Here is a 72,089-nt window from a genome sequence, read left to right as displayed (position 1 = left end):
AGATGAAAAGGGAAATTATATTCTTGCTGAAGTCCAGTGCTGGAGAAACCAAGAGGTGAAATACCCTAGAAAAATGAAAGTTAAGGCAAAGTAATAATAATAAAAATAATCAGATACACATGGCCCAAAATATGACAGTTCATCTTAAATATGTTCTGTAATATGTTCTGGGTTATTGTGATTAATTAACATTCAAAATATCTGTCTGAAATACAGGTAATGAAAACAAGCAGGCAGTTCACATGGGGGACACTCAGTGTGCATTTTCTCCTATCATATTTGACCACTAAGAATAATTAATCTAGGTGTATAGAACAGCCTAGAAAGTGCATTCATACTTAGCTCCAGCCAACAGGGAGCTTCCAGTGTGGGAGCTGAAGTGGGATTTAGGCTGTACTAGTCACCAGTAGCAGTGGCCACACTATCTCTTATTGCTTTCTCTTTTGGACTGTTAAATCCCTGTCTACCTGAGGGGGCTCTAAAGATTTCTGTTACCTTGAGAGAGAGTTTTCACTTTGGATAGCCAGGTCTTGGGGAGGTTTCACAGATAGGAACAGCAGGGATAGGGCTTAGCTGGTGCTCTGTCAGTGACATTCAACACCATTTACATTAAATCAGTGCAGTTGACTGGAGCTAGGCTTATCACAAGAGTGTTTAATGAGCACATGCACAGTATATTTATCAACATGTCAGAAGGAATGTTTGTAAAAAAGATACATTTCTCTAAAGTGTAGAAAGCTCCCGAAGCTCGTTCTGAAGCTGCGTGGAAAACATTTTAGAGGGTTTTCTGCATCCTTGAGCCACTTTCAGTACCTGTTTGAGAAAACATATTTTCAGTTCCACTGCTTCCTTTAGACCAGACTACAAAGTGAACATGCTTGTTTTTATGATCTCCAAATTAGATGATGCAATGACTCAGCATGAAAACCAGTCGCAGGCAGTGAACATCCCTCCTCCAGGTTGAGTGTTTCTAAAAAGCAATCAAAATGAAATGACACCAGCAAAGAGAAAAAATTAATCAAGCTCTCACTTCATACAGATGGGGGTTCTTCCTCTAGTATTTTTATTACGTTTTTTTCCCCTGCAAGTACCTGATAAGTATAAGAGGAAGTTAGCATTTTTTTCCCTGCAGGACTATGATAGAAGACACTTTGAAGTTGTTTTTGTTTTTAATGATGACAAATATTTTGCCTATATTAAAAAGGCTATCCATGTTGATTCTTAAATATAAGACTCATCTTCTACTTCCAGTGAAGCATTAGGTAACTCAAATATCTGTAGAGGTACTGGGTTAGCTGAAAAAATAGATTTTCTATGGCAACCTGCTGAATAGTTCTTAATTATATCAATAGTCACAGATTCCTTAAAAACTCCAAAAACCCCAAAAGAAACAACCCAAAACTTTAGCATTTGCAAGTGAATGACCAGAGTTCTGAAGTTTGATTAAGGCTGAAATGCCTTGAGATGCAGCAGAACATTAGAGAATATGCTGTGTATTATATTTTTAAAAATGCATTCATGATTTTCCTGCTATGTTGCTTTCATTTGAAATAAGAGATGAAATAAGAGCATAATCCTGTGTCCTTACTTCTCATTTAGGCTAACATCCTTCTTTTTGCTAGCAAATAGAAAGCATTCAGATATATTCTGTTGAATACAATGCTGTGGGACTGCAAATGTGATTTGGTTCAGTAATGGTATTGCTGCTACTTGTTACTGTGACAACAGAGCTACAGTGCTCTCTGAATGGTAATAAATATCCTTATTTTGAGTTTTTAGAAACTGGATATCCTTGGGCTCTTTACTGGTTGTGTCAGGAGTCCAGGGGAATGCTTTATCTGTGTGAATCTTTTCCCAGCTGAGTGTCATGGTAATAAGATGTCATTGTGCAATGCTATGGAGCCTTTTATCCCAGTGAGTTGTGAGGAAAATCTTCAAGGTATAAAGACAGCCACTGAGGTTCAGCATGTGTAGGATGGGCAGCTTCAGGAGCCCCCCTAACTCTAGAGCAAAACAGCACAATGGTCAATCACTCAGACTGTTTCAGGATGGAAGGAGCTGCTCATGGTGCTTCTTGAAAAAGACAACATCAGTGACTAACAATCCTCTTTTTGATTTATGAAACATCTAAGATCTAAAGATGGACCTTCATATACATGTGAGTCACTCAGCAAGGGCCAAATCTTATATATGTCTTAGCTTTTTTAGTGGTATGCATAGAGTTCAACATACCTCTTTGACACAAAGTTGAGTTTTTAAATTTAGTAGCATATCTTCCTGAGAAGATGTGAATTTCTTAAGTATCCCTTGCCTTTATGTGCTGCTGTAGTCACATCTTTTGAGTGTGGGAATCATTTACCTCAAAATAGGGAACAGGTTAATCCTGACCATCTCTAGTGTCCACTCACTAATGCAACAGCGCTCTACAAGCTTCATCCACAGACAAGAAACTATAAATTTGCTATTTGAAACTGGAGAAAATGCTTTTAGGTCAACTGGTGACCCTACTTAAGCCAAAAGCAAAGTATTGGTTAGCCTCAGTCAACAGCATTTAATCTAGGGGTCAATTATTTTTCATCTTAAACCATTAAGAATTATTTCTCTTGTAATACTGCTTTTGTTGTTTTAGCATGGAGGGTACCAATTTACTTTTTGTAGGTATGAAATGTAAGACAATATTACACCTGAAACTTTTAAAGAGAAGAACACTTCAATCTATTCTGATCCAGCCAAAGAAGGATCCAGTCCAACAACACTGGTACATTGTCATAGTTTTGGCTGGAATTCAAAGTAAACAGAAATACTTCACACACATCATTTTCATAAAGCCACTGACACCCTTTTTACATTCAAGTCTTTTTGCATTAATGAGTCCAGAGTTTAGCATTTGCAAACTTGATAACAAACATGGCTAAATTAACTGCACGTAATGTAAAATATTCTCTAAACCCACATCCCTCTCTGTTCAACTCTATACAGTGGCAAAGAAAGTGACATGAACACTTCTGAATTCAGAGATGTTTTAACAAAATGCTGGTTAGCATGGTGTCCCTCCAGATGTGAAGTGCACTAGGAGGAGCAGATTACAGAAGGACAACTGTTAAATGCAAATTTTCACCTGCTTGATATAGTTTCCCACTGCTCCACTTTCAGCATTCTAGAATATAAAATGTTTGATCAAAGCCTGGCTCAAATGCGATTTCCACTGAAGTCAGCAGGATTTTTTGCTTGAACAAGGACTACAGGATTTAGTACACAGATTTTATAGAAATTATTTATTTTAGTGGGAAGTTAAATAGTAAGTACAATAAGAGAAAAAGGGAAAATAACTTGGGATAAGGGATTTGTAAAAAAGTACTGTTGTTTGCATAAACAGTTTTCCCAGATACTTTTTAATGTTTTGGGTTTTTTTTCCCCTGTTGTAACACCTGTGTTGAAAAAAATCAAAAACAATGTTGCATTTTAAAGTCAGCTCCTTTAAATTTTTTCTTCTTCCCCTATTACTCACATTTCTTTTCCGGTTTTTATTATCCTGCCCCAATGGGGATTTTCTTTTAACTTTGTTATATTATAATAGTTAGCGTGTGTACATGAAAAACCCACTGACCTTTTTCTGACTTGTGAGTCACAGGATTAATAGCTGTGCATATGACCTTTTGAAAACAGGAAAAAATTTCCCTTAACCTGGTTTACAGGTGAACAAAAGGTAAAATTGCTGTTCTCTATTTTCTCCACATTTATTGCAATAGATTGCTTCTTTTTTATAATTGTCTCAGATTCTCAAGTTGTATATTTTGATTACTAATCTATGGAGTTATACAGATAATAATTCAGGTAGTAATATAGTTATATACTCTGTGTTGGTTTTAAAATGCAGCTATTTTGTGCATTTTGCAGCATGTAGCTTCCATAATTGAAGATATTTTAAATTAGTTGGTTAAGGTCAGTCTCTAAGCTCATTATTATCTTCACTCATGTGAATAGTTTCAGAGAAATACCATAGGAAATCCAGAGCCAGTCATTCCAGTGGTCATGCTGCTGGAAGCATAACAGAATGAGGGAGAGAATCTTGCAATTATGGAGGAACAAGTTGGTTATGGATTTCCTGTGTAATTCACCCAACAAATGCCAAGACCAGCATTAGGACTTGGGATTTGCTTCATGCAGTGACCTTTAGGGTAAAGAAGATTAGTGAAAATTTTCAGAAATCATTCCTAATCTTAGAAGTTACGACTACCAGTAGCTTTCCCTGAACTTCATGGGAACAAAAAGCATCATCCCGAAGATGTCACTAGTTCAGATACCCCATATGGAGACATCCGAAAGTGGAAGTCACTTGGGAAAGTTCTGACCTCTGTGTCTCTAAAACCATTCCACGTAACAAGTAGAGGTTATGAAAAGTGAGAGGGACGGGGAGGTATTGTGGGAGAGAGATATCTGGCAGTGGCATTTGCAGAGAAAAAGGGAAAAAAAAGAGACACAAATAGCAGGGAGCTGTTTGGGCTCAATAGAAAGGGAGCAGAGCAGTAAAAACATTACTTTGCAAATGGAAAAAAGTCCAGTCTGTCTCAACACAAATTTTCCAGGTGCATTATGCAGTCTACAGAGTACTGTGGTGGTAAAGGACCCTATGTGCTGTCTGGAGTGTAAAGTAATATTTTATTTGTATGTTATTTTATTTTACTTCATTTTTGACCCTTCTTACATTGTTTTCATTAGCGTAGGGCTTTCATTATTTACTGAAGACCAGACTTCTTGTGAGTCAGACTTGCTGAGAGCATGGGAGTATGTATACCAAGGAAGTGTATCCCTTAGCAACAGAATGCAAGTTAGGGTTCCTCAAAACTTCTCTATTCATGTTTTGCTCATTGTTAATAGATCTTTTACAGAGAAATTGGCTCACTCTTCATTTGGAGTGCTTGAGACCCAAATGTTAGTCAGGTTTAATGAGACAATTTTGGGAGTTTCATTTGCTGCCAGAAAGTGAAAAACATGTACAGGGTTACATCAATTGTTCCAAAGGTTTGGACCTCCTCAGGAAAAAGGTAAGGGGAGAGAATTGTGTCACTGTTTTGGTAGGTATGAGCTAATCTACTTAACAAACATATAAACTGTAGATAGGGTACATTTTAATCTAGCTTGTCTTCATATTGTTTCCCTTAGTCAGGCTTTAGGCATCAAGGAACAACTTGCTCTAACAGATGTATCAGTTAACTGATTTTAACCAGAAAGTATTTTAATACTACAGGAGTTACACTTTCAGCCACTGGGTATATTTCTGTTCTAGTGCTTGCTGTACTTTGAGCACACAGTGGCACACAGGTGGCAGTCAGAAGCAGGCATGCCATGGGCTCCCAGGTCTTACATCCTGACACCCTGTGTGCCTTCCTTTAGGTGCCCCACTGCACTTGGCTCCCCACGGTTGTCACCCACACCATTCCACCCTTCCTGATGCTGCTGGATCCCGACAGAAAAGCACAAGAGACTGAGTTTCCTCTGGTGCCCATCTCCCAGAAGGCGGACCAAGGCAAGTGAGAATGTTCCCACACATCTCCCATGCAAGGCAGCAGTTGTTAGCACCTCAAGCTGCCTGGCTTTTGACACAGTGTATTTCTACACTGATGATGGCTGATGAACCCCAGACCACTGCCCTCTATCCATATTTATTGCACTCATAAACCAGACTCTTAGGTACATGTTTGATGAAAAATCCCCAGGCAACTAGAAGGTAAGAATTGAGTTCATTGTCCTCTGTGTATAATAAATCATGTAGCAAAATCACTAAAGGCTAAACTGGCATTGATAAGAATGAGAAAATTTGTAGAGGAAAATACTTCCCATAAATGGAAATAAAATAATTATTTTGTGTGCCTTTTATGTTGGTGGCATAGTTCTCTCCACTATTTAATTATTTTAGTTCTAAATAAATCCATTAAGTTTTAAATTATATTTTAATTTATATATTATAAAATATATAAATATATATTATAAATATATATTATAAATATATATTATAAATATATATAAAATATATTATAAAATATATTTTAATTATATTTTAAATTATAAAAGGCAATGTTAGTAAGCTAAACAAAAACTTGTCTTTATCTAAGTATATTGCTTAGTTAAATGAAGTGTTTGCATATTCTGACTTCAGATCTTTAAGTGTCTTTTCTGTGTTGTTGACTCAGTGAATACTTCATTTATTTTCTGGCAGTTTTCCTGAAAGGAAAGCCAAGGAACATCATCTGAATAAATAATTGTAGTTTATAGGTATTTTATTTAACTGAAGCATCCTATCATCTTGGAGCCTCACTTAGAGATTTCTGCCCTTTTATGATTTACCTGTTTTACTCTACTACCTGACCATCCTTTGTAAATAATGCTGAGGACTTTTACCTAAATATTGCTGTTTCTAGTTTAAGACGTCTGTCTTAAAAGCCAGAAACCTAGCACTGGAGTCATTGAACGGTTTGGCTTGGAAGGGACCTTAGAGTTCATCTGGTTCCAACACCCTGGATTAGGAATACTAATGTCTTTGTGATACCCTGAGGAATGTGGCTGATATATTTACAGACATTATCTTTCTGGCAAAACCTTAAGTAATTTCTGTGGAAAAAGCTTTAAAAAATAATAGGAAAATGAATGAACCCACAATCCTGTGTATTCAGGTAGTTTTCTATAAAAGGATCCTCCAAAAAATATAAGATTTGAGTAAGACTTGGGCCAAAATACTGATCTGAAAGCTTATTTCACCTGAACTTGGAAAAAAATATTTCCAGCAAAAATGAAAAATCTTTTCTCAACCTCCCCACCAAAAAAACCCAATCAAAAAAAAATTAAAAAAAAACCAAAAAGAGAAAACCACATTTTCATTGCCATACCAGTTTTTTTAATTGAGTTTACATTTTTAAAAAGTAAGTATACTTTTTCAGCTTATGCTTGTGTCACTGTCATAATTATCTTTGCCTATATGTAAAGGTAATTATGACAGACAAATAAACAAGTGATTGCATATGAACAAATAAATGTAGGCTGAAAGTCTGCTGTGCTGCTCTCTTAATGAAGATACTCTTGAAGAAGATGCTCGTTCTGAGTTTCAGTTCTGGCTTCTAATATCTGTGGATTTTACCTTGGCTGTTGTTATGTGAAATGCATCAGCTGTCTCTGGGATTGTGTAGAGGCAGAGGGAATAGGTTTCACACAGCATTTCTTGGCAGCACCAGGCTCAAAAATGGGATCCTTGAAGGCATACTCTGTATTCTTCCTGTAGTCTTGCCACAGTCTTGCTATAAATTCAGAATTGTGTTAAGGCTTCTATTAAAATCAATTTTTTGAAGGGAGAGTCTCCCAAAGCACCACTTTACTATAAATGTCTTTCCTTTGCTTCTGTTCCTGTGGATAGCTTTGGCAGAAAACTCACAGCATTAAAGAATTTGAGGATTCCTTGGGCCGTATTTATTTTCCCTTTCCCATCTCCATTTTTTTTTTCTTTTCAAATGTGAAACTGAAATCAAATACTTTCAGATTCATTAAGAAAATCAAACTCGTGAGTTCCACCCTTATGTAGCACGAAATATGGCTGCCCACTTAAAGCAATACAAATCTGTTTGGTTTTGCCAAGCAGAGAGTTCCTAGTTAACAAACCAACCATTTTCTTAAACAGGAGGAGTAAAATGATCTGTAGTGATCTATGCTGAGCTCAGTGGATGGGAAGACCATGCCTGATCTTGGCAGACAAAGGAGTTGACCTCCAGGTCTTTGACCCTTTGCAGGCTTTGCAGAGGTATGCCTGTGCTGACTATGCTCCTGCAGAGGATGCATTTGGTTTGTGTTTACTTCATCCTTTTCTTAAGTGGAAGTGGTGAGAGGCTTGATGTAATGCTGTTCAGAGATGTAGGAGGTGATATTTCACTGCTGAGGATGCTTGAACCTCCCGCCCCCACCTCCACCAAGACATGGCTGCAAGCTGGATGCAAATACCTGCAGGTGAGATTTGGGTGGGGATGCACTGGGTAGGTTGTCCTGACTTAGCTGATGGCATACTGAAATGTGGGTCCATAAGCCTTAGGTTCTGGTTCCAGGTCAAGTAGAAATCTCCTGTTTTGCATAGCCAGAACACTAAGGCTTTGCAGCTGAAGTATTTGTCACAGTCCTTGCTGGGTTTGTTGCTGGTGTTGGGGAGGGTTGATTCTGGTTTTGGTTTTCTATTTTATTTGGTTTTGCTTTTAAAAAAAGCCTGGGGTGTATCTGGATGTGCAGGACTCTGTGAGAATAAAGGATATTTATTTTGGAGGCTGGGCCTGGGTTGCATTTTCGATTTTTTTTCTAATCCCTGAGTTGGGAAACTGAATCTTATTTTTCCTGGAATACAGGGGAAAATTGGCAACAAGAATCAATGTGTTAAGCCATTAGCCACCAACTGCTAGAGTACAAATATTGACAAGTGCAAAGGTTTGGTGGTCTTGCTTTTCTGCATGAATATCAGCAATCTATCACACAAAGCCTGCCTGTACTTCCAGGAGGCCTGTGTCTGCGTAACATGATTATTGCAGTGTAACAGGGAGATAAATGTTGGACATGGGTAGTACAGTTTCCACTGAACCTTCATTACCCAATACTGCTTATAGGCAGCTTTGCCTTGCAACACAAATATCATACATAAACTTCAGTGTTCTAAAACCAGCAATTGTTTTCCTGAATCATACTTCCTCATAAAACTCATATCTGATAATTTGATTATGGATCTCTGGACTCTTCTTTAAAAGATCACATGCTCTGAGGGACGTCCCCCAGGAAGAACGTTGTAACTGTGCTGTTCACATGCTCAGAATAGAATAACTGTGGGAACTGAGCAATTTTCAAAACTGAAGCACCCTGCAGTGAGATCTGTGAAATGGATGGTCAGTGGGCTCTGAACAGGGATCTGTGAGCAGAGAAGTAGATGGTAGGCTCAAAAATCTTGTCTGAGAAAAGAAAAAAAAAAATTGAAAACTTTCCACTGTTGCTCAGTCTGGCTAAGCTCCATGAGCTTGCAACACTTAGTCATTATAAAAGTTGAATCACTGGATGCCATAGGCAGTTTCAAATCCTTACTGATGAGACCTGCTCAGAGCAAGGCTAGAAGCCCAGGTGTTGGAGATGTCTGCAACCTGTGAGACAGGTACAGCCAAAGAAAGAAGTGTAATCTTGGTCCATCGTACTGCATATCCTCAGCCAAATTACATACTCATAGTCCCTTCTGGCATTATCGTTCCAAAGCTGAGCATCCTCTGCAGATCTTGTGCTGTCATCTCTTTTGCTTCTGAAAATCATAGATCATTTTCTGCATAAATCTTTTACCAGACTCTGTAACACTCAGAAACCATTGCTTCAGTCTCCCTTCCTAGGAGCAGTACTTCTGTGACTGGTGTATGCATATCTGTGTGCAAGTAAATAGCTGCTGAACAAGAAAGAACAGCACTAATTAAGTCTTCCACTGGAAGCATTTGAAAGCACAGTTCTGTTCCAAACCGAACTGTTAAACACATTACCAGCAAGTTCCATTCCCTTTTGGCTTTCACAGTCATACAATCATAGAATGGTTTGGGTCAGAAGGGATATTAAAGATCATCTAGTTCCAACCCCCCTGCCATGCGCTGAGACACCTTTCACTAGACCAGTTTGTTCAGAGCTCCATCCAGACTGGTCTTGAACACCTCCAGGGATGGAGCATCCACAGCTTCTATAGGTAACCTGTTCCAGTGCCTCACCATCCCTGGAGTAAAAAAAAAAATATTCCTGATATCTAATCTAAACCCACCGTCTTTTAGTTTGAAGTCATTCCCTCTTGTCCTGCCATCACATGCCCTTGTATAAAGTCTCTCTCCATCTTTTCTCATAGGCTCCCTTCTGCTTCCACAGAAGGACACAGTTAGGTCAGCCCAAAGCCTTCTCTTCTCCAGGCTGAACAATCCAAATTTTCTCAGTCTTTCTTTGTAGCAGAGTTGTTCCATCCCTCTGATCATCTGTGTGACCTCCTCTGGAGTCTCTCCAGCAGGTCCATGTCCTTGCTGTGCTGGCACCCCAGAGCTGGTGCAGCACTGCAGGTGGGGTCTCAGCAGAGCAGAGCAGAGGGGCAGAATCCCCTCCCTGCCCTGCTGCCCACGCTGCTCTGGATGCAGCCCAGGACACCTTTGGCTCTCTGGGCTGGCAGTGCCCATGGCTGGGTCATGCCCAGCCTCTCACCCAGCAGCACCCCCAAGTCCTGCTGGGCAGGGCTGCTCTGATCTGTCCATCCCCAGCCTGTGCTGGTACTGGGGGCTGCCCTGACCCAAATGCAGTACCAGCACTTGGGCTTGTTAAAACTCTTGAGATTTCTGTACAGCCACTTCTTGTGCTTGTCCAGGTCCCTCTGGATGGCACCTTGTTCTTCAGGTGTTTCAACACCACTCAGCCTAGTGTCATCTGTGAACTTGCACTCAATTCTTTAATCTGTGTCATTAATGAAGATATTAAGTGACACTGGTCCTGAGAGACACCACTGGTCACTGATGTCTGTTGGGACCCTCGGTGTTAGCCTCTTCAGGAAGCCAAGACTGTATGTGCTTAGCCTGGCAAATAGCTCCTTGACATCTTCATCTTCTTAAACTCTAGACTTGGAAATCCATGATATGGCCACATTTCCTACTTGCTTTTATTTTCACAGCATGCATTTGTTGTAGATGGTTTATCTAGCTGTTTTAGGTACTTCTTGTTAGGATTACTAAATGCAAGTTTTCTGGGTCCTTGACATGGTTTTTAACCCCAGCCAGCAAACAAGCCCCAGGCAGCCACTCTCTCACTCCCCCACCAGTGGGACTGGGGTGAAAATCAGAAGGGTAAAAGCTGGAAAATTCATAGGTTGAGATAAACGTGTTTTAATAGGGAAAGCAAAAGCTCCACATGCAAACAAAACAAGGAATTAAGTCCCTGCTCCCCACGGGCAGGCAGATGTTCAGCCATCTCCAGGAGAGCAGGGCCCCATCAAGTGTACCAGTGACTTGTGAAGGCAAACACCATCACTCCAAATGCCTCTTCCTCCTTCTTCCACCCCACTTTATATACTGAGCATGATGCCACATGGTCTGGAATATCCCTGTGGTCATTTGGGGTCACCTGTCCTGGCTGTGTCTCCTCCCATGCACCCCCAGACACTCATCAGCATGGCTATACAAAAAGGAGAAAAAACCTGGACTCTGTGTAAGCCCTGCCCAGCAATAGCAAAACCATCTCTGTATTATTCACTCTGTGCTCAGCACAAATCCAAAATACCAGCCACCGTGAAAAAAGTTAGGTCTACCCCATATGAAACCAACATTTTAGTCCTTAAAATATAAGAAGCAGCTTTGGTTTCAGTTAAACTTTCCTAAATCATCCAAGATTACCATTCTTAGAAATAATCTTGATGGGGTAATTACTCTGCCCTGAGTAATGAAGAATTTAGTTTGTTCTCATGCATTTTATATGTTCTTGTTAGCAGAAGAATTCTATAAGGAAAATGTCTATTCTTCAGTAGGCCTTCTGTGCTTTGCTAGCTTTTGATCTGTAAAGTTAATTCAAAACATTTAATTTCTTTTTCCCATAAATGTCTTCTTCAATCAGCTGTGGTATGCCGTGTGTTACCTGTCAGCTCTCAAAATGACACTTGTGTCTGAGCAGTTTGCAAATGAAAGAAGGCAGGAAACCGAGCCTCACTCATTTTGCTTACGTGTTACATTATGGTCAGTTTTGCCATTTTTCCTTCATTTTCTGCTGGGCAATTGGTTTCTTGGGAAATTTTGTGGCTTTCTAAAGACGTGATATTATGTCTTGTTATTTATAACTGCTCAGGCTTGTGTAAGCAGAGGATTTATGTGAGGACACAGAGGGTGGTGAAACTATTTGTAGATCATAGAGTGGTTATAGGAACAGTGGGAATGCCCTTCTTTCCACTGCAATGTGTAGATTCCCAGACCTGCAGAGGACACAGAGCATTGTGAAAGGATTCTGTAAGAGCACAGAATGAAAAGAGCTGTAGATGCAATGCGTATATGGATCACATCACCTATTAAAGCAGCTATAAACAGATCAGATCTTGAAGCTGAGGTAAACAGCCACCAGCAGCTATTGTGAGGACTTGGGTCAGATAGTAACAGCTAGGGAGAGCTCAGATCTGTTTAGCTGTGGTTTAGCTCTTTGGCTCTGCCCTGCAGCAGGGTGACCTCCTAAGGTCCTTCCCTGCCCTTGTTTGTGTGATTCCAAAAGCTATGCGTAAATAGTTCACCTTGAACTCAAAAACCATCAGGAAAAAGATAATGGCTGTGACAAGACTATTCATAGCTCATATACTTGTTTTAGTTAGCATAACTACAGCAAAGAAAACAGAGTCAACAATGCAGAGCTCTGAGAGAAAGTCTTACAATTATTTCCTGTATTAGTGAGATGATGGAATAAACACAAAAATGGATGCACTTACATAAAAGAGATGAAATAGAAAGATACTCAAATAAAAAACTTCCATCTTGTTAGTTTAGCTCCTTTCCATAGCAATATCAAAATGACCTATAAAAACAACACTACTAATCCCTTCACTGCTTGGGCCCTCAAGTTCCACAAAGTAATCTTGTCATGAGGTAGTTATTACCTGTTACTGTGTCATTGTGGAAAACAGCAGTCACATTGGACTAAAATGTGAGTAGAAGTGCTGGCTGCTGTAATGCCCATCCAAGTAATGGTGTATGACAGAACAAGCAATTCTTGTCATGTGCTGACCTTTATGAGTCAATAAATATTATGGCAACTGGCACCCAGTGCTATGCCCCATAGCATATCTTACCAAAAGCAGACAACACAGAATGTGCAGAATCTGCAGAATAAGGTGTCTTACGAATATAAGGCACATCTCTAATGCTGAATAGGGCTTGAATGGACCAGTACCTGCATGGAAAATCCATTAAAGCTTCTGTATATAGGAATATTTGTCTACTCTGAACCAAACTCCAAAGTGTAGTGGTTGAACATTATTTACCCTACTGCATGGATATTCTTTACTCAAACTTGAAGTAAGTTGCTACAATTTTTTCTCTTGGGGCTAGATTTGAGCCGGGATTTAGGGGTAGCCTGAATCATCCTGAGGTCTGTGTCCCAAGTGTAAGAAACATTACTCGCTAGGCAGAGACACCTTTCGTTTCACATGTAGGACCAAAAGAGGTTTGGACCCCTTGTAATTTTAGCCATTTGTTTTACAAGTAGTTGCCCTGGCTAAATTCCAATTAGCAGTAAAGGTGGAATTAAGGAAGAGAGAAAGGGGCCTTGGAAGACATGAACGATATCCTGTTGTGAAGACTGTTGATGTTTTGAATTTGTCAGCTTAACATAGCTTTCCTTTGTCACCTTGGCACATCAGAGTTTCTGTTTTCTTTCCCTGGATTTTAAAGAAAGGAGAAGGATTGGTGACTGTGGGTGAGGAATAAATCTACTTTTCAGAGAGCGATCCTCTAAAGGCATCTTCAAGAATGTTGGGTTCCAGAGGTTCTGTTGTGTGAAGGATGGTAGTGCAGAGAAGACAGTGGAAGTGGAAAGAAAACAAATGACTAATGGAGCAGTGTGGCATATGGACTGTATTAAGGATAGAGAGAAAAAGTCTGCAGGGGAGAGACTATAGAAGTTGACAGGTGACTGCTTGAGGTCCTAAATGATAGTCAAGTTAATATCATAGAGTTCAGTGAGCATGCTGGATCTGTCTCTTCCTCTGCCTTTCATAGCTCTGGAACTAATTTTACATATTAAATGAAGTACTTTGTCGACCCAGTGTGCCTGGCACTGAATTTGTAAATTCACGCTTTCTATTTCAGTCAGGCATGACTGGGTGAACAACCTCTATAACCAAAAGGAATGACATGAATAATTCTTCCTTGAAATAAGGTCAATGTTATCCTCATGTGACTTGAGCTGTGTGGAAGGAGCAAAGACCTACATCAACCAGGTGCTATTAGCCACTCTGGGTGCAGATGTATTTTGTCATAAGTCTCAGCTAATAATTAAAGAGCCTCATTTTTTTCAAGAAAACAATATTCTTCATAGATATGTCTTTCAGCATCAAATTCACCTTGGGGTGAGAGAAATTTTGTCATTACAAAGCAACTTTCATGTTATGCCCTAGTGCATATTTACTAAAAAGTTGCTAGTATTATTCATATTCTGCTTGGTCTTTGGCATCATAAGCCTAATCTTTTATTGTCATATTAAAATGTAGTTTATGCAATTTTTTGTTGGTTTCTGTTTCTTTATGTAATTCTGACTTCCACTTCAGTATATAACATAACTGATTTACTATTGTCAGCTGACTTTCCTATATGTACAATATTTTCAATGTAAAAAAAGTGGTAATAGTGGATGCAGCCTGCTGCTGTTTTCAGATAGCATCAGAAGGGAATGTTTTGGATTTTTAAAATATACAGTCTCAATCTAGTTTAATTTATGTGGAAAGCTTATTTTGTCCTTACCACAAAAAGAAATGGACAATTCTGTAGATGGTTTTTTCTACAGAACGATGGAAAAGCACCAGTGATGATAAAATAGCAAAATGCAGTACATCTTGCTAGTAGAAAATTACAGTATCTTTAACAAAATGAACTTGCATAGATTTTTCTTTGTTTGTTGAAAGTATCTTTCTTTACATAGTAGACAATATCTTTGGAAATGCTTAAGTTACCAGTTTCACTGCAGTTTTATATTTCTGCTTACCGTCAATAGGAGTTCACAGTCTGCACTACGTCTATCTAAATCTGCTTAGAGAAAGGAATGCTAAGTCAGATGTCATTGGAAAACCTACACTATTTGCTTCTTCTTTTCCTTACTTAACTGTAACTGTTCTCAGCACAAATTAAATAGCATAGGTAGGAAAACTTGTCTTTCTCGTATATACTCATTTATCAGTTCTATGAGTAATAAATCTATGTTACACAATTTTACAAACACACTACCGGCTTCAGAAACACAGGGCTTTGAAAACTTCTTGTGCAAAACTTATGATCTTCTACTGAATCATATTCAAAGTTTATGCTAGATAAATATAAGGCATCATGAGGTCTTGCATGAAAGATCAGAAAACAATATTCTATACTGTAGGTTTGTGAACCTTCTCAGGTTACCCAAGAGGAGCCATCTAAAACATGAGCTGGTATGGAAAAGGTGTAGAGTAATTGGTGCTGCTGTGTTATGGAAAGCACTTTCCATAACTCCCAGATTACTTTCACATCATCACGTTTATTATTCTGGCTAGTTACTAAAACTGGATAAAGGAAAGCAGATGGAGATGTGGGTTTGTATCTTTTGCTCATGTCACAATATTTGTTGTTAAACTGTTCTCATTATTGTAATCTGGCACAGGTCATAGAGGAATGTATTTGAGTAATCTGTTTTAAAATTTATTATTGATTTACCTGTCTTTTGCCCTAGCTATGTAAATACAGCTAAATTAAATTATTTTTTAATTCTGTTCCCCAGGGGTGAGCTGCTTTTCCCAGTGACAATAATAAATTAATTTTTATTTTAAGTCTAGCAGATTGCACAACTCTGGTTTTACTTCACAGTCTTTATAGGCATAGCTACAGCCATTAACAGGAGATTTCTGCCCTTGTATTCTAAATGCACAGGTTTCTGGCTAAACTCAGCAGTCACAGAGCCAAAGAATCATACAATCAATTTGGTTAGAAAAAACCTTTAAGATCACTTCAGTGGTGTTAGAATATGATTAAAAGTCAGTTTCTTATCCATTGAAAATAGATCAGGAGATAAAAAGGGTTGAACAAGAAAGACATTAACATGGGTTGAAAAGAAAATTCTAGACAGAACAATTTATAAAACTGAAGTGGGATACATTTGATTTTCAGGAACTGCAGTGAACTAGATCCTTTGAACATTTTAATTTATATAAGACAGTTTGTATAAGCTGACTCCTTTGAGGATGTAGGAATTAAATTCACATATGAGCTCTTTTTTTCTGAAGAATTCAATCAATGTATTTTCTTTAAAGCCAGTGATCTTTTTTAACCCTTCTCCTTCTGGTGACAGAAAATATTTTAATGATTGGAGAACTAGAAATAGAAGGCTGACTTAATGTCTTCTTCTTTCCTAGACAAGCTACTGCTCTACTAAATAACCTGTTCTGCATTTTCCAGGGTCCTCCCCCCACAGTCCAATGCCAGGCAGTGAAAATGGTTTTTTATTTAGACTAGACCAGAAAAGCATCTTAGTCTGATCTCTGAATTTAACCTAACATCTAAACAATGCAGCATACTGAAACCATTGGCTCTTTAGCCCTAAACGTAGTGATCAGAAATTCCCTAGTGATCAGAAATGTGCCTGCAACCACACGAGATTTATGGGACATGAGGAAGATGCTAAACAAACACACACACACACAAATATATATATATATATATATATATATATATATATAAATTATATTATTCCCCAAATTATCTGGTGAACTAACATTTTCTTCTAGCATCACTAATTAGGTCTTGAAAAAATTCTGTGGTGTCACAGATGTTGCTGTAGAGGAAACCATGCTGGTAAGCAAGGAGGAAATAGTAACAGTGCTTTTGTTAATTTAACAGAATAGAAGCCTTAACCCTTTTAGTGTTAGAACAGGGACAGGATATGGTGCTTTATATTAAATATTTTCATTCATTTCAAGGTGTTAGTGCTTTTACCCTGGAAAGAGTTTTGGCACAGACTAACTGGACAATTCACATAGGCTTCCTTTCATTATGTTCGCAGGTATAAATGACACTGTATCAAAAAGATGGATTTTTGATCTGCAGAAGGACAACATATCACAGCTTTATTGGACTAATCTGGCTTCAGACTCTACTGATAAAACTCAGAGGAAAGTCTAGCTCCACAGACCACAGAGAAAAAAAACACGTTTGATACAAGTTAAAAATAGTAATGGAATGTAATAAAATACATGCAAACAATTCTGATGGCTACCCAGTCAGCCGTGCCCGGGCTTCCCACAGCCACAAAGGGACCCAGCACCCTGCAGCCAGTCCTCTGGGAGCAGGGATGGTCTTGAGGTCCTGTCAGTACACCAGCTCTCCTCATAATAGTGGGAGCTGAGGTTCAAACACTGACTTTTGCTTTGTTTAACCTGTTAATTTATTTGACTGTCTCTTTCCTGACTGTATCATCACCTGCATGGATGAAGACTGTAGAGTTAAGTACTTTCCCTGTTGTTAGGTCAGCATATATACTGCTGAAATGGGAAGGACTTTAGAAGTGTTTATGCCCAAGAGTGGGAAACATGAGAGCCTGAGAGGAATGAACCATAACTGCTTGTGAGTGCTGTGTTTTCAATGCAGGTGAAAAATTTGGTGAATCTGGTTATTATATTGGCCAGCAATGAAACAAAAACCCCCAGATGCATCATGTTCTTGAAGCTGTGGATTTTCAGCAGGAAAATGTACAGGGAGACTATAGTTCCCACAAGTACTCATTCCAAGTTCCTAATTGATTGTGGGTGCTGTTTTTAGACATCCCCACCCACCTGCCAGGGAGATAACCGGGAACTAGTAACTCCTATGTTAGCAGGTTACCTGGATTGCCACAGTACCATCAGCCTGGGGTGGAGAAGAGTATTAGGCAATTCAGGAAGCATCTGGCAAAGCTTTTAGTAAGGACTTCTCCCTCCCCTAATCACATAGTTGATATTCATGATACTAATCAAGATAATAGCTGTCCCTGCTTGTTTCTCTTCTTTTCCAGTCTGATGAAATGCAGTGCTCTCTTCCTGCTAAGGAAGACAAGTGGCAGGTGATCACAGAGGGTGTGGAGCTGTTCTGCAAAAAGTCAAGAGGTAAGTGAGTATGGCTTATAATTTGGCTTAAATTCAACAAGGAAAATACGCGAGACTGCCTCCCCTGTTCAGTTTTTGGTACATAAAATTTGTGAAGTTCACTTTTGGCATGTAGGTGGACTGCCATTTTGGTTGATGGTTGGGGATGCAGCACTAATTTGATCTAGTTTGATCTAATTTGACTAGGTGATCATGACACAAAAGTAAGGCTGCACCCTGGAGCTTATCTCTCTCTATTGTTCATCTCCTAGCTATTGTTATGGTTATCACTTACAATAAAAGGGCATTGACTTGCAAAACACTTGAACTTTATTAACAAGGCATTGCTGTAAGATGATGAAGTCAATTGAGGGTTCCATAGAAGAAGGAGGAGGTGACTTGATAGAGTGTGATGTATGTATTCGTTGGTGGCAATGATTTGCCTTCCTGGCTCTTATAAGTCTGGCCTTATATTTCCTGTCATTGCCAACATATTCCTTATTGAAGTTTACAATAGCTCTGTCTTGTGTTTCCTTGTCCAGATTGCATCCAGCTGCATGTCTTTCAGTATTATTTGCCATTCCAGCTGGATGGCTATGGATGCTAACTGTGAAGCAGGGAGCTTGGTGCCTGTGGAATAGCAGGCCACATAACTCTCAGTCTTGCCTGTGAAAGTGGCCTGGGAAATCATAAGGAGGAATTAAAACAATCCTCAGAGATAGAAAACAGCCTTGCAGGTGCTGTTTGTCTGTTCCTTGTTTTCTTGCAAGAGAAAGTCGAGGGGTGGTGAACCCCACTGACTAGTGATGGTGATGTGTTAGTTTACTAACCAATAAGAGTTTTTCTTTTCTGTACTTTTCACATATCGGTCTATAAAAAAGATCTGAAGCAATAAACTGGGAGAAATTCTCCAGTTCGACTCCACAAGAGAGTCTGTGTCGTTCTTCTCACCGTTCCCAGTGGAGCGACAGATGGCCATACTAGAATGGAGAATTGCTTACCACTCCTTGTGAAGCCCTAAATACTGTAGGTTTTACCATTTGTGTAAGGTGTTTTGTTGGTCTCTTGACATAAGATTACAAAATACATGCCCACCACTCTTTTTTTCCCCTCCCTCTCTTATGGTTCCAACCTTGACCAGAAATTTTTCAAACGGGTAGTAAGAGATTGCAGAAATTTTCTTCTTGAGGTTATGGGTGAACTGGAAAAACAAAGAACAGATAATTGTTCCTAGTTGCTTTACATTTCACCACTGAAAAACATATATTTAAACTTTATTAGAGCCTTGAAGCAAACAGTCCATTTAGGGCCTTGGGTGTTGAGGTTTTTTTTTCTTTACTGTGCAAGATCAGCGTATTGTAAAACTCCTGGGAATACAGATCTAAAGGGACAGGGAAGGGTGAGCAGAAGTATTTAGTGAAGGATGTTAAACTATTCCAGACAGAATCCTTGAGGGAATGTCTTTCAAGAGAAATCCCTAAGTGTTAAGACACAAGCTGGGAAAATATTAAGCCAATATATTTTACAGCCTTCTGAAGAGCTGGTAGAATAATACGAGGAACGTTTTCCTTTCTTGCCACATTCAGCTTCCTCCTGTGTGCAGTGCTGGCAAAATGTTAAGCATCTTGTGAAATACTGCTTTTAAATACATGAGTGCTAACAGATTTCCATAGCTATAAACTACAGGACTGAGTGTGGCTACCTCCAGTGAGCTGTTAGAGGCTTCTGCCAAGAGGCTTCTGTAGCTCCCTCTCCCTCTCCCTCTCCCGGTTCATCACAGCGTGTCTGCGCTGGGGGATCAGAGCAGATCCCCAGTGCCCGAGAAGCTCCTTAGAGCACTGTAACATCATCCTGTAGAGGATGCTGCTACTTCCCATTCCCTGAATAAATACTGCCTTTGCTGTACTTTTATCACATGTAAAGACAGACAGAGCATGGCCTGAAACATGCGTGGCACAATCCACTACTCAAGTCTGTGAACAAAAAAGAGAGTAGGTGGTGCACACACAAGTTCACTTACCTGAGACTGAGTTTGTAGCAGAAAAAAACAATCCTGTTCTACTTAAAAACCACTAATGTTATCTGGGAAATAATGTAATTGAATTTTGGTAAGCAATCTTAGATGTCTTCTCCCTAATTTGCTTATATGTGTGCATCACGTTTCAGACCACATGTGACATAATCAGTAAGTGTGGTTTGCATGCATCTATCATACATTTTATTCCTCTACTTTTCTATATGATGGCATTACAGAAAATTAGTTCTGTCATAAAAATACTATATAATACACTTCATATGATTTAAATCCTTTTCATTAGCGGATTGATTCACATGCTTTAAAAAGATCAACAAATTAGTGTGTACTGTATCACTGAGGTGAAAATGCTGCCTCCCCAAGCACTGCCTTTTGCTCTTGCATTCAGCTTTTGGCAATAATTAGCTGCCTTTGGGTGTTATGTGAGGTAGAGGAGAACATTCATTAGAAATTACTGAACTGTTATAAAAGGATTTCAGTCAGTTTGAGGAAATTTCTGATCTATTTTCAAGAAAATCTTTGGGGTTTTGGAGGTTGATTGTTTGTTTGTTTTGGATAGTGGAGAATCAGAAAAAATTCTTGCTAGAGAGGAAATGGAATATAATTTGAAAGCAAGTGAATAAACTGGAAGAAAGATAGGATTCCCACATTTTCACTCATACGTGTTTTTATCAGCTGGGAAGGTGATGGTAGAGTTGCTTACTCAAAATTTCAATGCAGTAAACATTATTTTGACTTCAAGATTATGCTGCAGGAATTTGACAGAGAGCATGAGTGCTAAATACTTAGCTGAGTTTGTTTCTTGTGGAGTAATAGAAGTTCAGGCATCTGAGTGAGAATCTGGGCTCTGTGTTAGGGCTGGACATGGACCAATTCTGGGCTTTCACTTTATTGTACTTCGCCTTTCTATCCAAAACAATCCCTGACTTCCTCTCTGCACCTTATTGAGCATGTAGTTCATGTTCCTTGACAGGGAATAGAAGTGCGAATGTAGCATCTCATAATATAAAAAGTCTTTTAATATCACTTTGTCTTTGAATTACGGGTAATTATGGATAGCAGCATTCAAAACATTTACCAGACACTTGACTGTGGGATGAGATGACTTGAGGTGCCTTTATCAGTGTAAGTCACCATTTCCACTGCTCTAATGTGGCCCACTGGGAGGGGTTTGCACTACTAGAAAAGAGTGTGCCAAAACGCCAGCAGGATGTGTCAGTGCCAGAGAGATATGGGTGGGATGCACAAACACTTCTACTGGAGCAAAGTAAACTCTCATGGCATAATTTCCATGCTCAGATGGACAATTCTGTTGTGATTGCATTACTTTCTCAGCCATGACCCTGCAAAGCAAACTTCTTTTCCCTGACCTTTAAGGCCTTTTGAAACCACTGTGGAGCCCAGAGCATAAAATAGTATACAGTGTGGCTATTATATATCTAAATATGCATGCATGCTGAGACCCAGATCTTATCTATGTTCTTTGCTTCTTAGTGCATAGTTCATTTGCACTAAAATGTGTTGCTGATACCAGACAGGTTAACAGGATGATCCCGTTTTCTCTATAAAATCAACCTATCCTTATCATTGATGCTCTATCTACTCCAGGTCCCATATTTAATTACTTACATACACTCAGACAGCTTGTTGATGTAACAGCAGCTTACTTTAAAGACTATCTTTAAAATATTGATTCATCTTTTCTGTATTTCATGGAAAAAACAGACATTTATAATAAAGATGTCAAGAAAAAAGATGAACATGAATCAATCCACTCTAGGATCAATACACTGTAACCTATTGATAATCTGGCCTCTATAAAAGCAATAAATCTGCTTGAAGAAACCTCTTTTTTCCCCCAAGACTTGGCTGAGGTCACATGCAAGATTCCAGTGGATTTTTTGTCAGGCAGTTTGCTTTTACTAATAAAGGCAGAGTAGCTCCTGGGATATAACATGACCTTGAGAATACTCTCTTGGGGCTGCAGGATAGACTCATGCCTAGGTCAAGCCTAAGCAAAGACTGTAATCAACCTCGAAAATTACAGCGCAATGTGGCACAGATCTCTTCAGGTGATTCCTCACCCCCAAGCCAGAGGGCATCATCAGTAATTCCTAGTTAAGGGTGCAGTCATTTGCCAAAAATCTTTGCAAAACATAAACACATCTTTCTTCCTTAGGGAAGGGAGAAAACGAACAATTTTAAAGGCAGGATTTTTTTCCTCAGATCACACTATCTGATCATTCGGAGCACAGTGGTGCAGATAAGAGCCCAGATGAAGTTTCCATCCACAATCACACAATGGGAAAACAAGTTTAGTCATGGGTAGTCTCTATTTATATTTCTTCCATACATCCAGAAAAAAAAAATAATTTTTTTTCAGAAAATTGCTAAAGAATGAGTCATGTAGAGGCTCATTTGGCAGAGACATAAAGCCTTGAAGATGTGTCTGGCTACTCCAGTTGCTGGGTAAGGCAGCTACTTGTATCAAATCAAATAATCTAGGTAAATCTCCACTGAAGATACTAGCTGCTCCTCTCTGGTTTGAGCACCCACATTCCCAAAGGTGGTGTTGCTCTGTTATGTCCAGGCTTGGCTTCCTTGAGGTTGCTTCTGAACCCCCATTAGGTTTTTGGCAGTAAATAGCTACTTACCCTCTGACTTGGAAATCCCCAGAAAGGCAATGAAGCAACTGCAAAGTGAGATTGATCTGTTTATTAAGTAAGAATGACATTTTCAACTGAGTCTAATTGCTGCAATGTCTGTACAGGAAAGGCAGTTTAAAAGATCCCTCATGAAAAAAAAAAAATATTGGGGACAAAAATGTCCCTCTTCAAAGGAGAGATTATGGTAGCAATATCCAAGGATTTTATTTGAACATACTAGCACCCTGACATGCTAACATTTCACTGTCAGACAGTGAAAAAAACATTACCATCAACCTCTGTGGAAGAATGATGAAAAACATGAATTAAAGTCATTCTGACAATAAAGTAAGAGTAACTTGCTTTGAGTTGTAGGAACATTGGCTTATCTACAAAATCAATGCTTTAAATATATATGAATGAAATAAATGGTCAGCTCTTTTGGTTATGATATTTTTCACTCCTTTTGCTTTAAATGGGCAAGAAAGTCATTACACAAGGCCTTTCTCCATTAAACCACCTGATCTATCACTTAAGTCACCATCTTGTGCCTATAATACAAATTCCATTTAAGTTTTCCTATAGGACACAAAAAAGAATTTCAACACTTATGAAAAAATATATGGGCAGTATTTTTCCACAATACTTATGATTCCTTTAAGAGTCTTTTCTTTTTTAATGCACTATATGAAGGTTTGAATTTTCTATTCTGCATTGCCTTTAGAAAGTTTTACTGGGGAGACACTACTGGAAACTAGCTGGAAAAACAGCAAAGTATGTTTGGAAAGGCAAGTTTTAATTACAAGTATTGTTTTTTTTTGTTGAGTTACAAGTAATTTGTGAAAATTTGGCCAGCAAAGAGTTGGAGCTTCATGTCAGAGATGGAAAAGCCTTGTGCACACTGTTCTAAACACCAGGACAAGAACTTACAGGTTTAAGAGGAATAGCATAGCATTTGGCTAACATGAGCTGAAAGCTGTGATCAATAACTACTGTGACTTCTGCTGTTAGCTCTTAGCTTATGAAAATCACCTAATAGCATTGATTTTTTGTTGCTATTATGTGGCTGCATAGCCACTTGCTATCAGTACTTGAGCCAGAAAAAAATTGCAATAAGAAAAAAAATTGCTCATCAGAAAATCATATGTGTGAACAAGCTGTAGCCACCCTCAAGATCCTCAGAAATGCATGAATGTCAAGATTTTGATTCCATTTTTTCACAAAAAAAAAGAAAGTCGTATTTTAAATAGCTCAAACTCTATGCCCTGCCATGAGGGCATTTAGAACTGTGTACAGGACAAACTAACTGCAGTTTTACTATAAGGCTGGCACCACAATTGTTTATATGTATAAAATATCAATTTTATAACTTTACATGAACATGCGTTTTACATTTTATGAAGCCAAAGTAAAACCTAGGCACTACTGCTCAGAGTAACATCTGGCAAATGTCCTACAAAATAGATGAGTTATATGAGAAAAATTAATTTAAGAGAGGAAAACAAATCTTTTGTGTAAGCTTTATTAGCAAGCTATTCAAAAGAGAATTTAGGGAATGGTATTATCATGGTTCTGCATTAGGAGGAAAAATTGCTTTAATTATGTATTGTAAGTGATCAATTCTGCATGCTATGATTAGGAGAATAGCTCGAGAAATTATATATAGGGTAAGATGTCGAAGTGCTTGGACATCTGTTCCAGATCATCAAACCTAAAATATAGAAAAAGCTTACATTTGTATAACTTTTGTAGGACAGAAACCCAAATCCAAAATACTTTATTGTGAACTTTCTGTAAAAATGCAAAGGCTATTTTTAATAAAATGGTTATGCCTTGTATTTTATGGGATTTATTATCTTTCTGGTGCAAAAAAGTCTATATTTTAGTATAAAGGACCTATACTTATAGGATAGGAATAAAAGGGCAGAAACACACAGCTTAAATTATTTTAAGTAGTCTAGAAACATTTTAACATCTCACTCCAGCACTTAAAAAAAACCCCCAAATCTTGGTTTCTGTTTATTTGTTTAACTTGTATCATATCTTAATCTAAAGTCAAAATGGAGGACCATAATTCTTGAGAGATAAGGCATGTGATTTGAAATGTATGTTCACTAAGTTGCTTAAAAATTTTCCACTCATAGGTAAGAGCTTCCTAAATAAAAAGGCAAGGAGATGAAATAAGATAAAGCAAAACCCCACTCCCCACATGTTGAAGACTATTTTTGTATTCATATTGACCCAAAACAACTAAGAAGAACCAAATTCTGATTTTATTCCCTTATAAGGTTTTTTGCTGTCTCTGATTCAGCTACTTAAAGAAATAATAAAAAAAAAAAAACCCAAACCACACACACACAAAACATCCAGAGAAAAAGGTCAACAACAACCCAACACAGACAGCTCTACTATCTTACTGGCATTTCAGTAACTGCTGAAATCAACTGTAATTTTTCCTGCCAGCTAGAGATTTCTCAGAAACTAAATTTGCCTCTACTGACAATTGCACAGTGGCGACTTTAATTATAAAACCCAGATAATAAATGACTGCTCATTCATTAACTAATAGAACAGGCGAAGTGGCAAGTCTGATCCCTAGAACTGTCTATCTTCAAGTATATTCTTGCTCTGATTTTTGTTTACATCACATACTTATTTCTTGTTTTCCTTGGAACCTATGGGAAAACTAGAAAGGTGAAAACTCAACAACTGCAAACCAGCAGGGAAGATATTTTAAACACTTTATTTCTGGCATTCTTTTTCATCTATATTAATGACCAGATAATGTCTTTGACAAAGAAAAGACACAGAAAATATTTTGAGATCTGGTTTTATCAGTAGAAATCTTTTTAATATTGAGAACTTTGATTTCTTGTCTGTCAAAATTTATGTTTCTCAATGTTATAATTCTCTGGCCTGAAATCCCTGTCAACGCAGTTAACATGTCTATGGTTCCAGTATTCTGATCAAAGGATCATGGATTATTGTTTTCCTGGACATATCCTCTATTTTATTACAATACACTATCTGGGCCAGACTTATTTCTCAGGATTTCAGGATTTACTGTTCTCAGGATTTTTCAGGATTTACTGTTTAATTCCAGAAACACTGAGATACACTTGGGAGAAAGGGATATGGTTTATGGGGAGGAACATCTACTTAAAAAGGAAGTAAATTTTAAATTAATCATAATGTTATCTACGGTAATTTTCTATTCCATTTCAAACAAAGTACTTGCATTGGATAAAGTTCTTAACTGATTAATCCAAATCAAAAAGGTAAGAGAAACCTCCCTAAAACATGGAAATATACACATGGATATCTGCACAGATTCCTACAAAGATGTTAACAATTTAAAATTCATTGAAATGTTGTTTCACAAAAATATTATACTCTCAAAATTTGTTTTCCCTTCTTTGTGCTATTTACTAACCACATTGAACTTTTCTGTTTACATAATGCAAGTCTCAATAGTTGCCATTTTACCCTTATAGCCATACTTAATTCCAAGTTCTTGACAGTATGATACTTGATAGCCATAAAATGAACTGCCTAGTGCAATATTGTCAGACTGTGCATGAAGTGAATTTACTAAACAACTTTGCTCTCCTTGCATTTGCTCACTTGCTAACTCCCTTCAGGACAGTTTGGAACACCCCACGACTTCTCAAGCACCTGACAACACGCCACAAATATCCACTGCTCTACAAGAGATGCACCACAGGCCAGTAAAAGCTGCAAGTTTAAAGTCTGGCATTCCTAAGGAGCTGCTGGAACAAGATAGGAGCACTTAATCCTATCAGGAAGCTGGAAATCTGACTTCCCAAAGAGCCATTTTTCACCCAGACTGCTCTAGGAAAGCTTTGATAAAACACTTGATTGTGGCTGACAGCTAGCTGAGCTCTGTTAGCCACAACAACATTTATAGTGTAGTTTTTTCCCAAACAGATGATTTGGAAGATGCTGGTGCATCAGATACTCAGCCCACTACAAACAAGGCAATCTTTAGCAGATGTTCCAACTAGTCAAACAACAAACTAGCCATGGGTTGGAAGGGACCTTAAATATCATCTAGTTCCAAAAACCCTGTCCTGGGCAGGGATGTCTCCCACTAGAGCAGATTGCTCAGAGACACATCCAACCTGGCCTTGAACACTTCCAGCAGGTGATACTGTGATGCTACTGAGGCACTGGAACAGGTTGCTCAGAGAAGTTGTGGATGGGGCTCTGAGTAATCTGCTGGTGTTCCTTCTTGCTTATCAAATTGTTCACTCCTGCCCAAAAGGGTCAGTCCCAATGGTTCCCATCCTTCCAGCACATCCCACTGGACCTAAGATAATTTAACTCCCCAAATGACTCTTTATTTTTTTGGTGAGAATTGCTTCTCTGCCACCTTAGCAAAGGAGATCAGCCATCAAGGAGTCCAAAGTGTGCCAAAGCAAGTGCAAAGAAAGGTGTGGGGGGAAAAGGCGCTGAATGAGTTGTTAGGTCAGCTCAAGCCCTGACACGTACCTTTGCCCTCACTCTGCTTCCAGTGTGACATAATATTAAGGGTGCTGACAAAGAAGCTCTGTCAAGTCTTGTGGTTGCAGTTGGAGGAGACATCACACCAAAACACAGGTGCTCTGCCATGAGTTGATACCTGCACAGCAGGCAAAGGAATGGTGCAGCTGCTGATGCCTCAGCTATTTCTGTGTAAAACTCAGCTCCCCGTGAAGGTGGATGTAAGGCTCTGGACTTGGCACTTTTGAAGGGGCTGAGGCAGAAACATTCTCCTCTGCCAGTGTTGCAGAGGAGAAGTTGAAACCTGCAGCAGACGGGTGGGAAGGGCAGGTGGAGTTAGTGACTTCTTAAGAAGTCATAGCAAGCTGTGCTAGCACTGGTGTGTCATCCCTGCGCAAACACTACCTGCCCCTTGGCCAGAGGGTTTGTACAACCATACCAACATGGTCAGAAAAGTACCTACTGTAGGCAGAACTTCAGTTATTTTCTCACTAGAGACATCAGCTCTATCATGCTATGAGGTTTTAAGAGTACCATTTTACAGGTTCTCACTGATATAAAGAATACTCTTCCTTTCTTCCCTTTCTCTTGCTGGGTCCTTTGCAGTTCAGCCCTTGGCACTGAAGTAGTGTGGCTTTCCAGCAGGAAAAATCTGAAAACAAAACTCAAAGTGTTTAAAACTCTCTGCTCTAAAAATGTGTGAAGCAATTAATCTGTAAATTCTCTTGTCAAAAAAAAAAAAATAGCATTAGTGTATAACAAACATCCAGGCTTGATTGACACCAATTATCCTAATTCTCTAAAACAAATCTCCTTAAAATCATTCTGCCAGCATATTAATGTCCTGATTTAGTCTACTGAACTCTAGTGTGTGCCATACTGGAAGTGAAAGCAACAGATATGCAGAACTTGGAAGTTTTCAAAATTAGATGAAATGAAAAATAAGAAAACACAGGCAAAAAAAAATAATTCTACATTGTAAGGATAAATAGAGCTTTACATGGCGGAGGGATTGCTCATATATAATTGAATGATGCAGGATTTTAATTAAAATGTGGTGGCACCTTTCATACCTGTGATACACAGCACTGTAAACAAACTTTATGCATGCCCAAAAGAGCAGGTGACATTGTGACTTCCTGGTTTCACACCTTCATGCCTTTGTTTGCACCTTGTGCAACACTTATATTGTACATGATCTGTGATAGCTTTGTTTGGGGAGCAGTGGAGTGGTCACAAGAAGTGCTGTGGAAAGTTCAGTGTCTGGTTCTGTTCCAGCTCTTTTATTCTTCTGAGTGGTTCTCATATACTATAGTATTCACTGAGGTCTGCTTTGCCTTTTTATTGGCAAGTTCATGACTTGGCTTGGGAATTACTACAATTGCAGCCTGGCATCTCTCGACTCAGCTTTGGAACACTTAAGGGGAATGAAAGAGCTCTTGCAGAGTGTCTGTGGGCTAGGCAGGAATATGTCCTTGCTTGGTGATGATCAAGGTGATGCCTGATAGAGGCTGTGATTGCTTGGGTTACAAACTCATTCCAGTATAAGGATGGAATGAAAACTGTTTCTGGGAGCAGTCTGTATGCATGGAGAGTTTCTAACCTAAGCAATCACAATCTCTTTCACACACCTTCATTATCATCATGCAAGGGGAATTATCATCATCATTAAGGAACAAAGAGATGAGGTAAAATAACAGCGGTAAATAAAAATAAAATCACTACCCTTGGAGTTTGTTCCTCCTGATGTTTTATCTTCACATGGAACAGTAATGCATCTGACAGCTACTGCAAATGCTAGTATGAAAAGCACATCATGCTTCAAGGGGCAAAACACTTTGTCCACCAGAAAACCTGATTTGCCAACAAAGGGCAGTGAATGCCCTCCTGAGGAAGACATGGCATCAGTGCTGGAGGAATAAAAGTATTTACAGCTCTGTGAACATCACTCTGCAATGGGGCTGTGGACTCAGTTTTCTAAGACAAATCTCTAACTCCCTAAGATGACTTTTTCTGATTCAGATCTGGCATCAGTCTAACTTGAAATTTCATACTTTTAAAGGGAGAGAAATGAAGCTGTAATGACCAACTTCAGCTACTGCCAGAAGGCATCCCTCTGCCCTTGACTTGTCAAAGTGGCATCATTACACTTGATAGAAAGGCTAAAAATTCAGTGTCTACAAATACTTGATTCTGGTACAGGACTCTATGTTTGCATGTGTGTGTAAACAAGAACAGGGGAAAATCAAAGGGTTTTGGCACATAACAGATTTTACATAATAAAAATGTGTGAACAGTACAATAATGCATCAGCAATATTTCCTAATTTCATGACGTTGAAATTTTGCAGTTGAACTAATCTTGTATCCTTTGCTGATTATGAAAACTGCTTTTAAGCTATCACATGTGACTGATTTTTCAGATAAGCATTAAGAGATTAATAAGATTCAGAACTATAACTTATTAATTATAACCCCACTTTAATATGAAGTGCGTACCTAAATCAGTCCATATCTCACCACATATGAATTTATCTGATGTAATATTGCTTGGCTCTCGACGGAGCTGTCAGGGAATAACTTTAGAGGATTAGACCTGTGCTTAGCTCTATGCACTGTAGATACCACTGGATGCAAGGAGAACAAACGTGGAATACGTGACCCGCTCCTGCCTATGCCGGGGCCTGGAGTTTGCAGCTCGAGCAGTATCAGCAGCACGGACTGCTTGTATTCCCGTCGGGATTCGCGACGTGAAGGGGAAGAAAAGAACCAGCAGAGATTTTGCCTTTTTTGGGGGTGAAATGTGCCGAAGCCGTGCCGTGCCGCTGTGCGGGGCACACACACAGACACACACACACACACACAGACACAGACACACAGACACACAGACACACAGACACACACACAGACACAGACACAGACACACACACAGTCACACACAGACACACACACACACACACAGACACACACACAGTCACACACAGACACACACACAGACACATACACAGACACACACACAGTCACACACAGACACATACACAGACACACACACAGACACAGACACAGACACACGCACAGACACACACACACACACACACACACACACAGACACACAGACAGACACACACAGACACACACACAGACACACACACAGACACATACACAGACACACACACACACACACAGACACAGACCCGAGTCCTGCGGGCTGCCGGGCGGCGCTCAGCCCGCGCTGCCATCCCTGGAGGTGCCGGGGGTGTGTGTCTGTGTGTCTGTGCGTGTGTCTGTGTGTCTGTGTGTCTGTCTGTGTGTCTGTGTGTCTGTGTGTCTGTCTGTGTGTCTGTGTGTGTGTGTGTGTGTGTGTGTCTGTGTCTGTGTCTGTGTCTGCCCGCAGAACTGTGTGTGTGTGTGTGTGTGTCTGTGTGTGTGTGTCTGTGCGTGTGTCTGTGCGTGTGTCTGTGCGTGTGTCTGTGTCTGTGTCTGTGTGTCTGTCTGTGTGTCTGTGTGTGTGTCTGTGTCTGTGTGTCTGTGTGTGTGTCTGTGTGTGTGGCTGTCTGTGTGTCTGTGTGTGTGTCTGTGTGTGTGTCTGTGTGTCTGTGTGTGTGTCTGTGTGTGTGTCTGTGTGTCTGTGTGTCTGTGTGTGTGTCTGTGTGTCTGTGTGTCTGTGTGTCTGTCTGTGTGTCTGTGTGTCTGTGTGTCTGTGTGTGTGTCTGTGTGTCTGTGTGTCTGTGTGTGTGTCTGTGTGTCTGTGCGTGTGTCCGTGTGCGTGCGGACTCCGCGGGGCCGCGCGGGACAGCACCGGTGGCCGCCGAGCAGGAAGGATGCTCTGGGCACACGGACGGCTGCGGGGCTGTGTGGCATGTGATATCGGTAACTTCTCAAACACCGGCTGAGGCACCGCCACCCTGTCCCGCTTGGCCGCAGGCAGCACCGCTCCGCAACGTGACTTTGCTTTGGTTTTGGTTTCTGTGGCGGCTTCTCTTGTTTGTTTAGCACATCCCGGGCGCGTTGCGTGTGCGAGCGGAGCCCGTGGAGCGGCTGCTCGCTGCTCGCTGCTCGGGAGGTGTTTTACTTGAAAGCATGCTGCTCGCTCGGACCAGACCCAGCGGCGACCGCGGGACCGTACTTCCTGGCCGGCCTCGCAAGGACAGCGCTACCGGCGAGAGGCCACACGGGGAAAGGCGACTTTGGCTTTGGAACGAAGTTTGTCACGGCTTGACCGCGGCTGTCCCGTCGTGGCACGAAGCCGCCGACGGTCCGGGAGGTGTTTCCTGCTACCAGAGCCAAGCAACCCGGCGGGCTCTTTGGGAATAAATAATTCAGGGAAGTGCTGTTTTGCCATGTAAGCCTTTTATAACGCAGTGCACTCCTCGCCCAGAAAAAAACTGTATCTGCCGCTTAATGCAACAGTTCCGTCGGGTGCTGAAGCTGCCGCTGCGGTAGGCGGAGGTAAGAGGCGGTCGGAGAGCCCCGGCGGGGCACTGGCAAACTTGGCTTTGGACTATTCCGGGAGCTCCGGAGCGGCGGAGCAGGGCGAGGCGAGGCGAGGCGCGGTGGCCGGCCCGGCGGCTGCTGGCGGGGGTCGCAGCCGACATGCCGGGGGAGAATTCCTCAATGGCGCTGCCCACGCCCACTCCGGGGGCGCGCGGGCCCGCGGGCCACGCCCCCCGCGCACGTGTGGGAGCCCTCGCCGCGCGTTCCCCCGCGGGCCGGCCCCGCCCCGCCCCACGCGATTGGCTGTTCGAGCTGCCGCGGGCGGGGCGAGGGCGGGGCGATGGCGCGGCCCCGCCCACGTGCGGCGGCGCGAGCACACATCCCGCACGTAGCCGGCGGATTAATCCGCGCGGGGCCATCGCCGCCCTCCTACCGCGGGCGGGGGCTGCCCGCGCCCCTCCCGCACGCCCCGGGCCGCTCCCGCACACTGCCGGGGCGCCGGCGGCCGTAGCAGCAGCGCAGGGCTTCGGCAGCACCGCCGCTCCCGCAGCGCCGGGCCGCGGTGCGTAGCCGAGCCCGCTGCAGCGAAAGTTTTACCTCGCCTCGCCTGGCCCCGCGCCGCGGCGGAGCCCCTGCCCGGCTCGGCCTGGAGCGGACGGCGGCCCGACGGGCATCCCTTCCCAGCGCGGGCGCCGGCAGAGCCGCGGCGCGCCCGTCCCCGCCGCGCCATGCCGCTGGGGCACATCATGAGGCTGGACCTGGAGAGAATCGCCCTGGAGTACGTCGTGCCCTGCTTGCACGACATCGGCTTCTGCTACCTGGACAACTTCTTGGGGGAGGTGGTTGGGGACTGCGTGCTGGAGCGGGTGAAGCGGATGCACCGCGACGGGGAACTGGCCGACGGGCAGCTGGCCGGCCCCAGCCGCGGGGTCGCCAAGCGGCACCTGCGCGGCGACCAGATCAAGTGGATCGGAGGCACGGAGGAGGGCTGCGAGGCCATCAACTTTCTCCTCACGCTGATAGACCGGCTGGTGATGTACTGCGGGAGCCGGCTCGGCAAGTACTACGTGAAAGAGCGATCCAAGGTAAGGGTCCGCGGGCTGCTGTCCGCCCGCCGGCAGCGGCTCCCAGCCGGCCGGACCCGCCTGGCAGCTGCCCGTGCTGCCCCCGGGACCTGCCGGGAACTTTCCGCGGGCGCTCGCCCGTGGCTCGTCCGCGCTGTCGGCGGGTGCCTGCGGCTCGGGCAGCCCCGCGGGCCGTCCCGCAGCTCCGCCCCGGCTGGCGGAGGCGCCGTGCGCTGCCCGGGGGGCTCTCCTGACGGCAGCCGCTCCCCAGCCCTTGCCGCCGGCCCGCTGCGGCTCCCTCGCCCCGCCGGTGCCAGCAGCGCTCCGGGGCGGCTCTTCGCGGATCCCCTGGCTGAGTTTTCGCCGGGCTCTTCGGCTGCCGGACCCCGGCCGGTCCCTTGCCTTTTCTCCCGTGTGACACCGGCCGTCACTTCGCAGCCGTCCCGGGGCTGCGGACGGCCCCTCGCTGCTCGCGGTGGGGCTGCAGCCGCCTGCACCCCGCTTCTGCTTCTGCTTACCCCAGGTGCGAACAGGCTGGAGCAGTGCGGGGCGTACCCCACCGAAAACGTCTTCCCTGACCATGTTACGGGGGGAGCAAGCTTTCCACCCCCTCCCCGCGAACGTACCAGGCTCTGATCCGGTTATTTGGATGTTTTCACCCATGTAGTATTAGTATCAGTAATAGTTTAGAGGTTCCGACTCTTGTCGCCGTTCTACAGCTGAAGAGAGTATCCTTACTGCATTGAGTATGCACAGAATACTCACAGGGATGTTTAGTTTGAGCACAGCAAACTTTTGTTTTAAAGAGAAAAGTTGTTTTTTTCTAGGCTTTCTCAGAAATGGAGAAGACACTTGTATTATTAATTTCTTTCCCAATTAAGTTTATTTGCACTTGCTATTCCACTTGTATTAGTTTGGGGATAACTTGTCTTTTCTTTCCTTGTCTGTTTTGCTATGGCAAAACGAACTAGCTTGGAACTAAGTTTAGTTTGTTGTCCTGAATGCTGAAAACATCCTTATTTCTTTATTTCTGACTTGACATAGTACATTTTCAAAAGGTCTGCTGCTTTTAGAGATATGCCAGAAACAGGAGCAATGAAACTTTAAAAAAATGACAATAGGGAGAAGTTAGGTATTTCTCTTGACTGCAACTTGACTGCGCTGGACCAAATGCATATGTGAGTAGTACCGAGATTCCCTCCTGAAAAATAAAAAAAAAAGTACAGTGATGTTTAGCAATTGCTTGGGAACCCAGTGAAACCTGTGCATGCACCCTCACATATTTACACACAGTACTGGGAATAATAAAAGGTTGAAACATTGTTCCTTATGCTTAGTTCCACTGAATTACTGATCATCAATTCAGTTAAAGCTTGGGTAGATATGTTTTAAAATGTGGGTAGATTAGATTTCACTTATTTCTGTTGAGAGCCTGATGTTAGGAGGTATAAATAATCATCCTGCCTCAGCACACCTTTGAAGTCATCATCCTTTTTCTGGGTGACTTCTGTTTACCTGTTTACTACTGAAAGTGCATTAATTTCTGGCTAAGGGGGTGTGTGGGGAGTGAGGGGGTGTGTGTTGGGGTGGATGTTGAGGGGGGTTACTTAAAAGTTGCACTGGAATGAAGGAAGGCTGTCCAGCCCTTTTTACAAGGTATTTGGAAAACCTTGTTCTGATGAAAAGAATTCATCAGCTGAATGAATAAGGGCTGTTGGTGCTGGTTGGGAAGAATTGTCTTTTGGGCAGTGACGTAGAGTTGTAGAGATGATCTTAAAACAGAGTTTTGGTGTTTTTGAAGGCATTATTTTACAAATAGCAGTAATGAACAGAACTTATTTTATAAATAGACAGCGAGCTATTTGTTATAAGGAAAGACTTCTGGCTCATGCTTTAATGTGGAAGTTGTCAGACTTCAAGCAGTGCATGGAAGTGCTGCACAACAGAACAGGACTGAAAGGGACTCAGTATCTCAATATTGCATGTAAAACCAAATGCAGAGAAGTTTTTGTCAAATGTTAATAATAACCAATCCCCTTGTTATAATAGTAAGTACCATGGGTATGTGAGGCCCTGGAATAGCAGCTGCTGTCTGTAACTGAGATGTGGGACGCCTTCAGCAGGAAGGTTATTCCTGTGACTAACAACTGACTGCTACAGTGCGTGCAGGTTCCCACGTCAGTTTAAGACATTTCCACCATTAAACCGACCCATTCTGCTTATCATCTGAAGCCTTATGAATGCATACTCACAAATCCCAAATTTAAATTCAGCATGTTTTTTTTTTTTCTGGTGGATTATACACGCAAATGAATGCCCACAAAACTTTCACTGCTTAACATTTGTAGGGATGTGGGATGTTCTTGGGCAGCTGGACCAGAACTTCTTTGTGGGACATGTGCTCTTGTAACTTACTGTTTTGGGATATAGATATTAGTCAGAACTAAGAGTTCAAAAAAATTTGTTTAAAATGTAAGCCTTTAGGTGCATAGTAACTCAATTTGTTATGAAAATGTACTTATATCATCCCATCATTATTTAAAGGTTTATACCTTTAAATAAGTAATATCACTTCAGCCTAAGTGTTGGAGAAAGATTTGCCTAGTAAATGAACTTATGTTAGATTATGTTAGTTTATTGTTAAGTGCTTCATATTTTGTGGCTATACAAACATAATAAGACATGAACAACTTTTGTCCAATAAAGGAAATTTTCCTTTTAGCTAAATGAGAGAAACAAGTAAGGTAGGATTGTGCTGTTTCCAAATTAATTTCAAGAAAGTTAAAATTGCATCAGAGAATGAACAGAACTGAAATTTTCAAGGGTGCTGGATATTCATAGGAGCTGCTGGTTGACATTTGAGAGCTGTCCATTAAACGTAACCTTTCATCTTTGCAGTGATAGAAATCTATCTTTGGTGTAAGTCATGTTTTAAAATAATAGCTGGTTAAATGATTGAAACATGGTTAAAGGTTGACAGACACAATGCACTGCTTGTTGCTTTTGAATTCTCATCAGCTAGTCTCCATTTTCTAATAAGATAATACCCTTTTCTAGCAGGTAAGTGGCTAAGGGCATCACTGAGGCATAACTGACCCAAGTTCAGTCTTCTCAGAGTGAGAAGATGTTCTTGTGCAGAGGGATGTTCTGGCCTGAGGGCAGAAGTCACTCTGTTTCTGAGGACCTGTCATTACTCTGCTGGAGCTTTACTTGGTGGAGAAAATCTGGTCAGTGTTTGGGGTCAGAAGCAAAGCTGCAGCTTTGTCTGTGAGGCCAGTCACCCAGAGTGCCCTCTGCATCAGGTGATGCTCCAGGGACTGCAGGTGAAAGGGTGATGTGCTGCAACTTCTGATTCCCCAGGTCCTGAAGTTCCTTCTTGGGGTTAACTGACATTTGCAGGGGCTTGAGGGGGTGTCCTGTAGAAAAATACTGTAGCATAAATTTCTCCTTCAAGACTTGATAAATGTTTTGGTGGTAAGTGGAGTGTCTTTGGAGTGTCTGTTTTCTTTTCTTTTTTTTTTTTTTTTTTTAAAGACTCTGCAGAGTCTGGGGAATCTTGGAAGTCCCTGAGGTGAGGAGGCAGTGGACAGAGTGTGTCAGGAGCCAGGTTGGCAGGCTGGTGTGTGGAAATGTTAAAGTTGTGTTTGCAGTGGGGTGTCTGGGTGACTTATCTGCTGCTAAGAGGCTATGGTATTCCTCTTTTCTATCTTTTTTATTTTTTTGTCTCTGCTGGAGAAGGGCAGCTCTCCCTGTGACTGGGCAGGGTCCCAGAGCAATGCCATCAGTGCCCCGGGCTGCCTCAGCTGAGTCAGCGCTTGACGTGCTGCCAGCAGCTGCTCGGTCCTCACTGCCAGGGCTGGAAGGTACTTTGGACTGGTGTGGCTGCGCTCTGAGTGGACTCTGCACCTGGTCGTGAGAGCAGCACGTCCTGCTCCGAGTCACAGATACCCTCTTGGGTACCATGTCAGGGCAGCCACTGGGGACCAAGCCCATCTTGCACCTGCTGGACACCAGTGGGTCCTGCTGGTTAGAAAATAAAGCAAGAATTCATAGTCTTAAGAGCTGCTCTGTGTTGAAGGAAGTCTGTGAGTGATGGTTTCAGGTCAGAAGAGAACTGCTCGCATTCAGTGTCAAGTGTATGGCCTGAAGTTAAAAAAAAGTGAAGTCCCTGTGGGGACTTCTCAAAACCTTCTCAAAAGCTTGCTTCTTCTGCTTGTTGCCATAATAGCACCCTGCTCATCCCAATTGTGGTGGACCCTCTCTAATGGTCACAGGAGAAGTAGGTCTTTTGTGGTGACAGTTCATAGCTAGTGAGTGTTTGCTGGAAACCAGAGTGGGTTCTTCTGCCTATCACCTAGGGTGTTCCTAGGTAGGTTCTGAAATATGATCTGCCTAGCAGGTTATTACCAAGATTTCTGTTCCTGAGGATTGAAGAAATGGATGAGATGTCACAGGAGTAGTTTTACAATTTCTCTCATAACTCAGGTAATGAGGTATGGTATTTTTGCATTTTTATATGAAGAAAGGAAAGTGCTGTTCTGTGACATCCTTCCTTTTCAATTAAAACACAGGGAAATGCTGAATTTTCTGACTTGAGCTACTGATTTGAAGAGTGGGATAACAGAAAACTGTAGCTGTATTAGGCTGAAGAGAGGTACTGCCTCTTGAGAGGCTTATTGTATGTTACAAAGTATTTTTTGATACTTGGGTAGCAACATGCCTTATAATTAGTTTACAATGGGAGGTCTGATGAATACCACCATCCAGAAGAAATATGCATAATTTCTTTCTTCTAATTAAATGCACATGTTCTGGCATAATGTATAAGTTCAAATCTGCTCTTCTGGCCAGCTGCCGGCAGAGTCCAGAGCCACTGGAGCTGTAAATACAACAGACAAGTCATTTTATGATATGAGACTGAAGAATTCAGCATTGGCACAGGTCCTAGTGTGGTTGCTTTGGCTCAGTCTCAAAGCTGATGTTTATATCTGTGTTTGTCAAGCAAGATTAGTTAGCCTGGTTAATTATACACAGGAATGTATAATTTTTACTTGACAATTAGAGGAGCATAAACTTGGGCATATTAACACTTGTTTTTGTTCTTCATCGAATTATTCTCAATGACTTTTGAAACTTTCAAAAGAACTACTTCTCTGAAGGAGGCACTTGGAGAATCTTTCGGATAAATTCTTTCAGCAGGGTCAGGGTATTGGAGAAATGTATCAATATTTTACAGACAATGATGCACATGTCTGTAAGGGGGTTCAGAAGCATGGGAAGCGTCTAGGGAATGGTGTTTGAGTTAATACTCAGGTGTTGAAGTTGCAAGCAGCTTGAATTCAGTAGCTGTTATGTATCATCACTCTTAAAAGCCTGACTGTAGTGCACTGGCAAACTTATTTCAAGGTAGGTGATGGTAAAAACAAACTGCCTTCAGTGTGTGTTACACCAGAGCTTTTGGCAGCCAGGTGACTTCTCTTGGTTCTCCTTTCCTCCTCTTGTCAGAGAAGTCTGTATCCACCCAGCGACCTTTATCACACTGTCCCAGGAGCCTGTCCACGTGCTTTACAGCCACAGTTGCAGAGAAAGGCAGAAGGTGGTTCATCCTATAAGTGAAGGGAAATGTCAGTGCTCTCAGGCAGTGTAAATATATTCATGGTCTGTTTATCCTGAGATTGTGCATGTGGCATCAGGGCAATTTTTTTGTTGTTGTTGTCTGTAGTTTTGCAGTCCAGCAGTTCTTCATGAGTCTTGCTAGACTCTGGTGTTACACAATGGTGGCAAAGCAGTCACATTTTCTACAATATCTCATATTGGTCATGCATTTTCTGCAGTAACTTCTTATTCATTGTCATGCCTGCTCTGGTAGCAGTTCTTGCTGGTGCCATGTCAGCTCCTAATGCCAGGGACTTGCAGGGGTTGCCTTACTGGTGTGCTGGCCACATAGCTTCATCACTTGCAATCCCTAAATAAGTCCATGCCACTCAGTTTGCTTTTATATGAGGACTCATTGCTCACTGAGTGCCAGAGTAACTGTAATACAGGTGGCATTAAGGCCTCTGTGTATGGGGAGAGTTTGTCCTTTGTACTTATGGGGTGTGTGTGTGGCGTCACAAGGTGCAGTATCCTTGGGAAAGCCACTGGGGAAATGACAAGATTCAGAGTTCAGCACCCTGTCCTGCTGAGCTTGCATTTTGGTAGGGAGGAGAGCTGGCCATGGAATCACAGAATCAATTAGTTTAGAAAAGACCTCTGAGATCACTGAGTCCATGCTGTGACTGAACACCACCATGTCAGCTAGACCATGGCACTGCGTGCTACCTCCAGGGATGGTGACTCCACCACCTCCCTGGGCAGCCCATTCCAATATCTAATCATGCTTTCTGCGAAGAATTTCTTCCTAATGATCCTTGCTATTAATAATTGTATGCCTTTTCCCAAGGTAACTGTTAATGAATAATTCAGTCCATTACATACACTTCATTGCTAATAGCAGGATATGTTAAAATGGACATTGATTCTCATAACACTGATGCAGTACAGGAGGTACACAGTAAAAATGGCTTGTTATTTTGCATTAAGAATTCCAGCTGTGTTAATTCCAATGTCTTTATCTGATTTCACCGTAAACTCTTCTTTCTTTGACTTCCAAATTTATCTGGATGGTGGCTCAATGTAATACAGGACTTATCCTGTATGTTACTTCCTGAGAAATTTGCTTGATTTATTACATGGAAGTATCTTCTCCCATTTTGAACAGATTTTTCTTTAGTTTCTATTTTTTTTTCCTGAGGTGATGGTGCTCAACAGTATTGCAAGTCCTTCCCATGTGTGTGTAGAACGTATGAGAGAGGGAGATAAAACCACAATGATCTAAGCACGAATGTGTTTTTAATTAGATGAATTTTTGATGTTTCCTGGACAAAATTAATGATAAATTTTGAAGAGATCAATACTTCTATCAAATGTTTCAAGATGGTTCTTACTAAGACCAGGTACTTTCTTCTTTTTTGCTTCTTTGAGGTATTCACTTTTTTCTGCTCCACTTGCAATTGGATTGAGTTTGTGTAGCAGGCCAGGGGCAAGTGGTCCCTTGGCACCAGCAGGCCCCATAGAGCTCACCCATCTTGCAGTGGATGTCTTGAGAGAATGAGAAGGAGAATGAGGAAGGGAGTAAGTGTTACTGGTTTTGCATCTAAGGAGAGGGAGGATGTGTGCATACAAGCTTGAGGGAATTTAAAAAGCCCTGGGTCGTATTTGTCATTACTGTAATCCTTCTGTCACAAAGCTGAAGACTGAGACAACATTGTTAGAAAGCTGCCAACAACACGTCTCCCTAAGCTTCTGTGAAAAGGCTTTATTGGTAAGGTTTATTAATAGAGGAGCTCTTGGGAAGAGGTGTTTTGGAAACCGCTTTTGGTACCTGTGCCTAGGGCTGATGGCTGCTGTGGTGGGCTTCAAGGTGAATAGCTGATGCCGTGGTACAGAACTTGGGGCTGGACAGAGATTTTGACTGATACATAGCACCACATAACAATTTGGTTTAGACCTTTTATTGCTTTGAAAAAAGATTAGAGTTTGTCAGAAAAGCAAGGTTTCTCTGTTCAGTCAGTGAGAGGAAGTAAGATCATGAAGGACACTCATGTCAAGTAATGTTTAAACTATTCACAGGCACATCATTCCATCAGCACACCACTCGTGATCATTCTGTGAAGGATTAGGAGAGAGCTGGAAGCTCTGTTTCCCCTCCATCACTCACACGTAGGCATCTACTATCTCCCAGTGACAGAAAGGAGCTTTTTCCCCTACAGTCATTTTTCTCTTGCCTTTGTGCTTCGATAAGATTAGTAGGTGAATAAACTTAGTGCCAACAGGCAAAGCACTTAGTAGAAAGCAGTTGATTAAACAACCTACTTGTTGGTCTGATTTTTCACAAATAAAGTAGTGCAAGATATTTTTGCTGACCACACTGGTTCCATGGAGGCTTACTAAATGTTCATGTTTAGCTGCCCAGATAAAAATGAGCAGTGTAAATGACAGGAGTACAGCATAGCACTCTATCTGCATTGACTGGAAACAGCACAGTTTGTCCAAAGCTTTACAGCTGGAAATGGCAGAGTAGCCATGTCTTTTGCCAAACATCAGAAAATTACATCCTACTTTGTAGCAAAAAAAGTAGTCTTTTTTGAGTCTTGTATCTGTGTAGTTCATGTGAATCCTTTGGTCAAAATAAATACTCTTTTTTCTGTGCTTCTTTCTGGACCTGAAAATCTAAACAAGATATATGTCTGCATTTTTCCTGTCTGTAAGTCATAATATAATTAATCATTGCTTATGTGTTCTTGCACTGTAATTTTTTATACAAAGTGATAAGACAAATGTTTTTAAAATTTTGGCTCCAGCTCAGCAATTCACTTAACTACTTTTTCTTAAAGGCTCTTTCAGATCAATGGGACCTGAAACACATATTCTGGTGCTTGACTTCGACTATGCTAAATATGTTTAGAAAACTTCAGGAAAATTATGCATCCCTGGTCTTTGTATAATTTTTTTTTTTTACATTTGAAATGCAGGTCATCTTTTATGTGGTCTCTTGGGAGGCAGCAGGTAGCCTCACTTGATGAAATAGATAGTAGTTATTATTTTTATCTGACCTTTGCAACTGACTGTCTTATGGAAAGCTTGTCTTAATACCATTAACAGTAGCACTTATTCCACTAATGCATGCAGAGGAACAGGCAGTGTGTGGTGGGATGGGGAAAGCCTGGGGTGTGAGAACAGTGGGCTTTATGGTGGTGGAGGTTGGCATGGAGCTTCCTGACTGCCTTGAGACTCCTGGGAGTGAGGAAAGCATCTTGCACAGTCCCTCACTGGACCGTGTGGGTAGAAATAGTAGAGCAGAACCAGGAGAATTTGAGAGAGAAGATATTAAAGTGGTGGGAGGGGGGAAGCGTCAGTTAGTCCTCATGTTACCTGTGCCTGGGTTGTTACCAGTCCTAGGGTGTTGTGCTTGCTGCTGAAGACTGTATGTGTTAAATGCACCTTCCCCTTCTGTTTTCCAACAGGAAATCTGGTAGAAGTGGTTTGAAAAGTGGTTTGGAAAAAGGAGAAGATTCACCATAATTGCTGTAACATGTCCTGCTGTTAAGACGTAAAAGCCATGTAATATAAACAGGAGAGTCCCCCAGAATGTATTGATAACTCTGTTCTTGACAATATTCACCAAAGTTTCCACCTAAGTAAATTAACTTTCCGTCTGTCATCTTCTGTATGGAGCACGTGTGTGGTGTCTGTGAAGCAGGCCAACAGGAAGGGTCAGTGCCTGGTTAACTGTTTTACAGACTTCCTCTTCATGAAGGAGCAGTGGGAGGATTTGTGAATGCTGGTCCTCACTGCTAAATTTGGTGTAATTCAGCGTTTCATGGTGGTCAAACACTGCAGCGTCAAAGTTGTGTGTTTTACCAAGATATTTGAGTGCATAACTTGATGTTTAACCAGTGACTTAAAGGCTCAGTGCAATCTCACATTTGCACTGATAATTTCTTGGCAAGAGTTAAAATGTAGTTGATGTAGCTTTTTTGTTTGTTTCTTTACACTTGGATATCTGCAACTGAAACAAATACTTTTTTTTTCTTTGCTGGCACTTGGTTGAAAGCATGTTTCACTACTTACCATCTGTAGAAGCTACTGCTGCTAGTTGTAAGCTGTATTAGTATAATGTTTTGGCTGCAGTTAGAAAAGGCACTGGTTGTGCCAGTGGTGACCATGGCTATGGGCAGACACAACACCTATTTGACCCCCATAGCAAAATAGGCATATGTAACCCTAAAGCTCTGCCCTCTGTGCTTCCCAGCACAGAGATGCAGTTGTACCCCATATCTCAGCTGCAGGACCCCCACCAGGTGGTTTCTTACCCCTGCTCTTACCACAGCCTGTCATGTCTATGCAGTCACTATCATCTCCATCCCAGGGAAGAGACAGGGATGAGGGCAGCTTCCTCTGGCTGCCCAACCAGCTGGCATCCTGGGAGAGCAGCCTCTGTCCAACCTCCAGCTTGGCTCAGCCTTGCCTTCCCCTGTGGTGGCTCTGAGTACATACTGCTCTTGTCACATTGGCTGCCAGATGAAAGATTATTGAGAGGAAGAGGAAAAAGGAGGGAAGTGAGCCAGAAAGAACACTTTAGGCTTTCTGCATCCTCAGGAAACATCCTGATCTCACACCAGAGAGATTGCCTCCCTTGCTCAATAGTTGTAGTGTTTCCTGCAAAAAGTACTTTAGATGCCATAGAACATTACTGCTGTGAGACTCAGTCCTGTACTGGGCCTTGAGAATCTCCTAGGGGCTGCTGCTTCAGTGAGCTGTGGTGGTGGGAATGACTGGGTAAGGCTCCATAGGAGAGTGGAGCAAAGCAGAGCAGCAGGTGTGAGCAGGCTGTAACAGCAGGCATGGCTGTGTCCCTGTGCAGGACCGCTGCCCCAGCAGGAGAGTCGAAGCCAGTGTCAGTGGCCACAACACAGCTGGCCTTCAGGTTGGTCTCTTCTGTCAGGTGGTGGCAGCATAAATCCGTGGGAGACACTTGACCAGTGGAAAAAGGGAAGTGGGAATTCAGCAGCCCGTGTTCAAATCCGGAATCCAATGTCCATGGCTGGGTTAAGGAGCAGACTTCCTTGCTCAGGAGTTGAGAGCTTTAGTGACTATGTTTAAGACATGCAGATGTAAGACTGGCAGTCAGTTTGTGGTGTGTGCATGTCTGTATGCATGCTTGCTTTGCTCAGAGTTGCCAAGTGTCTGTCTACACATACCTTAGTGGTGCTAGTACCAGCTGTGTACATGGTGGAGAGGAAAGGCACTAAAGCACTAGGAAGATTTATTTGGTTTTCTTTACCAATACATTTTATTGCCTAGCCTTAGAACAGGTGTACAGTTTTATTGTTACAAATTTCCCTTGAATCTGAATATCTTGTTTCCCTTCCTACACAGAAGGATGGTGTGTCACTGAATACACATCTATCCACTCTGAGATTGCATTGTTGTAAAGTGCACGTGTAGACAGCAGTACAGCTTCACGTGCAGGCAGAGCCTTAGAGGTAAAGACTACACGTTAGAACCATTGTAGAAATTGTTTCTGATGGTAATTTGTTATAGACAATTTTAATGGGTTTTACACTTAAAATATTAATTCAAAATCTTATGCAGGATACTGTTACCGAGACAAGGTCCTCTGTAAAGGTATGGGTGAGCAAAAGATGTGTGGGTAGTGAGTGAGATGGCTTCCTTCCAAAATTAGCATAGGAGATAACTGGTCTCATCAATTAGCATTAATTTGGTGTTGGTGCTGTGATAACAAGCACTTAAGAATGTTGATCTCTGTTTATGCAGCGCAGTGATGTCTTAGCAGCCTCAGAAGCCCAGACGGCTGACAGGGGCCCTTGAGGCATATTTGGGGTACCTGCCAAGTGTGATGGTGCTTCTCTGAACCCTGCATTCCTCTCTGGCAGGGAAGGGTGTTTTTCACTGAGCCAAAGAGGCAAAGGAGAATGTTTCCCTAGTGTGGCACTGCCTCTGGTGTGGTGGGATCATGCGGGGTCACAAGAGGTGTTCAGGGTGGTGGCCTCAAGGAAGGACTGTTCTTGGCAGCTGGGGCCTCCTGTGCCCTTGGCACACCTGCTTCAAGGTGGTGGCCGATCACCTCTGCCTGCCAGGATGGCCGGGGCTGCCCCCGGTGTGCTCTCGGGAAGTGTTGGAGGCGCTGCATACCGAATGTGAGCTGATAAAAGCCCTGTGGGCACTGTTGCTCACTTGCCCGGGGGCCCACAGGCTAAAAATAAACGGGTAATAATAAGAAAAGGATGTTGGCAACTCAGGCAGCTGCAACGGCAGCAAAAGTTCGCCTGTGTTGTGGCTGTCTTTCCTGACCTTTATTAGTGCAACCACAAGAGCATCAAAATATGCAGGTCTTTAAATGTTGCAAACAAAAAAAAAAAAGTGGTGTAATCCACTGGGTGACTAGTAGCAGAACTGAAAAGGTCTGATGTGCTGATGAAGAATGAAAGGCTGGAATGTTTCAGGCACTGTGAGATTATCTTTCTACCCCACAGATGAGACACGTTCCTCAGAGGATGTCTGTGCTGCTTACCAGGCTTTTATTCCCTGCTGAGAAACTGAACATACAGGGACAGTCCTTGCAGATTTCCTTAATGAGCTCGCACTTATTTATGAATTTGCCTTTCTGCGGGGGTGGTGCTTGTCACGATGTCCCCCAGGGCTCATTACAGGGGATGCTTTTTCCATCTGCATCAATTGCTTGGGATGCTTCCTCATTAGTGCAGCTTGGCCAGGTTTGGTTCTTTGGGGAGAGGAGAGGACTGAAAGAGTTTTCTGAGCGATGAAAGAGAGCTTCAGCAAAAGGCAAAAATAATCCTTAGTGTAATTAGACGGTATTTCTTTGTTTTTGTTAAGTGTGGGAGACAAGGCTCTGTGCCTGCGCTTGCAGCACGGGAGGGAGGGAGGGAGGGAGGGACAGCCCGTTCGGAGCAGCGCCCCGAGCGCCTGGGTGCTCTGTGCGTGTGTGGCTTTCCCCGGCTCCCTGCAGGCTGTGGGCAGCGCTCTGGGAGCGGAGTTTGCATCTGCTGGCAGCTGGCCTCACGCTCCGCACGTAGCGCTGTCGCCGAGCCATCAGCGCGCTGGCCCCCAGCCAGGGCTCCGGGCCCGGGGCCGCCCGGCCTCTCCGAGCTCAGCAGCCCTCATTGATACATGGCCGCACTGCGCATGTTTACAGCTGCTAATTGGAGACTTCATCGGAATATCCTTGACTGAACTAATGCACTGGCAATAGCCCTTTAAGTCGCAGGTCCTGCCGTGCCGGCATGCCTCAGGGCACAGAGACCCACCGACACCGACCGAACAGTACTTTTCGCTCCGAGGAGGATGTAAAATAAAAACCTTGCCTGGTTTTGCATTCGCAGAAGATGAGCGAAGCACGTGGAGTTCTGAAGAAAAGTGTTAATTGACATGCGCACAGACATACGTAGATTAATTAAGCGTACAAGAAAGGAGGCTAATTCTTTTAATTATTACAACAGGCAGAGATGCTCACGTCCAGATGCAAGGACAGTTGTGATCCTATGGCAGTTTCAGATTTGTTTCCTTAACTTTCAGTGTTCTGTTTTCTCCTTGCTGTGCCCGGAGGCTGAATACAGAGAATTTGGGTGGTGGTCTGAAAGCAGTGTTAGTTTACTTGGCTTTTTAAAAAAATGGGAGCAGTGTAGACAGTGTACAATGGTAGATGAATGCCTGTGACTCTTTCGCCCTTGGAAACCTGGAGAAGTTCTTCCATTGTCGGATCCTTTCTGAGTTTCGGAATTGCCCCTCGACTTTAGGATCCTGTGGGATCCCAGGGGGGGTATCCAGCAATGGGAGCAGCTCAGCAGAGCACACTGCTGTCTCCAAAGGCTGGTCCACAAATGCTCCCTGCTCTCTTGACAGCTGCAGATGGCCACTGTCTACACGAGGCACCGCTTTTCCTGCCTTCCCATTTCACAGTGGCACTGCTCTGGCAGCCAGCTTGAACTTCAAGGGCATCCAGATGTATTTCTAAATGTCTTCTGTAAAGAAAAATAAAAAAAATACAGGCTGAAACAGTCCTTCATATCAATAGGCTACAAAAACCTGAATTTTGTTGCAAATCATTAGGAAAGCTTCCTAAACCCCATCACAGATTCATTTAACAGGGAGCTCATTTTTGAAGCAGCATCAATCTGTGATCTGGCTTCTTTACAGACACATTCAATAAGATTTGAAAGCTTACCAGGGGTTCCTTGAGCTGAAACTAGATAACATGCCAGTCATCAACAACTGTGTGGCATGGAGGTAATCCATGAACAGAGCTTTCATGGGTAGCTCTTTGTTTCCAAGTTCTTTTGTTCCTTAGTTCTTAGGAGAAATTTGACAAGCAGGAATAGTTTTCTGTCTTACAATAATCAGAATTTTATCAAGTAATAGATTTTTGGTTGGTTAGCAAAAATAAACCAGCATCTTAGCATCTTTTTCCTGCAGATGAGAGAATAGTCTTTCCCACAATTTCCACCCTCAGGCTGTTCCTCAAAAATTTCTTTAAAAAGTGCTTTTATGTACCTGCAAACAATAAATAAGCTATGGTGCATGCAAAAGACGAAATAAGAAAAAAAGGAGAGATGAGTTTTCAGCTCCTGGAAGATCTGAATCTGATGATCAAGCTTGCTTGTGAGGAGAAGCAGGTACTAGACCACCTGGGAAAAATCCTGTCCATGGAAACAGGATTTTTTTTATACAGTTACAACTAATAGTTTGATTGAAGACTGATAACCAAGTTATGGTGAGGAAACAAGGGACCAGTTTCTCATGCAGTACTGCCACTGAAGCCCATTTCATGTGTTGCTTGACTGAAGTGAGCAGATTTTTACTCCCTCTTGGAACAGGTGTTTCCCTTTCCAAAAGGCATTAAGCTAATGTCTCTGATTTGTTGGTGTTTTAACATATTTTTTTTCCTCTCTGTTCTTTCCGTTTTCTATAGAGTATTAAGTTAGATCAATGTTCCCAGTTCATGCTTCAGTATAGCAGTTGAATATTTTAACTTTCATAAATTCAAACAAACTAATATTTAATAATGTTCATGAATGTTTTATACTTAATCATTATAAGGTATGCGTCAGAAAACACTTGGGTGCAATTGGGTGCAATAAGAAATTACTTAAGAAACACCCCATAGCGTTTGTGTGTCAGTCAAGCCTCAACTGAGAATCTCTTGCCTTTGATCATGAAATGTAAGACTACTCATGTTCTTTTAATGTAGAGCATGCTGGGTGCCTTTCCCATTCTGGATGTAAAGACTGTGCACATCTATGAACTAGAATCAGGTTGAGCACAATATACATTCAAATTAAGACAAGTGAACCCTGGTAGTCCTAATTTCTTAGAGGACTGGTCAAAAGTAATTTTTTGTTTGTCCTCCTGTTCAGAACTGAGAACCACATATTGGGCTGAAATCTGAGAAGTGTGCAGCCAAATAAAAATATATGTGAAAGCTGCAGTGGCTTACAGCACTGTTAATTCTTATTAATACCTTGATTTTCTAGACAACCATCATAGTGATATTGAAGATCAGCATTGATTTGTGCCTGTATAGAACCTTTCAACTAACTTTACAAGTAACTTCTGAATTTAACTGTTTGATGTCCAAGCTATACACAGAGATGATCTACAGAAAGGATAAAAAGTACCTGCTGTTCAGCAATATCAATAAAAATCTGATATGGAAAATGGAAAAGCATATTGTAGAGTCTTTAGCTTAAACTGCAAGGGTGGTTGGTGTTGGCAGGATTGAGTTGCACAGGTCAGGATTTTCTCTGCTGGTTGCAAAGATCATACTAATTTTGAGAGAAAAATGCAGGATTAGTAAGGGGTTACAATACCATCTATACAGCCTGCACTGGGGGTGCACTGGGGCCCTGGTCTAGTGCTAGTGGGCACAGAGAGCTGCTACTTCTGACCTGGTGTCACCACTATTTCCTGTTAAGCATTGTTCATTTCCACTTACAGACATCTCTCTGAGATATTTTCTGAAATGTTCTAAGTAGCAGGCTGCTCTACATTGTTTATTTTGTAAATCATGTCTCACAGCATGATCCTGGCCATCAGCTAAGATAATTTGTTTTTCTGCTTGCTAGAAGCACTGTGAGGCAGGGAAAAATCCTCTCAATGGAGAGTTGTTTTTATCTGCCTTCAGACTTTGCTAGTGTCTTGCAGTTTGACTTGCAGATCTCTCTGCCTGACTTGAGTGTAATACTTAGACTCAATGATAAATAACTTTTTTTCTTGCAAACTTCTTTGCAATGTGGAATTTACTGATGATTCCTTGGTCCTTTCTAAAGCTGATAATTGCTACTTATTTAACTTGTGGTTGATTTGCACCCTCTTGGGAATGCTAACGTCCCTGAAAATAACAGGGCAGAAGGTTTAGTCTTGATGATTTGCTTTTCATTTTACAAGTTTTGTAGGGTTTAATTTATGACTGTTGACTACCAGAGCATTGGTCTTCATATGGTGGTGTGTATGTGTGACTCCAAAGGCATGCATGTGGATATCAGTTTTTAACTATTTAGCTGTTGTGTAAGACAAACTCTTCTTTTTTTTTAACTTAGAAAAGGGGAGCGTTGCAGAAATTTTCTGAGTGCTTACACTGGGAAGTTAAGCCAATCAACAGCCATTGTAATAGATTGTATTGAAAAAGTTAGGTGCATTCCTGCTCATTACTGCCTGCTATAGTTAGTTTGATTAGTTTAGGTTTGGAGATGGTTAATGAAGAGAGGAGTTGCTTCCAAAAATGGAATGTGCTCTTCTGTACACAATAGCCAAAAGTGTAGGAAACATTTTTTACTAACACTCCACGTGCACACCTGGTAAATGGTTTGATTATTGTTATCGAGCCTCTGGCTTTTGTAGCTAGACCATGCACTAAACTGGCAAATACCAGTGTTCACAAATTACCTAAATTAAGTCTGGGTCACGCATCTCATCTCCTGTTTCTTGTTTGCTTTAAATGAATCCAAAAGTACTGCTAACAGCTGGAATCCCTGCTGAGGCCAGCTTGATCTGCTCTGGAGCTGCTCCAGCCATTGCTCTGATAAAACTTGATATCGTTTCTACAGTCTCTAGGAGGACCAGAATGATTTCCCTTCATTGTTCAAGGTTTCATTCAAATATTCACTGTGCCAGGAAAAAGGATATTTCACTTCTGCTTTTCTTCTTTCGCTACTGCTACTAGAAAACCTTTTTCTCTTTGCTTATTTGAAGGTTAAGCTATAGTGTGGCTCCTGCTTTAGGATTCTGTGGGAATTGTTCCACTTAATCTCCAGGGACAGAGTGTTGCAGTTGCAAAAGGTGCACAGTGTAAATAAATAAATTATGCATCAATGTTGGAGACAAAGCACATGTTCTGCTAAGAGAACATATTATGTGGGGGAGGCCAGGGAAAACTCTGGCCTTTTGCCTAGAATTCCGTAGTAAATAAAGCACCTAAATTCCTTTTAGAATCTGCCTTTCAGTCTGCTGTTCAGTAGCTTTTTGTCTGTGGCATTAAAAATAGTAGTAATATTGGATTGATTTTTAGGCAGTTCAGTAATCTTGGAGTAATGTCTACTCTTCAGAGAGAGACTTAAGGCCACTACAATTTTGTATTGTACATTGACTTAAAAACAAGGTATTATCAGTCCCCAGAGTTGTATTCCCATCACACATCATCCCTCTGGTGTGATGAGCAGGGCTCTGCTGAGCTGGGGCTCGCTGGTGGTGCAGGTGCCCGTGCCCTTGGCCTCCTCCCTGCCCGACTGTCAGAGTCGCTGCTCCTCTCCTTTGTACTCTTAGTTCTCAGGATGTGTTGGGTTTGCAGGACATGGTTCCGGTAGCTGAGAGGCTACCAGGGTTGTTTTTGTGAGAAGCTGCCAGAAGCTTCCCCCATGTCCAGCAGAGCCAATGCCAGCTGGGTACAAGACAGACCCACCACTGCCCAAGTAGAGAACTTGGGAGTGAAGCTGAGTCTGGGCAGAAGGGAGGGTTATGGGGAAGGTGTCTTAAGGTTTGGTTTTATTTCTTGCTATCCTACTCTGATTTGATTTGCAGTAAATTAAGTTAGCTTCCCCAGGTCTAGTCTGTTGTGCCTGTGACAGTAACTGGCGAGTGATCTCTCCTTATCCTTATCAACCCATGAGCCTTTTGTTACATTTTCTTTCCTTGCTCAGTTGAGAAGGGGAGTGATGGAGCAGCTTCAGGGGCATGAGGGTCATGTTTCCCAGTGTATGAAGATCCCATTTTGCAAAAGGTTACTATTTTAATTGTTAGACCTAATGCAGCTCACTGTGCGTGGGGTAGGTGGAGGTCTGCATGAGGTGCTGTGCTAGTAACTGGGATGGAGGAATGCACAAGGTGGGTTATCCTCCCCTGTGAGGGTACAGCTCCCTCAGACCATTTTTACATTGCAGGTACAGCTGATTTATGGTTTCCATCAGACTTAAGCCCTTAACAAACTTGTTTCAAGAACTATGCTGTAGGCTGGCCCTTACTGCTATTATCAGGCTGATAGTGAAATGTCGGGCAACTCTGGAGCCATTTGTAATGGCAGAGTGACCACAGAGCAGACAGGATCTACAGCAAGGCATCTACCTTAACTGCCAGGTGTGATGGAAGAGAGCTTATTACTTGGAATTAAAAGTACTTGCTTTTGTTTGGTATGATGTCCTGACCCTGCAGGCCTCCAGTCTCTAGGCATCTGTGGCCTGAGGTGTGGAGAGCGGGTCCTGGTGACTTACTGCTGCCTGCAGGTACTGTTCTGCTGCTTGTTGTGGGGAGGAAGGTTAATTCACACCTGGCTGACTCCTGTGGATAGATTTTGATCTTGGTAGCAGAGAGTTCAAGGGACCCACTGCGCTGGCTGGCAGTAGCTTCTGTGCTGGTGTTGGCACAGTAAAATTTCCTTGTGATTAAACCAGCATGTGCTAAGCTGTAGTGGTCATGTCCCATGAGAACAGCATACCTTTCGCATGTGCTTGGAAGAAGAAAACAAGAGTTCTAGGGTTCCTAGATAAAAATTTCAATTGCTCTTAGTAAAGCCAAAACCGTCAATCTCCAGCTATCAATTACATTATCAGCTGTGCATATGAGTTCATTGGAGCAGGTCATGCAAATGGTGTACAGTCATATCCTCATTCTGTGGGACAGCATGTAAAATACTGCCATATCTGAAGTTAGGGTTTTATGGTCTGAATGGAAAAGTAGATGGGTAAAATTCTGATTGGATGGTTGGACTTGTAGGGTCATGGTCAATCAGATGTATTATACCTGGAGGTTGCTACCAAATGGGGCACCACAGGGATCCGTCGTGGGACCTGCTGCGTTAAGCACCTTTATTTATCAGTAATGTGAAACAGGTGGCAGAGTGTACTCTTCAGCTGTGCAGAAGACACCAGACTGAGTGGGACCATTTGATGCCCTTGAGGGCAAGGCTGCCACTAAAAGGAAACCCGATAGATCGGGGAAACAGGCCAGCAGGAACCTTATGAAATTTAACATGGGCAAATCTGACTCCTGCCCCTGGGAAGGAAGGGCCCATTGCAGAAGAACAAGTTAGGGACTGCCAGCAGCTCTGCTCCCCAGGGAAACCTGGGAACCCTTAGGTCATCCTGGTGGACAGTGAGTTGAATTTGAGCCTATAGTGTGCTTCCTGCACAACTTCTTTATGGGAGCACAGCACATAGATTGAGGAGTGATAATTGCTCTCTCCTCATCTCTGTGGAAACCACACCTGAACACTATCTGCAGTTTTTCAACTGAATTTAGTCCATCACTTCCCATCACTCTTGCTGCTAATACTGGCAAGCAATCTGGAGATGTCAGGGGAGTGAGAACAAGAGTTCTATTGCAACAGCTTTTAGGGGTGATTGGTATCACTGCCAAGTAGCCCCAATAGTGAAGAGTGACTGAGACAAAGATCTAGTACCCTACCAGCAGTCTCACCTGCTCTTCCCTGCATCCTGCTTAGATTGCTAATCAAGTCAACTAAGTTTAATATGTTTTTGCTGTAAAAAACCCTTTAAGACCTTTTAAGATTGTCATGTGGTTTGGAGTAATGCATGTTAGGCTTATCTCATCATTCAAGGTGAAATTTAAACCATGAATTAAGTGATTGTATCAACAAGTCTGAAGATGATCAAAGAGAGAAGTATGCTCTGAAAGCTGTTTGGTTAGTTCTGTGGTTCAGTCTGTGAAAGCAAACATACACTGCCCTGTGTGCAAACACAGCGCAAAGGAGTTGCTGCTTTTTGCAGACTTTGCTCTATGGACTTTTACCAACACCTCCTGGGGACCCTCACTCTGAGTTGGACATAGAGGTGTATATGACAATGACTGGATGATATGAATAGAGGAGGATGGTGGTAGTAAAGCATGACATCCTGGGATTGCTTTCTACTTTCATAATGACTGGAAAATCAGTTTTGTGATGACTGCTTATCTGTAGGAACCCAAGCAAATTTCAGCTGAAACTGCCTCAGAGTCACGTAGGTTGTAACAAGCTTGTACAATGCATACTAGTGCCCTAGTTTAATTTTTCCCCCCATTTATTTTAGTGAATTATGAAGGGTATTTATTTTCCAGTTTTGAATTTCACAGTGGCTGAGCTGTCCTGTGAAAGACATTTGTGCAGAGATACCTTCAGGTGATGTCTGCTCTAGGTTTTGGATTGGTCATTTGAAAAGTACTGAGTGAAACTGGTGGTGGGAGGATGCTTAGCAAATTAAAACTGAAGGTAGGCATCTTGTAGAATTAATTATTTTACAACCTGTATCTTTCAGGCTATGGTTGCTTGCTATCCTGGAAATGGAACTGGGTATGTTCGTCATGTGGACAATCCAAATGGTGACGGGCGCTGCATCACCTGTATTTATTACCTGAATAAGAACTGGGACTCCAAGGTGAGTAAGCCAAGGGGTTGAGGCAGAACAGGAAGGAAAAACTACTTCGGAAGCAGAGCTTCAGAGCTGTCTGTTGTTTCTGTGAACTCTGATGAACTTCTGAACTGCTGGTCCATTCTTCATCTCTTTTTTTTTTTTTTTTCTTTTTTTTTCCCCCTCTGGGTGTTTTTTGCAATGCTTTGGAAGTAAGAATCTGAACTGTTTCCTTATTGTCCTCTCTCCCATTCTACACACATACTGTTTTGTTGCTATAGAATAAAGCTATAAGCACTGGGCTGTATGCTCTTAACACTTTTGTAGGGGAAACAGCAGAAAAAGAAAATAAATTCACTACAGAATAAGTGGATTCTGGAAGAAGAGTAAAATGACAGCCCAAATCTGTGACTTTATCATTCTTGATACTTCAGGCTAACCTGCAGAAGATATTCAGGCAGTTCACTTTTCTTATTTGTGAGGCAGCGGGACTTAGGAAGAGGAACAAACACATGATTTGATTCCACCAGTGGGTCTCTTGACAGGATGGAACTCTTGTTTCTGCCTATATTACTATAAGGCAGTTAAGTCAGCCTTGAATGTGCCATACCTTTAAATCAGAAACAAAAGAAGGGTTTGTAAAATTGCAGGATGTCTCTTTGCAAGTCTGTTGTTGTAATGCAGCACAAACTGTTCATGGGGTTTATTGACTGAAAATTGTCCCATGTTTTTGGTTCTCTAACCTCTTTTTAGGCCAATATGCTCTTTAAGCACATGTAAATACTATGAATCCCTGTAAGTGAGTTCAGATACAGAGGCAATGCCATTGAAAAATGCAGTGTTGCAGAAAAGCACATCCTGTTACAGAGAGTATGACAGTAAAACATCTCAAAGTAATAAAATGGAGGAAATGTGGGAGGAAATGCAAATATCCAGTTTATTTTGTGTGTTGCACCCTTATCCAAATAGTGAGGAGGCGCCCAAGTGAGCACTAAGAAAAGCTAACTGAAATGCAGGGCACTGATGGAGTTTATTATGTAGAAGTGACAGTGATTTTATATAAATGTATAAAATATGAGAGTATAATTGGGCTTTGAAAGTCACCATGTGGTTTTAAACCTGACTTAATGGTTTCTCACTGAGGTCTGCATGTGGCATGGAGGTACCATGTCAGGTTAGCGCTGCACTGACAGCATCTTCCCTGCACTCTGTGATGCAGTGTTGAAGTCTCCAAAGAGTCCTCTAACAGCAGCAGCAGGAGGCAGGGTTCATCTTCATCTTTTGAAGTTTCTGGAGTGTGTGCAGATCACCAGACCTTTTCCCTGAAAATCATGGCACATGGAAAGACAGAAATTATATGGTAGAGAAATCATAGGGAAACCATTTCCAGTAGGGAAATGATGGCTGGGATCTATAATACATTCGAGAAGTTTTACAGATCTTAACAATAGAACAGACTTCACTCTTCTCAGGGTGTAAAAGTTAATTCCTAAATGATCAGGCATGGGTTGTGAAACACCATTAGCAGTATCTAACAATTGTTGGGGAGAGACCCTGATCTCAGACTGGTCAGGTAGAGCAGCTCTGTGTTATTCACTGGTTATAGAAATGTGACTGGAATCTCAGAAGTTTCTCAGTGTTTGCTGCAGAGTTGGTGTTACCTTGGTTCGTTTGCTTCAGACAGAAGCTTACACTGAAACGTTACAAACAAAACTGTTTGGTAAAATCAAAGTGGCCAAGAGACACAGTAAAGTTTTCCAGTATTGTCACGTAGTTGTCACGTTTATCATTAGATGTTTATTCCCCATTTGTTGAGTGTGGAGGAGGAAGAAATAAGTAATTTTTCATGTGAATGTGTGGCTGTTTATATGTGCAAAAAACAATCTTTCCTTTTCTTTCAGCTGCATGGTGGAATTCTTCGAATATTCCCAGAAGGAAAGTCCTATGTAGCAGATGTTGAGCCGATTTTTGACCGATTACTTTTTTTTTGGTCAGATCGAAGGAACCCACATGAAGTCCAGCCTTCTTATGCAACCAGGTAAATAGCACATTTAATATTGGTTTTGGCTAGGAAAAAGCCCAAAGAATCTCTTCTACAATTATTTTTATCCAAAATTATAGCCATCGTCTTAAAATACATGTGCATAAAAAATAGAGAGATATGTTGAGTGAATTTGCTGGTTTTGAGTAATTGGGAATTCTCTCATTAAGTAAGGAGGAGCAAGCTCGAATGATACATATCCTCGTGTGCTGGAAAAAAAGCCCTTAACCATTGACAGGAGAAATCTTCCAAGCTGGGCACAGCTATTTAGCTGGGAGGTGCTGGGTTATTCTTTTGCCCTTGTAGCACTGTAGGGATTGTTGGGGCTACCATCTGTCAGTAGGCTGTGAGAAGCTGGTGTGATGCAGGGCAGTCCCCAAGCTGCCTACAGGCATCTCTGAACAGAAAAACATGCAAAGGTCTGGAAGCTACTTTTGCCCTCTGTTACCAGGGGCTGTGCTCTCTTTTGTGCCTCCAGCAGAAATTCTCACCTACATTTCTATCTGACTTGTTAAAATACACACTAAAATGCTGTCTGTGTTTGCATATAAAGATGTGTCATTTTCATTCTACTTCTCTAGTCTAGTAATCCAGTTTTGTTTTTGCTTTTTCCATGAGCATAAAACTCCAGTGCTCTGTTTTAATATCAAAAGTGGGAAGGAATGCAAGGTTTCTTTCTTTTATAGGTATGCCATGACTGTGTGGTATTTTGATGCCGAAGAAAGAGCAGAAGCCAAAAAGAAGTTCAGGAACTTAACCGGTATGACTTTTTTTATACATGTTCACCAGAGAGAATTTAATGCATTTTAATATTACCAAAGTCAGAGACAGGTTCTGTAGCTACAAGCATATGTAATGTATTTTTAAAAAGCTTTTTCACCTCTAATTTCTAGTCAGTTTTGTGGAGAAGTTGTGACAGAAGATTCAGGCCTGGCCCTATAATCCCTGATGAACAAAATGGGGAGAATGGGAGAGACAGTTTCTGATTTGAGTTCCAAATGACTGAGATTTTTTTTTTTCCCTACCCCATGTGGCTACTCCAGTCACAGGGAGTCAGCTCTTTTGTTACTTGGGAGGTATATTTTTGCTCCTCTAAACCCTGTTTAGTACCCTGTTTAGACTTTCACAGCAAGTTTAATAATTGTGTTCTCTAAATGTTCTGAATAGGGTCTGTCTTCTGTATTAGTAAAGGGCAGAAGCCCACAAAGAGGTGACACAGCTTTCTAATGGCAGCCACACTGCCTGCTGCTGTAGTAATGGCATATGAGTCATGGACTGAGTTGTCCAGATGTGTTCCAGCACCCTACCTGGGACCATGAGCTAAGATTTGCTGTTCAGACCAGTTTAAGATCTGATATTCAGGGGCTACCTCCTCAAAATACAGTGTGGAGAGCATTTGTCTTTTTAAGAATGTGTGCAGCTGGGCAAAGTTGTAGTCAAATGACTTTCAGAACAGACTGTTGTCATCTCTGTAGCTTATATGCAAAGCAAATGCTGGTTTCACCCTTAAAGAGGATCATAAAAAAGGGGCCAAGAAGAGGCAGGGGAAAGTATCACTGATCTAGGGTCACAGAGTTTGTTGGGCTGCTTAAGTACTGCATGAATCAATTTGAACATGACAAATGTACAGGATCTCTGTGTGACTGTCCTTGTTAACATGCTGTGGTATCATGTAACAGTTCAGTCCACATAGTGGATTCATGCCATGATTCTGAAATGGAAAGTGTTGTCCACTGACAATAAGCCAACTTTTTTCTGTTTCTAGTTTTCAGTCGAATATAGTCAGAACCCCCTGATTTAACTCCCTGCTTTTTTTCCTTTTTGATGTAGATGCGAGGAAGAGAGAAGCACCTCTTAATGAAGACTAATCAACTGTTCATGAACTCTTTGTGAGAAATAAGATCCCAAAGATGACTTCCATTTCCAGCAAATAAGGGCAAAACATTTTTATGCACAAGAATGCACTGGTTGTGTCTAGCATGTGCATCTTATGCTGATGGTACTCAAGGCAGCCTCCTGTCATGCTGCATCTGGTAGAAGAAAGACTTGTTTGCTCTTTGCCTTTTGCTGGAAAAAATAACCAGGGTTTAAAAAAAAGAAGAGTATGTGATACTCAAGCCTAGTGGTAGTGGCTCAGCCAACTGGCTTTTGATCACTCTTGTAACTAAGATAATGGTCATTGGAACTAGTGATAAAAAACTGAGTCTTATTTGCACTTTATGGGGAAAAAGAGTTCTAGTTCAATGGGAAGAAGCCTTGCAAGTTTAAAATCAGTTGGCAGACTGCTAATGGGCACAGAGATTAATTGGACATCGGAAATAAAATCAGATATCTGTAGAGTGTCATTTTATGGTCTGTCCCAAATGGACCTGTTGATGTATTGTTCATCATTTTGCTGCACAGAACATTGGTTCAGCTCTTCAGTAACATGACTTCCCAGATGTTTGTCTACACAGTCATCACATTTTCTGGATTTTGTCTGCTCTTCAAGAGGCACTAGCTAGTGCAGCTGTACTGTCCTTTGTGTCTCAGTACTGAGGGGAAAATAATTATGTATCTGTTCACAATTTCATAAACCCCTTTTTTTCCTGTTTTGAGCAGGATGAGTTGTATCTTTTCTATTTTCACAGTTTGGTAAAGCAGCTGTTTTCTCCCAAAAGTCTGGTAAACTTGGAAGGCTTATGGCACACAATGCATTGGCCCTTAAGGCCAGTGATTTGTAGAGAAGTGTTTGCTTTGCGACTTCTCCATCTGCTATGTTCTCTGTGAAATAGATATGAATCTGAAAGGAAAAGATATGTCTGGCAGTCTGACAAATATATGATAAATAATGGGTAACTTAGACTTGATTTTTATGCTGCATATTCTTAGTGAACACACTTGTTTAATTTCGCATGCATATGTAATTTGAATGAAACTGCAATTCTTTTTCAATTGATCTGTGATGCCAGGTAACTACTACTGCTGTGCCTAAGCTCTGAGATCAGAGTTTTTCAATGGCAAAGCACACATTTTATTTCTCCATTATTTTTTTAAAACTTATTAGACTCAATGAATGAGTAACTGGTGACCTGTTTCCAATCTGTCTAAACTTCTACAACCAGCACTTACTATGCAGTTCAGAATAGCTCTTAATGAAGCTGGGAACTGGCAGTGGATGTATTTATCACTCACACTAATTGTTCTCAACCTAATACACTCACTTGCATTCATTTTTATCTGTCTGTGTGTATGTCAGGCCCTATTAAATGCTCCAAATAGATGCCCCCTTCAGTGTTCCATATTTTCCTGTTCCACCTGCCCATGGTGGTGAAGGTGGTGTGTCTGAACCGCCGGCCCCTGCAGCGCTTCCCCATGCTCTGCTGGGTTGTCGTGCTGTGATGGGGCTGCACTTGAGCCAGGGAATGGAAAAGTAGTGTGCTATGGCAACTGTTAAATGTCAGTGATAGAAAGGTAACAGCTGCATAGGACAGAAAAGAAATAACTTTCATGACATAAAAAATGATAATCAAAAATGGAGTGGTTTTTTTTAAGCAGTTTTATATCTTAAAGAGAAAGAAAAGCTGAGCATCCTTCAGCCTGCCCATGAATGCTGGATGTAAATACAGCAGTGCTAAGAAACCCCTTATTCTCTCTGTTTTCTCCCAGAGATCCAGCTCTGGTCTTAAAGGCCTAACTAACCACTGTGCACCTTAAGAGAGGAATATGAGGGAACATGTGTGACAAATATTCTTACAACTCAAGACTAGAAAAAGATGAAGAACATGATAAATGTCCTTTAATGCTAGGAAAAAACATTCTTCTACTACAGTTGCTTCTAAGTAACACACCAGAGACTCGACAGAAACGTAGTGATAACTTGAAATTCTCATTCTGAAATATACTTGTGGGAGGCAAAAGAGCTTGGGCTCTTGAGAGTGAGAGAGTAACCCTTTGAGAGGTGTTGGAAAATACAGCATTACTATTTAGAGAAGGTGATGGAGTACAGCCTGTTGTATTACTAGGCAAAGTTGATAATGGCACATAAATTTGAAACTCCAACATGATTTTGAAAGGAGGAAAGCCAGATAAAACAGAGCAAATACTGCTTTGCCTCTAGAAACTGTAACCTTAAAAATAAACTAGAAAGCATTGTTAGTACACATCTTACTGGAGCCTGGAATAGTAGAAAAACAATGTGGTGGAAGGGGGAAAGCTTTGTGTAAGGGCTGAAAAAGGAAGGTACTTCAGTTATCACTGTTGCTACCACCAGGTTTCTGCAGCGGTCAGCAACAGGTGTGGTGCATGGAGCAGAATAGTTGCATTTATTGTAAAAAAAGTACATCTTTTCATTTTTAGCCAATGTCTTCCTCATCTATATTACATGTTTAAAAGACAGAACAATTATTCTGTGGCAGAGAATGTTGTCTTTATTAACACTCGTAATCAAGTACAAAAAAAGTTGAGGTCTTGAGAGCTTGGAACTAATTCCTCAGTCCCTTGTTTCAGATTTCTACTTTGTTTCCAGTGTGATGATCTCCTTGAAGAAGCTGTAGTTTAACCAGGGATGGGGTGTAGGGGGGTGTTGGTCATGTAGGAATCTACTGGTGTGATGTTTCCTACGTAGATTTCTCTTGCCTGTCTCTAGAATTGTTGCAAACTGCTCTGTAAGAGTGAAATTATCTGTCTGTGAGGGAAGCAGGCTGCTACAGTGGGGAGGGTATTTCAAAGAGGCTTTTTCCTTGTGTTTTCTCTTCATAGTAAGCTGTTTAAATCAAATGGCTAAGCAGCACTTGTCAGCCAGTTGTGAAAAGGAATGTTTTATCTAAGGCATTTAACTTTAAATCCTTAAAAAATTCGGGGTTTTTTTGGTTGGTTGTTTTTTTTTTTTTTTTAAATCTTTAGGTAATGTGCCTTCGTTGTTCATATCTGTGAAGATGTTTCATGCTGCATGTGCATGTCATGTCATGCAAGTTTTTGGCGGTTCTTTAAAAAACATGGTTGCCTTTTCAATTGCATGGGAAAATGTGCAGAGCCACAAAGCTGCAGTTTTCAACTGGAGGTTTTTGCTGTACAGGGAGGAAAAAAGGCCAGGAATTAGTGCTGAAAATTAAGAGACTGTTTTTATTCTTAAATCTGTGACCACTGGCCTTTTGAGCAAAGTAGCCTCTAATAAATCTTTTTCTCTAGATTACTTCTGGTTCTATGAAGAATGACTTTTACAAAATAGTGTCTAAAAAGTTCCGCTCTTTTTTTCCCTTCTATTTTTAAACAGTTTTAGTCCTTTGTGTTTTTTAAAATGTTGGAATATGTTATATGTATTTCTTGTTGTTGCAAAATAGCTGGCTCTAACACCACTTGCATCTAGAAGAAAATGTGTCTATTTGCAGGCAAATGACTAGTTCTACTTTGACTGTGATGTACTCCCAGCAGATATCTGAGAGTGAGTTATGATTACATCTTCTCTTGTCAGGTTGTATGCTGGTCAACAATGCTGGCACTTTGCATTGGATTAATGTAGAAACCCTTAGTAGTATTTTATCACACATCACATTTGGTGTTCCTGTTACTATTAAAAAAAAAAAATGTTGCAGGAGTCAATAAACACTGGGTCATGTTAAACACTGTCCTGTGCAAATCTCTTCAGTTTTGTGCCTTACTGTGGCCAGGGGTGCAAGGGGTGGGTGCAGTGCCACGCAGCTGCATGTAGGGTGACACTGGAATCTGTATTCACAACTGTCTTCTGCTGTTGGAGAGACCTTTTTTTGTTGCCCTCAGCTTGGCACATTTCCTTGGTCACTTCCTGCTATTTTGAAGTTATTTACCTTGCTAGTGACCCTCTTCTTGAAATGCCTATTTGTTTTCATGCTCCTGTTGAACCAGATAACATTCTCACGATTGAATTGTTGTCTGATAAGTTTTATTTTTAACACTGTTCACATCCTCCCCCTGCTACTTTTCCAGTCTGAATCCCACAGTTTTCTCCTGTGGCTTGTGGGAGACTTCTCCTCACTCCCACTAACAGTGCAGTTGAATGAAAGCCAGGGCATTTTCACTCATTTGGTAGAGCTGTGAACTTTCTGATTCCTTTGCAATCTTATGAATGGTGAGAATTTCCCTTTTCCAATTTAAAACATGGTTTCTGTCATGGAGGGCTTGGATTTGACTTGTGGGGTTTTTTTGCTAGAGAGAGAAGAGATGTCTAAATAATTTGCCATTTATTTAAGCATTTCTTTTAGACTGAGGAGTTCTTAGAGCACAGGGAGAAGACCTATGGAAAGCAGAGGGGTTTCTCTTCTGAGCTTACTCCTCAAAGACTAAAGGTTTTTAGGGACAGCTTGAGAAGAAGCTGGCCATTGGCCATCCAGCTGCCAAGGACTTTGAACTCTGACTAAACTTTCTCTAAGCAAATATGTTTGCAGTAATTGTTATCTTACAGCTATTTAGGGGTTTTCTTCCTCCCCCACCTACCCAAAGGGATATGGCTAAATATATTTGTACTGACAATTCTCATGACTCTTGAGAATGCATCTGATATCAGAGGTTGCACTGAAAATTGCAAAAGAGCATGACAGTGGAAGAGAGGTTAGTAAAAATTGATTCCTCTTTCCCACATAATGGTGTCTCTATGGAGAACTTCCACTTCAGAGAATTGGTTAAAACTCCCATCCTCTTCCACAAGGCATAGATAGAGTTTTTTGTCTGTCTTGTGGAAAGCAGGGATAATTTCATCTGCATATGTGCTTATTTTAAACAAAGCTGGAGATGCTAAATAAACCCAGATGCTGGGTCAAGTGCAGTCAACAGCAGTTCTTACGTGGTGGCAGAGTCAATGCCAGCATGCCCAGTGCTCTTTTGCTGGGCACCCACAGTCTTTCTGCTAGAGAGGAGGAAGTTTGTGATCCCTGATCTTGGCCAACACCCTGGGCCTGATTTGACAGGGAGGGGAGTCAAGAGTGTACATGGCCCTTAAAAGCCTGCTGTGTGGGGGGCTGGTGAGAAGCATGGGAAGAAAGACCCTGTATTCCAAACTAGTAGAGCTCCGAAAAATCACTCATGGCGACGTGGGTTCACAGCTCCCATCAGGCTGCTGAGCAGAGGGAGCAGAGCAGAGAAGCTGCTTCTGAAGCCAGGCCCAAGTTGTCCCCAAGGAGAGTGCCTAGCTCTGAGCACACACCATGGCAGCCCATGCTGTCTGGTCACTCCTGCTCTTCTGGATGGGTTATCTCTTTTGTGGCAGAGGATGTCAAGGTGTTAAAGTGGGTGAGAGACAGTGGTTTACTGTCGTTGTGCCATCTTGCTGAACCAAGAAGTTGATTAGCTTCCTAAAGGGGGTTTGGCACTCCTCTGCAGCAGCCGGAGGTTGTCAAGGACACAGTGCTGATCCTCTTGTGCCTGGGGGAGGTCTGATTAGAATGTAATTTGGTGGGGTTGATGTGGCATGCCGTGCCAGCAGGTTGCTTTTGATTTACTAAACACTGTATTTCATGCCAGCTTTGACACCTGTCCCACCTATGCAGTGGTTCAGTGGATGATCTGTGTTCATGACTGTGATACATGGCAACACACCACTGCACGCTCTAAGCAAGGGAGAAAATTCAGCTGTTCAGAGGTACCACCTACTTCTTTAATAAGAAGAAAAAAAATCAAGGAAGAAGAAGAAAAAAAAAGACATCTGAACAGACATTTAATTGTCAAAGGAAGAGTCTTAACAGACTTAAGCTCGGCTGTCTTCAGAGAGTTTTCGAAAGCATACTGCAAACACTTCTGTTTCAAAGCTTATGCTCCTTTATCTATGAGAAGCTGAACACTGGCTAATTCTTTAATTAGCTCCCAACAAGATGTTTTTCTCTGTAGCCAAGGCTTGCTACAGGATAATTATGTCTTTAGTTTAAAAACAAGTGTCAATACAGAAAGTTGTTTTGATTTTTATTTCTTCATGTATTTTGCCTTCTACTTAGCTTCTACCCTCTTCATTCTCACCTGAAATATCTTTCCTTGATTTGAGAAAAGTTGATTATTTTTATCTCCCTTTTAGCTGCATGAATGGATGTGACAGGGCCAAGCCAGTGCTGTGGTCTGGGTGCAATTGTAAGAGTGCTGTGCTTGGGTCTCTCCCAGGGCCAAGGAGATGGGGGAACCTGAGCCACCATCAGTTAAGCAGCTCAGCTTCTTAAATTGTAATAACCATGGGGCTGTGGGTATCCAAGTGCTACACTGCATGCCAAAGATCTACATTTGGAGCTTCCCAACCTCCTGCCTACAACCACAGTCATCTACACTTATTTTAGCAGAGTTCTCAGAGCAGCAACAGATCTCATGCACATTTGTCAAGAGCTGCCTAGGTCATGACAGGGCTGAGTGGGCAGAAATCTTCTAGGCCTGAATCGTACGTGGATGCTGTGGTTTAACCCCAGCTCAAGTACCACTGAGCTGCTCACTCCCCCACCAGCTGGACTGTGGAGAAGATCAAAAAAGGTAAAAGCTTGAAAATTCATGGGATGAGATAAACATGGGGAAGGGAAGATGTGCACACTTATTAAGTCCCTGCTCCCCATGGGCAGGCAGATGTTCAGCCATCTCCAGGAGAGCAGGGCCCCATCAAGTGTACCAGTGACTTGTGAAAGCAAACACCATCACTCCAAATGCCTCTTCCTCCTTCTTCGCCCATCTTTATATACTGAGCATGATGCCACATGGTCTGGAATATCCCTGTGGTCACTTGGGGTCACCTGTCCTGGCTGTGTCTTCTCCCAACTCCCATGCACCCCCAGCCCCCTTGCCATTGTGGAGGTATGAGAAGCAGGAAAGGTCTAGACTCTGTATGAGCATTGCTCAGTGATAACAAAAACATCTCTGTATTATCAACCCTGTGTTCAGCACAGACCCACAACAACCACTGTGAAGAAAATTAACTACCCCAGCCAAGACCAGCACTGAGACAAAAACAGGAGGGAGAGGAATTGCCCCCTCCACTCTTCTTTGACCCCTGTCTGTCAGTGGATGGATGCAGGATGCCAAAGGTCAGACACCAGGCTTACCCAAGGAGAGTCAGACTGGCTTCATTTATCCCACAGGAGAAGATCCTCAGTGTTAGGTTACACAGTTATGTCCATGTGATGGGGGAGGAGTGTGACCTTTCTGTCGAACCCATTGAAGTTGTTACATTTCTGAGGGAATTAATATCTTTTCTTTGATTCAAGAGGAAATTTGTGTGAACTTGGATACTGTGGCTTTTGTCTTAAAGAAAGATGTGGGGAAAGTACTCCCATATCAGTCCACTGGAAAAAATAAGCATGGTCAGAGACCTACACACTATAACCTGTGAGGACAAGCTAAAAGATGGTACTGGTACTGTTCCTTCCAGGAACAAGGAGAGTAGGAAGATAAGTGAAGGAGGAGGTAGAAGTATTATAAGGGTCTTAAAATATAGGAAATATTACTGCAATGAATAAGGAAGTAGTCTGTTCTCTATACCTGTGGTGCATAACACACAAATAATGAGAAAATATTGGAGCAAGGAAGTTAAGAGTAATTTTTTGGGAAAAGCTTTCTTGTGGCTGGGATGCTGAACTACTGGAGTGCCTGAGGATGTTGTGGAGTTGCCCTTACCAGAGATTTGGTTGGACAAATGTCTGTCAGGAGTGATGTAAGTAGAAGTGATTTTTTTTTTTTTTCTTAGAGCAATGAGTAAGGACCAACCAGGCTAAATTACATGTTCTGTGTCATGGCAACGTAGGCAAAATTTTGGAACTTACATGGTCAGGGCATCCCATGATGGGAAGAGGTATGAGGTTGTCCTGTTCCAGTAAAGGTTATAGAGACCACTACCATGCACTGTTGCAGGACTAGACCAGGGCTGCCCTTCCCCAGGAGTAAAGTCCAGCCCAACCCTGCTGTGAGCAGTTGCTCCCTGCCCTTTTGTTTCATGATGCACTTGCAGTTAGCACAGGCATGCACTGCACAGCAGGTTGGGCTTGGTGAGCACACACCTCAGGAGGATCCTGCTGCCTGGAACTGCTCTGTGCTGAGCAGCATCTCATCTTCTTGGGCAGCAAGGAGCTGGACCCACATTTTCCACAGCAACGAGGCATTGGCATTTCCTTTTGAACCCACTTTCTGTAAGATAGTTCGTGCAGGTTACACTTATTCTCTTACTTGTCATCCAAACCTAAAGCTGTGCATTCCTTTCATACTCTTTCTCCTGTCTCAAATTCAAGAATTGCAGTCCTGAGTGTGATGCCTCTTTGAGTCTAGACTCAAAATATAGTAGAAGGCAACTTCCCCTCCTGCCCAGAACAGCATGGGTTCTCTGTTTCCTAGGAAATGTGTTATAGGTCATCTTCAATCATTCACTACTAATGGAATTAATACTGGGGGTGGGGGAAGGGAATGATAAAGAAATATACAGTGGGATTTCGGAAATTAGCCTTTGGAGACATATGGTTTTAAAAGCCGCAACCTCCCCTCTCTTTGCAAGTTCATGTTCTGATTAAAAAGAATGTGTATCTGTCCGAGAGTCAGTATTTGCTATGTCCATTAAAAATTTTCTCCCCTTTGCAAATCCATGTTGCTTTCCAAGTATATTTTAAGTAATTCTCAGCTGAGTCATTAATTCACACATCTGAAAGGACTAGAGTTAACTAATGTGATCATAAATTCAACCACTTTGAATATCAGTACTTGAGCCTAGATGTGTTTATTATTACTATTAAATACCATGAGTAGGTCTTGTAAACTTTTCTTTCACTTTTAAAATTGGCAGTTCATCAAAATTTTATATAAGGTTGGAACCTATACTATTGTTGCTGCTATAAACATGTTAATATCATAAGCTAAACATTTTCCCTTTATTGTTAGTGTATTTCCTTTGCTAAGCCTCTGCTACTGTGCCCAGGGAACACATGAAAATTGCTGGAATCTCAGCTTCCTTTCATTCCCCTTGTCAGCCAGCCATGACTATAAGATGGAGATGAGGCAAATTTGGAGGACAGGGAGTGTCCCCAGCCTCTGCAGGTGGCATGCCTTCCCCAAGCTGGCTTGGTGTTTTGAAGGGATGGATCCCTCTGCCATCACCAGAGCACCCATGCCAGCACCCTGACCAGCACCGCCCTGTGCAGCAGCACAAAGGAGTCTTCTCCCCTGCCATCTTAAGTTTGCCATCAGTTTGCTGTGTACACTGCTGATTTCAAGGTCTCTGTGCTATTATTATATTTATGCTCTGTCTTCTGAGAGCTGAGGAATAGAAAAAAGCACCCCAGCTCTAAAGATCCCCCCTTTCATCACCCAGACCTGTGCTTCTGCAGCAGCAATCCCATGATGGGTTTCTGTAAGGGCTCCCTGGGGCAGGCTGAGGCTCCTCAGTGCCCTTGGCACCCATGCAGGGCTGCAGATGTAGGGTCAGCATGTGGCCTCCCATTTGCAGGAAATAACCTGGAGAGTCGTGGCTAGGCCTGGAAAATGCAGCAGCTGCCACAGCATCCTAAGCATTGCACAGCTTAGGCCTTGCTGCCTCAGGAGGAGGCTCACAAAGTGCTTTTCATGGTGGCCTTGAGGTTGATTCAGTTGGTCAGAGCATGGCTCTAATGACACCAAGGGTGTGGCTTCAATCCTTGGACTGTGGGTTCAATCCTTGTATGGGCCATTCACTGAGGAGTTGGACTCAGTGATCCTGTGTGTCCCTTCCAACTCAGAATATTCTGTGATCTAAGAAAAGCACGAGCCATGTGGGATGGGGATGGTTCTACAGGACTCACAGCAGAGTGTGATACTGGGACTGCCCATAAATGCTTTGTTCTTGGTTATTACCTATGAGTTTGCAATAGAAACTGATTTTAGGCTTTTCTGCATCCTATCAAAAGTTCTTCAGATGGATTTCCTCCTCCCCAGCTTCTCTCAAGCTGAATCTAAGCCTTCTTGCTCTTTTCTCCTCCCTTGAAGGCATATCTCTAAGCACCACCTCTACCAGATCCTGGTGCCATGTGGAAGCACAGCACCATACTCTCCAGCCCCAGCAGCTGCTGATCACCAAAGGAATGCTTGAAAATTAATCCAAAGCTTGTATTTCTCATTAAAAGTGCTAAATTGTTGGTGCACAGCCCAGAAAGTCTATGTGGGTTTGGTAAATACTCTCCCCATTATTTAATAAATGACTTTACAAAGAGCAAAATACAGCTACAGAATCATTAGGGAAACTGGGCAGTAATTATCAGGCATGAGGTGGAGCCACCTTTCTGCATGGGTCTCCTAGGGAAGAAGGACAAGGCAAACCCATGGGTACCAGTCCAGGGCAGAGAGATTTAAATCAATCCCAGTTTAAAAACAGTGCAGGCACCAAATGGAGGAAGCAGTGGGTATGTCTTGGAGACCTTTGGAGCAGCTGAGAAAACAGCCCAGGACTGGGCGTCATCCCAAGGGGACTCAAAAGTGTTTGCTTCCCATTAGGGCTAAGTTATCCCAGACTTAAGTCCACACATGTCAAGCAAAATATGTTAATTGACATTTCACTTGCTAAACACTCTCCCAGTTTGCACTGGAAGTAGTAGCATCTGTAAGTGCAAAGAGGGTTTTTGGCTCAATCCCCACTGTGTGTGTGATCTTAGTTCTCACAGTTCTCATTTTCTGCCCTTAAAAAAATCCAAGCAAGAAGGCAAGCCCTAGTTTTAGGGACTGGCAAAATGCAGCAAAGCCCAGGGGAGACTGGAGCTGTGGAGGGAACAGGAGAGTTCCCCAGAGCAGTATCTTCCAGTTTGTCAGTTTGCATCCCAGCGACCCAGGGCACTGTGGGGGCTGGCCACTCAGGACACTGAATGTGGCCTTCACCCTGCAGGAGGGCATGCACCCCCTGCACATGAGATCCCCTGCGTTGCCTTCATCCTGATGGATGCACGACCCCACGACCATGTCATTGTCATTGTGGTGGCCACCCAGGCCGGGAATGCTGCTGTCATGATAATATCCATGGACATCCAGAAGGCAGACGTGAATTTGCTGTGGGTCATGGCCTCACAGCTGCTGGAGGACAATGTCTTCCTGTTGGAGTCCTTTGAGCTCATGAGGCAGCTTAGGAAACAGCTCCAGGACAAGCTCTGTAGTGTGTGAGAGCTGCCAGTGTCGGGTGCCTGCTTCCCACCTGGGCTGGAAGATGACCTTCACAGGGGTGTGCTGGAAGATGACCTTCACAGGGGTGTGCGGGCTGGCTGGCCTTGCTGAGAGTAGAATAGGCAGGGAAGCAACCACCCCAATGGGGAGGTGTTGGGACTTGCTCACCTTTCCTGGTGTGAGATAAGGAAAGTTTTGCAAGCACTGCAAGCATGTGTTTTTTTTCACCTGTGCCGGGTAGCTCTGGCCCAAGCCAGGATGTTGTGATAGCAGTGATGGAAATGTTAAAGAGCAGGAACTGGGGAGCTGGTTTCCCTGGGTGTGATAGGGCTGGGTGACACATCCCAGAGCCATACATATATTTCACAGATATCTATATCTATATCTATATCTATATCTATATCTATATCTATATCTATATCTATATCTATATCTATATCTATATCTATATCTATATCTATATTTTAATGTGGCTCTAGGAGGGTCACCTCCTATGCAGACATGTGCATGGCATGCACTGCATGTTTGTGTTTGAGAGATCCCTGGCCACGTGGTGCTGCTCAGGAGTGTCTGTGAGCCAGGAAGCTGTTTTGCACCATGCCAGAGTTGGCACAGGTCAGCACCTGTCTGTCCCTCACCAAGCTGGCAGACTTTGCTGGAGACCTGGTATTGCAGAAGTCTGGTGAGACCTTACCTGTTCCAGCTTCTGTGGAAGGGCAGAAGGCAGCTGCCAGCCTCTTCCAGGCAGTGTTTCCTTGCCAGGGACTGCACTAGTGCCATGGCGAGTCTCAGTGTGCTGGGTCGGGGGAGTCCAGGCTGACGAGCTATTGCTTCCCAGGACCCTGATGTGTTCCTGCACCTGATGCCTTTCCCTCCAATACTCTACCCTTTTCTTGCTGCCTGGAGACTTTACAGGTCTGGCTGCACAGACACTCAGACCTGGCTCCTTCAGCATGTTCCAGCTGAGCTCAAGCTCATGCTTACTCAGCTCAAGCTATCAGCAAAAAGATTTAGCACTTGGATAAATTAGAAATCTGGGGCAGCTCAGAAACCTTCCCTGCACAGTGCCCATATCTGCACTGGAAATCAACAGGTGAGTGTTGGGGCTGGAAGGGCTGGGGCTGTGAGGGTTGTCCTGACTGCAGTGACGGCGTGTGCCAGAGCCAGGGTCCCCATGTGTCGGACTGATTTAATGCCTGTTCTGTCTTGCTGAGGTGTGTGGAGCAGGAGCATGGCTGCCAGCACAGCTGCAACAGTACCCTGCTCTGCTCTACTGCAACTGCAACCTGGGCTACAGGCTCAGTGTGAGTGGAAAAACCTATTGGTTTAAAAACCCTTTTTAAATCCTCTGTCTCGTGTAGCTATGAGGTGGCTTGTAGTTACGAGTCTCATGGAGGCAGAAACGCAGCAGAGGCCAGCAGCAGCCTGGAGCTCTATTCACTTGGCTGCTGCTGCCTGGTTTAGTAATGATTGCAGGCATTCAGCATTCCTAAATCCTGGCCGGTCACCTGCTCATTACAGGGCCATGTGCATTGCTCCCAGTCTTGCCGAGGTTGCCGTGGTCTGGGCTGGTGAGCACGCCTGCAGGCTACTGCAGCACAGGAGCCTCACCTACAGCTCTCTGTGGACTGCTTTGCTACCCAGGATCTGCCTGTGACTGTGAAGAGAGACCCAGCAGCATCTCCATTCTCAGCACTCTCAATCTGGGCCACTGAGTGACTTTGGGCCGCTTTTCCCAAAGCTATCCTGCCTGGCCCTTGACAGCCTTAGAGTGACAAGTTAGTGCAGAGACAGGTGGCAGAACAGGACACCACAAACTGCAGGTGTATGGACCCAATGCCAGTGAGTTTGTATATCCTTTAATTTAGAAATTATTAACATTAATGATGTTGCTTGTCAGGTTTAGTGGGGTGCATGGAGTTGAGCAGGTGAGGACACTGAGCAACCTTTGCTGGAAGAACGAGTCTTGCAGATCAAACCTAAACTGCAAGAGTGAGCCGTGGCATGGTTGTTGCTTGTGCACCATGCAAGACTACAGCTTGAATGCCCTCCAGTTGTTCATCTGCAGTCTTAAAACATACTTGCAGTGGAGAAACCTGCACAGTGGTAGCCATCTAACTTGTCTCCCCTGAGCACCTGGTGCTCTGCAAGCATGACTTTCTGTCATGGTTGTGGTTGTACATTGAAATAAATGATCTTCTGCCAGTATTCAAGATGAAATTACTGTACAGGGCTTCTCACTGATGCCTGAGGAATGTGAAATTTTCCTATTAGAAATGTCTCAGGACATAAAACAACGTAATCTTGAAAAGAATTCAGTGTGAGTCCTGGACAGAAAGCAACAAGGCCATTCTCAAAACTTTTTATTTTTATTCTCTGCAGTAATTAATTTCACATACCAGAGCCTACACTTGTCCTTTTAAGTATCAGAAGAAAGATTATGAGAAAAGTTCAATAAATCAAACATGGAAGTGTTGCCACCAAGTGGTACAAGCTGTATTAGGCAATGGCTCATAACTTCTAGATCACAGCAATGCATCTGAGATGCCCTGATGTTTTATAAAAAGATTCCTTTTTGCTTTGTTTACCTATTTTTTTTAATTTTGTGTGTGTGATTTATTTTACTTCCCATGGTGCTAAATGATGATGCTTACACCCATCTCCATGGAGTCACAGAGTGTATGACATGCCTCTTGCAGCTGCTTCTGGAGCTGCAGGCAGTGGAGAGGCAAATACAAAGGGGCTGGTGGATGTAGGGGGCTGCTCTGGCAGGCTTTGCTGCAGTCCCCTGTCTTACTGGGAAGTGACATCTCCCTTCCTCCTCAGCCTCACACAGCAGAAAGTGTCCCCCAGGTCTGGAAGACTGGCTGAGGAATTTCCCAGCCCTCCCCTGACATTTTTAGTGCAACCCATCCTGAGGAACTTGGGCACTTTTGAAATTATTTGCAGATTTATATGATTTTTTTTAAATGATGCTTATGTGTGTGCTGAGGTGTTTTGTTTTTCAGCTAAAGTATTAAGTACATTGTGCTTTAGCCACGTAATTTTCGTTACTGTGCAGGAGCTGAATAATGCTCTTTCCTTCCCTTGTGTTTAGAAAGCCTAGATCATTAAAAAAAAAAAAAAAAAAAAAAAAAAAAAAAAAAAAAAAGAAGGAACTTAGGAACTTTTTCTGGAAACTAGGCTGAGGTGCTTCTTTGCTATTTATATTGTGAGGCACAAATTCTTGAGAGATATCTCTCCCATGGGAACAGGGCTCCCTGGAGACACGTGGGGGCACAAGGCAGCAAAAGGCAGTAATAATAATTACCATTACTAGTAATAGTAGTAATAATGAGAAATAGTGGCTGATGTAGAGACTTGTGCACATGCACACACAGATCCCATCTCTGGACAGGCAGATCTCAATCCCAGCACGTGCCAGGGGTGCAGAGGGTCTGCAGGTCTCATACCCTTCTGCTTCCTGTGCAAGGTGGCCTCTGGCACCAGCAAACTGACCAGCTGAGCGGTCCTTTCTGCTGGTGGGTAGGAAGATGAGGGTGGTGCAGGAGTGTGGAGAACTGCAAATTGAGGTGGACCCTCATATAGATTGTGGTGATAGAGCAGCGCTGCATTGGCTGCTTAGATTAGTCAAACATCTGGAATAGGGGCCCAAAATAAAAAAAATAGGTAAAAAAAAGGTACTTTTTCAAAGCTGACATTTTTTCTTAGCTTTTTTTCCTCAACAACCTCTCCCTTTCTCTCTGTCATATCTTTCTTAGAGTGCAAACCTGAGGTACTCCTCATTTTTTTCAAACATTGTTAGTGTTACCACCATTATCTTCAGACCAAGAAAATGATAGAAAAAGGCAGAATCAGTCACCAAGCTCCTTTTATCCCCAGGTATACTCTTCGTTAACTACAAATCACAGTAGAGGAGTTAAATTAATGCAGCTGATCCCCTGAAAGGAACCACTAGAAGGGAATTGGTAA

General features: G+C 42.4%; 1 protein-coding gene across 2 annotated transcripts; it reads left to right on the top strand.

Annotated features, from left to right (window-relative positions):
• The first annotated feature begins 31,788 nt into the window (after positions 1 to 31,788).
• EGLN3 (egl-9 family hypoxia inducible factor 3) lies at positions 31,789 to 60,638 on the top strand. 2 transcript variants are annotated; one of them, XR_015288341.1, is made up of 6 exons: positions 31,836 to 33,250; positions 33,567 to 33,700; positions 52,904 to 53,023; positions 54,898 to 55,034; positions 55,724 to 55,797; positions 56,868 to 60,638. XR_015288341.1 is itself a non-coding variant. In XM_086894099.1 (5 exons), exons 1-5 carry the CDS (start codon positions 32,187 to 32,189, stop codon positions 56,903 to 56,905), a joined length of 726 nt encoding a protein of 241 aa, XP_086750225.1. In that variant the 5' UTR covers positions 31,789 to 32,186; the 3' UTR covers positions 56,906 to 60,638. The 2 variants fall into 2 exon arrangements, 1 of the variants encoding a protein (XP_086750225.1); XM_086894099.1 differs by lacking the exon at positions 33,567 to 33,700 and having other exon boundaries at positions 31,789 to 32,543.
• The last annotated feature ends 11,451 nt before the right edge of the window (positions 60,639 to 72,089 follow it).

The sequence above is a fragment of the Cyanistes caeruleus genome, chromosome 6, assembly GCF_971803275.1.
Source record: "Cyanistes caeruleus chromosome 6, bCyaCae1.hap1.1, whole genome shotgun sequence".
Classification (NCBI taxonomy): Eukaryota; Metazoa; Chordata; class Aves; order Passeriformes; family Paridae; genus Cyanistes; species Cyanistes caeruleus.
The sequence above is the reverse complement of the archived record's forward strand: the minus strand, read 5'-3'. Positions and strand labels throughout refer to the sequence as shown.

Excerpts from the sequence above, each read along its gene's own strand:
- EGLN3 (XM_086894099.1), top strand. The coding sequence starts at position 32,187 with ATGCCGCTGGGGCACATCATGAGGCTGGACCTGGAGAGAATCGCCCTG. Across the intron at positions 32,544-52,903 it reads ACGTGAAAGAGCGATCCAAG|GCTATGGTTGCTTGCTATCC; the intron begins GTAAGGGTCCGC and ends TGTATCTTTCAG. Across the intron at positions 53,024-54,897 it reads ATAAGAACTGGGACTCCAAG|CTGCATGGTGGAATTCTTCG; the intron begins GTGAGTAAGCCA and ends CTTTTCTTTCAG.